Source organism: Adiantum capillus-veneris, chromosome 21 (genome assembly GCF_014529385.1).
Source record: "Adiantum capillus-veneris isolate H3 chromosome 21, ASM1452938v2, whole genome shotgun sequence".
Lineage (NCBI taxonomy): Eukaryota > Viridiplantae > Streptophyta > Polypodiopsida > Polypodiales > Pteridaceae > Adiantum > Adiantum capillus-veneris.
In genome coordinates this window covers 53,566,269-53,638,357 of record NC_140951.1, presented here as the reverse complement: position 1 = coordinate 53,638,357, position 72,089 = coordinate 53,566,269, and the positions used below count along the sequence as shown (strand labels likewise).

General features: G+C 41.5%; 2 protein-coding genes across 4 annotated transcripts; both read left to right on the top strand.

Moving 5' to 3' along the window:
- Nucleotides 1-32,923: 32,923 nt before the first annotated feature.
- On the top strand, nt 32,924-33,504 carry LOC147430964 (uncharacterized). The gene is made up of 2 exons (XM_086493490.1): nt 32,924-33,272; nt 33,361-33,504. Exons 1-2 carry the CDS (start codon nt 33,210-33,212, stop codon nt 33,502-33,504), a joined length of 207 nt encoding a protein of 68 aa, XP_086349616.1. The 5' UTR covers nt 32,924-33,209.
- Nucleotides 33,364-37,313, top strand: LOC147430963 (uncharacterized). Of its 3 annotated transcripts, none has more exons than XR_015185662.1 (3): nt 33,364-33,500; nt 34,102-35,592; nt 35,926-37,313. XR_015185662.1 is itself a non-coding variant. In XM_086493489.1 (2 exons), the coding sequence occupies exon 2, from the start codon at nt 34,673-34,675 to the stop codon at nt 35,324-35,326; it is 654 nt and encodes a 217-aa protein (XP_086349615.1). In that variant the 5' UTR covers nt 33,364-33,500; nt 34,102-34,672; the 3' UTR covers nt 35,327-37,313. The 3 variants fall into 3 exon arrangements, 1 of the variants encoding a protein (XP_086349615.1); XR_015185663.1 differs by having other exon boundaries at nt 34,102-36,089; nt 36,313-37,313; XM_086493489.1 differs by having other exon boundaries at nt 34,102-37,313.
- Nucleotides 37,314-72,089: the final 34,776 nt, after the last annotated feature.

Below are 72,089 nucleotides of genomic sequence, written 5' to 3'. Positions count from 1 at the left end.
CTGGGTTCCTCGCAACTGCCAATGCGCTCTGACTGTCAGTATAGATAGTGTTGGCAGTGTCCTGTCGAACACCCAAATCAGCCATAAGGCGTCTGAGCCATACACACTCAACCGTAGCTATGAAGACTGCCCTGTACTCAGCCTCACAAGTTGAAGTGGCCATAGTAGGTTGCTTCTTGCTCAACCATGATATACATGAACTGCCAAGTATGAAACAAAAACCACTTGTGGACACTCACATATCAAAACAACCAGCCCAATCTGAGTCCGAAAAAGCATGTAAGTCTGGCGGCAATGATCCCCCCTTGGGATAAAACAAGCCAAGATGTAAAGTGCCACTAAGGTAGCGAAAAATCCTCTTGACAGCCTGCCAATGTTTAGACCCTGGGCTATGCATAAATCTGCTGACCTGTGAGACTGCAAACTGAATATCCGGCCTCATGTTGCATACATAAATGAGGCAGCCAACAACAGTTTGGTAAAGAGTGACATCAGCAGGATCACCAGCATCATGTAAACTCAACTTCAAACCTGTTTCCATGGGAGTGGCAATAGGTTTGCAATCCTCAAGTCCAAACTTAATACATAGCAATGTCTGTATGTAACTTTTCTGACACAAGGCAATACCACCATCACACTGCTTAAACTGTATACCCAAGTAATGGTGCAATAGCCCCAAATCTTTCATCTTGAAAGTAGCATTCAAATCAGCCTTAAATTCAGCAATGTGTCTCTCATTTGGTCCGGTGATCAACAAATCATGAACATAAAGAACCACAATGAGAAGTACATCACCCTCACGCTTTACATACAATGTGCTTTCTGTTGGACTGTTACGAAAGCCTTGTTTGACCAAATGAGTGTTAGCTTTCTCATACCAAGCACGAGGAGATTGCTTCAACCCATACAAAGCCTTGTTACATTTGCACACTTTGTCCTCTTGTCCTTTTATGACAAAGCCACAAGGCTGCGTTACATAAACTTCCTCAAATATGTCACCATTCAAGAAAGCAGTAACAATGTCTGATTGATGTACATCCCAACCAAAATGAGCTGCCAATGCACATAGAAAACGCACAGTAGTCATACGACAAGTGGGAGCAAAAGTCTCTTCATAATCTATTCCTTTTTGGTGTGCATAACCCTTTGCAACAAGTCGAGTCTTATGGCGATCGATCTCACATCCGTCTTGCGTTTCAACTTGTAAACCCACTTCGTACCAATGGCCTTTTTGCCAGAAGGCAAATCACATAAAGTCCATGTGTCATTTTCTATAAGTGCATCATATTCTTATTGCATGGCAGCCATCCAATTTTTTGAATTTTGTGCTTCATCAAAAGTCAGAGGCTCCTCAACATCATGTAAGCTAGACACAGCCAAAGCATAAAAATCTAATGCATAAGATGCATGGCGAGAGCCTGAACGAGTACGACTAGACAAAGGTGCATCCAATTTACTGTCACACAAAGTGTGCACCAGCCATTTTGGCATACCTCTAGCCTGCTCATTTTCAGCCCTTTCCTCATCAAGTACATCGTGTACATCTGCATCAGTAATAAGCTGATCTAAAACATTTTCAGAAACCCCCATAGGCTATACATTTGCCTCATTGGAACTTACATTCTTATTCCACCACTGAGAAGAGGCAAAAAAGTGTTATAAATGTCCTATGAGCTGACATTACTGTCTCTAGTACATGATAGCAAGGGCTGAACAAAATCTTCCACAAACACTACATCGCGAGAAACCAGAATACGTTTTGTTTGCGGATGATACAACCTGTAACCTTTGCTTTCAACACTATAACCAACAAAAATACATTTGACAGCCTTATCATCCAATTTTCTGCGCTGCACTTCTGGCACCAAAGCATATGCCAAACAACCAAAAACACGCATGTGCTCAATAGAAGGTTTTCTATCATGCCATGCTTCATATGGAGTAATAGACTGCAAAGCTTTTGTAGGACACCTGTTAAGTACATAAGTGGCACACATAATGGCCTCAAGCCAAAAAGAATGAGGCAAAGCTTGACTTTTGACCATACATCGTGCCATTTCCGTCAGTGACCTATTTTTCCTCTTAGCAACACCATTTTGTTGAGGTGTATAAGGCACAGTACATTGGTGTTTTATCCCACGACTAGCCAGAAATGCATTAAATTCATGAGACATATACTCCCCCCCTCGATCGGAACGGAGGGTGCCCATAGTACATTTCGAGACATTTTCAGCCATAGCCAGAAATTGTTTGAAGCACATAAAAACTTCGGACTTCACTTTAAGCGAAAATACCCATGCATGCCTAATGTAATCATCAATGAAAGTCACGAAGTACAGGTAATTGCCCAAGGATGGAGTTTGCATGGGCCCACAAACATCACTATGCACAAGCTGCAACCTGCATGTGGCCCGAACTGAACCATCCTTTGGAAATTTAGAACGCTGCATCTTACCCAAAATACAGCCTTCACAAACATGTTTGACAGGTGCTTCAAGAGGGGGCAAAGAAGCAACCATATCAGATTTCTGCAAACGCAGCAAACTGGCAAAATTCAGATGACCAAAACGTGCATGCCAAAGTTTTGCATCTGAAATAGCCCTTGAATCTGCAACAGCATTTGCAAAATTTTGTCCACACTTGTCATACAAAGTGAGCTTATATAGCCCACGGCAAAAAAGCCCAGATGCAACAATTTCATCACCAAAACTGAGATCATGAACTGTACATCTGTCATCCACAAATTTGACTACAAGTCCAAGTCTAGCAAGTGCGGATACAGACAAGAGATTCTTCTTGATCCCAGGTACATAAAGTGCATCAACAAGTGTGAAGGAACTTCCATTAGCAGCAGTGAGCACAATCTTTCCAACTCCCTGAACTGGATAAGAGGCATTGTTGGCACAAGTGACTGAATTCCCATGAGGGACAGACTCGAGAGAGGTAAACAATTCACAATGTGAGGTAATGTGCTTTGTAGCACCACTGTCGAAATACCACACATGTGAATCTGTAGCAACTGACAAGCATGCATCATGAACAGCAGGATTGTAAGTGCACTCTGCGCTAAAAGCCCATTCTACATCAACATCAGCAACATAGTCTCCTTTCACAGAAGACTCAATAATGGCTGCATTTGTAGTGGAACCAGCATTTGCAGTGGAACCACCCTCTTTCTTCTTAGCCTCTTTGGCCTTCAACTTAGGACACGACTTGATCAAGTGATCATTGGCTTTACAATAATGGCAACGCATCTTCTTTTTGCCCTTATCACCAGAATTGCCAGACGAAGTACTGCCAGCAGAATCATTAGGAACAGAATTTTTTCCACTCGCAGCAGAACCATAAGAAGTGGCTGCATTACTGTTACCACCCTTTCTTTGAGAAGCAATAAAAGCATGTTCAGCTGCACGCTGCCTAGTCCTGTTTTTTCTAGAAAGTGACTCTTGCAACAGCAATGTTCATAATGCATCAAACTTGAAAACTTCTGGATTTCCTTGGGTCATCAGTCTCCAAGTACTAGCAAAAGTCTGGTAGGAATCTGGTAAGGCATCAAGAACAGTCTGCACAAGGGAACTGTTTGAAATGACTTCACCTGCAGAAATAAGTTGCTCATTGATATCCTTGACACTAGCAAGGAAAGTGTCCATATCATCTTCCTCATGCATAATATTCGACTCCAACTCTTTACGCAGCAAAGCAATTTTAGCCTCATTGCGGCTTGCTAGAATATCCCAAGCCTGTTTTGCAGATTTTGCTGAACGGATGTGAGGAACAATGGTGCGCTTCACAGACAACGCAATCAATGCATGAGCCTGCGCATCCTTAACATCCCAACGAGCTTGTTCTGCCATAGGAAAAACAACTCTAATAGTTGCAATCCTTGCAGCAAGACCTGCAACATCCTCAACATCGCCTACATCTTTAGAACCAGGACGTACATCAACGCCCTGCACAATGTTCCAGACACCCTTTGACACAAGAACATGTTACATCATATAATCCCACATAGGGTAGTTGTCCCCATCCAACCTGTCCTCAGCAGCAAACATCTTGAACACATCTGTGTTGTTGTTGTCAGCCATGGTAAATGCTGCACCTAATGTGAAAACTGCCCGAAAATAGGAGAAATGGAGCGGGAACAACCTGTTCTATATAGCACAAAACGTAGAAGACTATAAGGCACCTGTTATGCAGAAAACGGCACTGACAGAAATTCTACACAAAATGACGAAATAGCCTGTACAGTACTGCCTGTAGTGGAAACGGAGGCCAAAATGAGCCCAAATCAAAATTCTGAGCAGATCGAGCTCTTTGAGCTCGTCCAAAATTTTTGTCGACCTACGACGCTCGCTAAAGCTCACTGAAATCGGAGAAAGTGAGCAGGCGTGTGCTGGAGAAGCTGGCGACTAAGCCCGAGAGGACGTGACCTGCTCTGATACCAATTGTTGGAATTAGGGTTGCAGAGAAACACACACAGCTTGGAGAAGACGAAGGAAGCTCAAGGCACACAATAGAGAGTGTGTTACTTAGTGTGCAATGCAAAGATAGATAGCCCTAGAGTGATGGGCGTATATACAATGCACGGGGGGAAAAACCTCCTAAAGAGGGAAAAAATGCCCCGGCGGTCCTAGTGTGTTCACACACATCACTACCACATGTATATGGTAACAAGATGGAGTTGCATCGTGTGCCAGAAGATGAGATGCTCCAAAGCTTTGATCTTGTTTTGACTCCTGAGATTAGAGAGCATGTGAGAGGAATCAGGAATGAGCATGGAAGAAATTGGGAGGAGTTCAAGCTAGCGATGAAGGAGGAGTATTTCATGGAGGACTCTGAGAGAGTAACAAAGAGAACTTTCCTGGAGTGGGTAGCCAAGACGAAGGAGGGTCTGTCTTCAACAGAGCTACTCAGGGAGTTTGAGCGACGATATGCTCAACTCACAAGGATAGAGAAGGCCACACTTGACTCAGAAAAGATAGAGCTCTTCTTACAAGCAACAGGAAAGGAGCTCAAGGAGCAATTGGAGCTACTTATTGAGGACAAAGATGCTGAGCAGGGACTGAAGACAGATTGGAACGAAGTTGAAGCTGATGTTTCATTACTTGCCAAGCACCAAAGGAGACGGGATAAGATGGTTGTTGTCAGTGCACCATCTACCTCCACAGCTTCTGAAAAGATGGTCAAGCCTTCTTCCTTTATACTTCCAAAAGTTGATGACGCTTTATTAGATGAGCTTATGAAAGGTATGAGGGATTTAAAAGTAAAACTCACAAAGCTTGAAGAGAAGGGGCAACCATTGGCACCATCCTCAAGGCAAAAACAACAACCTAAAGAAGGTTTTGTTCATAAATGCATATGGTGTGACAGCACAAAGCATGCTAGGAGAGAATGTGACAGCTTCAGTGAAGCTTTGAGAAAAGATCTTTTCTTCTTCAAGGATGGGAAGATTCACTTAAGGGAGACAGGTTTACCCTTAAGGACTAACTTTGGGAAAGGAGGAATGCAGAGTCTGGTAGAGGATATGGCCACTAACCATGCCATCTCTGCATCTAAGGAATCTATTTATACAGTCAAGATTGAACCATTGAGGATTTTTGAAGAAAATGGTAAGCTGTGGCCAAGTGCTATGGAGCTAGAAAGGAAAGGAAAGCTTACAAGAGAAGTCCTACATGAAAGCTGACTGTATTTTTCTAGAAACAGGATGGAATGACCCTGTGGACTCCTTGTCAGTGCATGCCTATATTGCAAAATGTCAAAACAACGAAGTTTTTGTGGAAGAAAAGCACAGGCGAGAGAGTGGCGACGAAGGACCATCCAAAAGAATTACTAGAAGGAGCGATACAATACCTCCTCGAGCGCCTACAACACAGGAAGCACCCCCACCTTAAGTGACTATGGATGAAAGACAACTAGGAGGAAAAAGGAGTCATCAAAAGGTAAGCCTAAAACTCCAACATATAAGTTACAGTCTGATATTGAGGCTGCTACAGACTTAAAGAAAGTTCTAGAAGAAAGAATTTTGAATAGCAAAACAGAGTTTACCTTGGGGGAGGTCCTTGGCATAGCCAAGCGCGAGTTTCACGAGGAGATCATTGATATCATAAAAAGGAAGAGGCAAACTCTTGTTGACACCATTCGCCCGCAATTTGAAGGAGAAAGCTTAAAGACACAGGTAATATAGGTAGAAGACAGAGAGCATGATGAGGATGTTGTAGGGTGCTACCATTCTTCTGGAAGAGCAAAGCAAGTACAGTTTTCAAATGGAGATGAGGAGTACGAATCCATTCCAAGAAGTCACTTTTCCACGAACCATTGGGCAAGAGCTACGACAGAGACAATGGTCAAGGTGGGTGATCTTGAAGAGCCATTTGTTGCCTTAATTGACCATGGTTCAGAAATAAACATAATTTCAAAGAGCTTATTCAACAAGTGCAAATTACCAATGGACACAGATCATGGATGGATGGTTAAGGTAGCAAATAATTCATCGGGTGAGTTATATGCAGCTTGTCCAAGTGTGAAAGTAACTATTGGAGATGTAAAGGAAGAGCAGAATTTTTTTGTACAGGACACATCTTCTTATGATCTCATCCTTGGACAACCCTACATTGTAGGGGTTAGAATGGAAATAAAGGTAATGGATGATGGTTCTTCTTATGCTAGGATAAGAAGTAAAGATGGAAAATGTGATGTTCAATTTCTCACTGTCTGTGTGAATCATGAAAGAAATAGTGACAGTCTCCGAGAGCGCCCATTGCCCAGATTGATTAAAGAGTTTTATGATCAAGGAGAGAGAATGGGTTTTGGCCAGGTACCATTGTAGAGCGGGATTATGATGGTACAAAAAGGGAAAGGTTCTCACATAAGGAGGATTTCTGTACAGGTTTTGCAGGTCTAACAGAATATGGATATGTCTCTTTTCTAAAATGTGAGAACTTGAGTCGAGGTTCCCGCAAACATGTACATAGTCTACTAAAGGAGTGGAAAGAGCATGGTCTGCTAGGTAACAATGAAAACATAACAGGTGTGTTTGAGGAGTTTTCTTTTGTGAACACATTACAGCATTTGCAGTCTAGAGTAGATTATCCTTCGCATGACCAAAATGAGATAGTGAAAGTGTGCTCACTGGAAATGTACAATGTGATTGAGGCATTTCAAAAGGAACACGAGGATAGGAAGCAAAAACATGAAGTAAAGGTGGAAACCAAGTACAAGACTGTGGCAAAGAAGGTAAAACCAGTGGCACTTCCTTTGCCAAATAAGTGCAAGGAAAAGCTAGAACAGGCTTCTTTGCAACCTAGTCTCAGAAATCCAAAAGGGATTGGACACGGGTTTACAAACGAGTCTCTAAAGCAATTGAAGATTGGGAATGAGGACTCCTTGACACATGTTGAAAGGGAATGTTTTGAAGTGATGCTCTCTAAACATGGAAAGGCATTTGCATTTGAACCACATGAGATAGGATGTGTAGATCCTACCATTGTTGCTCCTATGGTAATCTTTACCATCCGTCATGTACCTTGGAACTTACGGCCAATACCAGTTCCAAAGGCTCACTTACCAAAGCTAATTGAGCTGCTAAATGAGAAGATCAAGATGGGTATTTTGGAGCCTTCATGTGCTCCATACTCAAACAGGTGGTTCACAGTACCAAAGAAGAATGGAGATTTGCGCTTCATCCAATATATGCAGCCGGTCAACAAAGTCACAATCAGGAATATGGGTACAGGGCCAATTGTGGATGAGTTTGCAGAAGCATTTTCAGGAAGGGCAATATATTCTATGGGAAATTTGTACTCAGGGTATGATCAGTTCCAATTAGCAACGGAAAGCAGGGATATGACTACCATGAGGACACCTTTGGGTTTGGTGAGGATGTGTACCTTACCATAGGGAGCAACCAATTCGGTTGCACATATGATGAATGATATGAATAAGGTCTTACATGACTTTATTCCCCAGGTAACTATGCCCTTTCTTGATGATGTTCCTATCAAAGGATGTGAAGAAAGTAATAAATATGAAGCTTTAGATTCCAAGGGGTGCCGCAAATTTGTGGCACAACACATAGATGATTGTGACAAGATCCTCTCCAGACTGGAAGAGGTGAACCTTACCCTCTCAGGACAAAAGTATGTGTTTGGAGTGAAGGAGGTGTTGATTGTTGGGCACATGTGTGGCCCCAATGGGAGACGACCTTGTCCAGCAAAATTGATGCAATTCAAAAGATGAAGGAGGTATGCATATCTGTGAGTGAAGTTCGCAGATTTCTTGGTGCATGTGTGTTTTATGTTATATGGATCCCACATTATGCACATGTAGCAGATCCTTTGTATCAGTTGTTAAGGAAAAACCAAAAGTTTCATTGGGGAGACGCACAAGCAAGGGCTATGAGAAAGCTAAAGGATTTACTACAACAAGCACCAACTTTAAGAAAGGTAAACTATGAGTGTGGAAAGCCAGTAATAGTGACAGTGGATACGAGTCCGACAGGAATTGGATGGGCAATAGGGCAGGATGATGAAGAGGGACATAGGTATGTGGTAAGGTTTGGAGCCAAGGTTCTAAGTACTCGACAAAGGAACTACCCGCAGGTAAAACGGGAATTGTGGGGCATGGTTACAGCACTAAAGAGTGAAAAGGAGTACTTGATTGGAGCATATGTAGTTGTGGAAATAGATTGTCTACCACTCCTTGGAATGATTACAAGCTGCTCAACACCAGACATTGCCATGCTAAGATGGATTGCCTACATTAAGTCGTTGAATCCTGAGTTCAAACATATTGAAGGAAAAGACAATCCGGTAGCGAATATGCTGTCAAGGGCAAGGTGTGAGGATGAGCAAGACATGGTAGATGATAGTGAAGATGTAGGCACAAGGTTCTACTCCATTAATCATGTTGAGCATAATGATGTTGGCACACCTAGTGCACTTGAGCTGTTTTTAGAAGATGGGTATGAAGGAGATTGGTTGCTTATTGGTCGTTATTTGAGTACTTTAACAAAACAGGGTGATTGGTCTGAGCATGAGTTTAAGAGGATACATAGAAAAGCATATGGGTACTTTTTGCAGGATGGTTACTTATGGAAACATCCAAAATAGAAGGATGCTATACCACAAAGGGTAGTATGTAACAAGTAGAGTCAAGTAAAGCTCATGCAGGAGTTTCATGAGAACCTATGGGCTGGACACCGTGGTGTGTGGGCAACCTTTTCAAAGCTAAAGGAAAGGTACTGGTGGAAAGGTATGTACAAGGATGTACCCACTTTGTGGAATCATGTGTAGCATGTCAAATGTATTCAAGTGTGCGACATCGTAATGGGTTACATCCTACTTATCCACTAGCCATGCATTACAAATGGGTTGTGGATCTAGTCACCATGCCTTTAGGACTCTGGCAGATGAGGTACTTGGTTCTTGCAAGAGAAGACTTGACTAATCAGGTTGAAGGGCGAGCTTTAAGGACAAAGACTACAGAGGCAGTATGTAAATTTCTTCTTGAGGATGTAATCTGCTGCTATGGTTGTGTGGAAAAGATAACTACAGACAGAGGAGAGATGGATGCCAAGGAAGCAAGGGAATTCTTTTCCAGGATAGGAATCAAGCTTTCCCTTACCACTGCTTACAATCCGAAAGGCAACGGAAAAAGTGAAAGAGGGCATCCGCCAATCATCAAAGCCTTGGCTAAAGCTTGCGAAGGGAGAATTAGTGAGTCGCCAAAACTATTGCCATATGCTCTATGGGCTGATCGCACGACACACAGCTCAGTAACTGGCTACATGCCTGCAGAATTGATGTATGGTCAAAAGCCTGTAATGCCCATTGAAGAGACCATTCCCACATGGAATGTGCTACCTTGGCAAGATGGGCTTAGAAGAGAAGAGCTCCTTGCCTTGCGTATAAGACAACTAGAAAGAAGGCCTGAAGATATTGAGGTTGCAAAAGAAAGATTGAAGAATGCTAGGTTGAAAAGCAAGGACTACTTTGATAGATGGCACAGGCTAAGAAGGAAGGTAATTAAGCAAGGAGATTGCGTTTTAGTGTATGACAGTAGTCTTGATAACCAGCATACTGTTAGGACAAAGGTTTCAAAAAGATGGTTTGGGCCGTATATAGTCAAGTATGTACATGGCAATGCCACTTACACCCTGGCTGAATTGGATGGAACAGAGATAAAGATACCCATTGCAGGAAAGAGAATCAAGGTATTCAAAATAAGAGAGGATAGTCATCCAGCTGATCAAGTAAGAGATAATGATGGATTGGAATCACCCAGTGAAGATGAGGAAGAAGAAACTCCAAGAGAGTCAAACCTGCAAACATTGGTTGTGGCACATACCGGAGGATGTGCAGGTTTAGAGGGGGTGGATGTCGTGTCGTGGCACGTGCATAGTGGGAACGCAAGCTAATCCCTATAATATTATGGATTTTATGTGTATACCTTAAGTGTATAAGTATACGCATTTTCTATTTAGCATGCAAAAAGCTAGTCGAAGTCTGATGTGTCACTCTTGTTGGAACGGGCTTCGATCCCGAGCTTCTTTGTGAACCTCTTCTTGGAGTCATGATGAAATGAATCTATAAATCATACCTCCTATCTACTACGCATCCTATGTGGCATATGACATGTATAGCATGGCCAAAAGTGGCCTTAGTCATAGTATACCCCATGAGGTGACATTCTACACATAGTAGGTGCACTTTGGAGTGATTATGGACCTAGAAAAATCCCTTGGAAAAGTGGTTACGAGTTTGTTTGATGTCATCCATGATGTATGCCAAGCTCTCTCTCAATTTTTTATAAAGCTACTCTTGGAGGCTTATGGCGGCAAGGAGAAGATATTTGGAGAAAATCTAAAAGAACCTCTAGATTTTTTTTGAAGAGAAAGATCTAGAAGAACCTCTAGATATTTCTTAAAGAGAAAGATCTAGAAACTTTGAAGATAATTTCAAGATATTTTTGAAAAGGGAGACACTTGTCACAAAAATCCCTTGGATATTTCTAAGAAAATATCTTCTTCAAGAGGCAACCTCACCTATAAATGGAGCCTCTTGCTCCTCACTCGGGCATCAAGCAAACCATCAAGCAACCAAGCGCTCAAGCAATCCCCATAATCAAGCCACTCTATCAAGCCATCACCCAACCTCCTAGCCATCTCCGTGAGGAAAACTCTCTCTCAATGTCAGCCCAACACATCTTGAGCTTGCTACTTCATGCCTCAAGCCTTATATCTCCTCACTTGTAATACTCATACACTCTATGTAACCTTCTTTCATCAATAAAGACGCATTGTTGGTTGCTTGCAAATGGTGTTGGGGACTACTACGCATCATCTACTTCATCAAGCTGGCTACAATACCACAAGTCTTGAGGTGTGCTTCACTTCTTTGGATTAAGCTTGTGTGGGTCTTTGTGTGTTGGTTGTCTCTCTTATCTCTTTCCTCCATTGTTTTGACTATCTTCTGAGATTTCTTAGATGAATAACCCCAATGGTGTAACTTATCAACCCTTTCACTTTGTGCAACATATTAGAATTAACATTTGTATTAGCCATAAAATCCACTTCAAACAGAGAATTGTGTTTCTCTTTGGGCCGGAAAGACTGCAAGAAATTCTTCTTTCTCCACATCCTCTTATTTTGCCACTACTAGACTACTCAAATTCTTTTGATGTGCACATATTTATTCTCCTCTAGGGGTTGAGTCTTGCTTTTTTGATATTACTATGAACCAAGAAGACTTGTACACACGGCTCACTCCTATTGCTAGGCAAAATATCTACATCTTTGTAAGCACTAAGTTACAGTTTCAAAGAACCATTCGTAGTCTATTTGGAGCACAACGACTTGCTGTTATAAATACATCAGTGAGCCCTTTAATCTTACCTTTGATTAGATACAATCAAAGCCTTGATGTTTTCATCTTTGTTTTATTTTGAAGGTTTCTTGTGTGCGTATGTGTGTGTCTGTGTGTAAGATTCCAATGGCTATACACAAGTATTTGCTACAAACCCTAAGCTTGCTTAAGTGAAAAGCTTCCCAGTCTCCCCACAAACCCTCACATGTAGAGGCCCGGCGCCTTCCTGGCAAGACCGCCAACTATTTGACAACGTGAGTGTCCACAAGTGGTTTTTGTTTCATCCTTAGAAGTTCATGTATATCATGGTTGAGAAAGAATAAACCTATTGTGTCCACTTCTAGTTGTGAGGCTAAGTACAGGGCAGTATTCACAGCTACGGTTGAGTGTGTGTGGCTCAGACTTCTTCTGGCTGATTTGGGTGTTGGACATGACACTACCAAAACTATCTACACTGACAATCAGAGCACATTGTCAGTTGCGAGGAACCCAATTTTTCATGCTCGCACAAACCACATTGAGGTGCATTACCACTATGTCAGGGAGAGGCTCTCAGGAGGAGAGATGAGCTTGGCTTATGTGCCAACACAGGACAACCTTGCAGATCTTTTCACAAAGGCATTGTCTCATTAGAAGTTCAAAGCTTTACGCAAAGCTTTGGGCTTACTCTCCTTTGTGGATTGATGATGTCCTCAGGGCATGGCACTTCCCTTTACTCATGTGCCAGCTCTCATTCACCACATCACTCCAAGGGTGATTTGTTACCATATGCATATGGTAGTGATGTGTGTAAACACAGTAGGACCAACGGGGCATTTTTTTCCTCTTTAGGAGGTTTTTCCCCCCGTGCATTGTATATATGCCCATCGTTCAAGGGCTATCTATCTTTCCATTGCACTAGGTGATTTGAAGGTGTTATTTGAGAGGTTAGTACTTCTATGGATACCTGAGCTGTAGGGAGGCTTTGTGTTGTGTGTCGGGTGTGGACTTCATTCCCTCTCTCCATCTTCTAGTGCCCCCACTGAGGAGCAACTGATTTCTTGTCGGTTTTGATCAAGGAAAGTTAGTTCCATCAAGGACAGATGGCAGCGCACAGTTTTGGACCAGTTTTCACCGGAGAAGAAGATCCAAAAGAGTGGATGGCTGATTTTGATTTGTATATGCTATCTCTGCATATGCCAAATGAAGATAGAAAACTAAAATGATTCCACTATTGATGCGGGCAAGAGCAAAGACATGGTTCTATGCCTTGGAAGGAGAGCCACGACTTATGTGGCCGATGTTGCAGGCCCATTTTCTACATCATTTTCGTAAAGAGGTATCTCCCGCCGATTTGGATGCAAGGTTGAAGAATTTGAAGCAAGATGTGAAGAGTGCTAGAGGGACTTTGAAGTAGCCATGCAGTTGGCTAATGATGGTTAGTACTTTAAGTTGGAAAATTTTATGGCTTGTTTGCACCCCAAAGTTCGTGAAAAGGTGTATTTCGAGGGGCCAGAGAATTACAACAGGGTTGTTGCTATTGCACGGTCAAAGAGCCAAAAAATTAAAAAGAAGATAGAGCAAGGTGCATTGCAATACGAAGTAATGGTTCCCAATCCGACCTCAAGTCCGAGGGCAGAAGTTCAAATGGAGAATCAGCATAATCGAGGGGTAGCAACTGTTCCTCAACAATGGGTATGTACAGTTCAAGATTTGTCTGAGCAAATGCAAGAGTTGCGTTTAAGTGTTATGGACAGAGGTCAAGCAAGGACAGGAAGAGGCAGGGCTAGGCGATTGCCTAGCAAATGTTACAATTGCGGAGAGGAGGGCCACTATGCTCCAGATAGCCCTCACCCATCGAGGGAAAGAGGCAGCATGTATCCTCTATTTGGTCGAGGCAGGGGTCATGCGCAATTTAATGGTCAAAGGGAGCAACAAGCAGTCAAAAACCAAGAACAGGTGGCTCCGTCACGTAATGATGAAGTACAAAGGGTTAATATTATTGGTGTTGACAGGTAGGAGGTTGATATAATGTCTAATAAAAGAGAAAGAGAAAAACGAGAGACCGAGATGGAACGTGAAACTAGAGCAAAGAAGGGTAAAGAGAAGGTGAATGAAGGTAGAGAGCAGCCACAACCAAGCAAGAGAAGGTGAAGATGAAGAACTACACAGAAGAATTTTCAGTTGGGTTGCGGTAATCCTGAATATGATTTGGTAAGAGATGTCCAAAATCAAAAAGCTAACGTCACTTTTGGGCAACTGCTTGCATTAAACCCGAAACTAAGGAGGCACCGATCAACCAGTGCCAGTGCGAGGCTTCCTCGAGTAGGAGGGGATGTGCATGCGGTACAAAATCTAGACCTGAGGGTGGGGAGTCCGATCGATGTGCTTGCAGTGGTGAACATTTTTCTTCAAAAGAAGAACCATGTTCAAGCCTATATTGATGGTGGTGCCAAGGTCTATGTGATCACAGAGTCTACTATGAGGGATATTGGTATCCAAGCTGTCGTCAGGTCCAATGTGCAAATGAGGATGGCCAACCATGCCAAAGCTCGTTGTTTAGGAATGGCACAGGATGTGAAGGTAAAGGTCATGGAAATTAATTTTTTTGTCATGAAAGCAGGAGAAAATGCTTATCTAATTATATTGGGAAGGCCATGGTTGTTGGTAATTGGGGCCGAGCAAGATTGGGAGAGGGGGGTATTTACCTTACCGGATCGAGAAAATGGAGGGAAAATCATGTTGGATCTGAAGACAAGGAGAGCCGCTTTCATCCATCAGACGGGGTGATAACAGGGATTCTAGCACCAGTTACGAATATGAAACCGCGTCAACTTATGATGAAGGATCCACCAGTGGAGAAGAGGAAGAGAGCGATGAAAATTTATTGAAGCTGAATACAACTTTTTTCGGAGTCACCATAGATTCTAATAGTGAAAGTAAAGGTATGCAAGCCCTTGTCTGTAGTCTGAAGGCTAAAGAGGTGGAAGAAGTGCTAGGTAAAGATTTAACCAAGCAGGAGAAGGAAGGCTATATGGACCTATGTGCATCCTATCCCAACTTATTGGTGATGCAGTATAAAGATTTGAGAGGAGCTAAAGGAGTGGAGCATTGGATCCTACTTAAAGACGGATACACGCCAAAAGCACAGAAGCTAAGGAGGCTGGGAGATATCCAAAAGGAGACTCTATGGCAGGAGATCAACAAGTTTCTTGAGGCAGGTATTATCTATCCAGTAAAAGAGTCTGACTGGGTTTCTCCTGTTGTCATTACTCCAAAGAAAAATGGGAAATGGTGGCTATGTGTAGACTATAAGCCTTTGAATGCTGTGACCAAGCGGAATCACTACCCTCTACCATTTTAGGATGAGATTCTAGACCACGTTGCTGGGCACAAACACTATTCTATCATGGATGGTTTTTCAGGGTATTTTCAGATTGGTATTGCTTTGGAGGATCAGCGGAAGACTACCTTCATCTCTCCATGGGGGTGCTTTGCCTAACGTAGGATGCCTTTTGGACTGGTGAATGCGTATGCAACATTTCAAGACTATATGAACAAGGTGTTCAGGTCATACTTGGGTAAGTTCATCAGAGTTTTTATGGATGATATTGGCTGTTATAGTTCTAGGTCATAATATTTGTCCAAGGTGAGGCTGTGCTTTCAAAGGCTAGATGAAGAAGAAGGGCAATTGAACCCAAAGAAGTGCAAGTTGGCACAACCAAGGGATCAGTTGTTGGGTCATGTGGTATCACAAAATGGAATAGAAGCAGATCAAGAGAAGGTGAAGGTATTGGCTCTCATGGATCTTCCTACCAGTGCGACAGGGTTGGCATCGTTCGTGCATAAGTTAAAGTATTTGTCCTGTTGATAGATATTTTTCTAGGCCTGGGCCATGGAGCAGACCAAGACCAAGAAAAACCTAGCAAATAAAAGAGCTCAAGCTACTGCTACGCTCACTCCCAAACCAAGGAGCCTAGACAATGTAAGTGCGGCTAAATCAATTTCCAAAATATGTATCAAATTCTCTCTCTCTCTCTCTCTCTCTCTCTCTCTCTCTCTCTCTCTCTCTCTCTCTCTCTCTCTCTCTCTCTCTCTCTCTCTCTCTCTCTCTCTCTCTCTCTCTCTCTCTCTAATCCACGCAATGATCGGGCTGCATATACTCGCTCAGACTTGAGAACAAAATCATGAAGACACATTTGTTTCTTATGAAAATGGAGAGAGAGATAGAGAGAGAGAGCGAGACACAACAAATGTTCAGGTAAAAAAATTTTCTTTTATCATGCCAAGTTTACAACAAAATTTATGAGAAATAGGAGGAAAAGAAATCTTATCCGTGTATGAAACTTTGACTTTGTATCTCTTCGATGGCCGTTCCTTCATACACGTGCTCTACGACCTCTTTCCATCCTTATGTCTCGAGCTACCTCTCTCTCTTCCTCACTTTTTGTCAACACAACAAGAGAGGTACCCTCCCTCTCCTCCGCTATATCTACAAGGGAAACACCCTCTCTCTATCTCTATTTGCTACACAAGGAGAAGCTCTCTCTCTCTCTCTCTCTCTCTCTCTCTCTCTCTCTCTCTCTCTCTCTCTCTCTCTCTCTCTCTCTCTCCCCCCCCCCAATGCTCTCGGCAATGACTTGCAAGGGTAGCGCCCTCCAAGTCTCTTTCTCTCTCGCACTCGGTAGCTTACACAGAACTCACACATAACATCTCTCCCTCCAACTCTCAGCTCACAGGGAAAGGGAAGTCGCCCTCTCCCTCCTTTCGCTCGCAAGGCTTCCTCCCTCCTTCTAACCATGTCACGTTCTCTCAAACAACACTACAGAAAGAAAACCTCGCTTGCTCTCTAATTCTTCACATAGCCTACGTCATTCTCTTCTTGCAAGATGTGCAGGATCCTCTCATGCTCAGTTCCCTTCCTCGCTCTCGGCAGCTTGCAGAGATCTTGCTAGCAGCAAGCTAACACAGACATCATTTTTTGGAGTTCTCTTTGTAAAGCATTTATTATTTTGATAAATCGAGAATATTGTAGCTCCTATTGTCTCGGATAAACTCTGTAATTAATGATCCAGGGCTACAAGCTTCTAGATTGTATCAGCCAGTCATTTCCCAGCTTTGGTAGAACTCTAGATTATTAGTTTTGACCACCCAAAAACCTTGGCTAAGGTATAAAATCCAATTTTTGTAAGTTTTTTATAAGTTTTAGACAATAAAAACACAGCGTGAGCTAACGACGCTCACTTCTCTCCTTCTCGTGCTTCCTACTCCCTCTCCGTTTGTCACATTGTGATTGCGTTTGTTGCATTGCAACCACAGGTAAGATCTCTACGCATTGACGTCAGCCATTCACATTATTTCGTAGCTTTTGGCGTCGCCGACCCGCGGCCTAATTTCATCATAACTAGGAATTTACACTTTTAAATTGAAAACTAAGCATAGGCGGGGTATTGGGGCATCATTGCTAAGCATTTAGATGGATTCTGGGTCGAAAACAACTAGGTAAAAAATCCATTGCTGTTAATAATCAGGATTTTGGAACTTGACCTAAAGTAGGGGTTGAGACCATAAGCATGTGTGCTTAGGTCTTATAAACTTCTCCTAGAAGTTTCATTAGGTTTGGATGTCATTTGATGTTGTAACGGATGTGATTTGCTTGCCGATGAGCGATTGGCTTTTGGTGATTTCAATCACTTGAGTGTAGCTTGAGTTTGATGCAAGTTGCTAGTTGTTTTCTGAGAGATTGACAACCTCTTGTAGCCTCTATGCACTAGTCGAGTCAGCTTCGTCCCATGGTTTGACAAATTAATCGTGGTTCTCGCTAATACTACAATAAGATAGGAAGGTGAGGTTAGACATGCGTCCCATATTTGGTACCGTTGTCGGGATCGAAGAGACCTAAACTAGGGAAAAATACGAGCGTCTGTGTATTTGCCCATTAACTTCCTCTAGGTTCGCCTAGAGTCCAAAACTTTCTTTTACAAACCGCATAGCTTAAGATTGTCGTCTTTTGCTGTGTAGAGGTAGCTTGGAAGTAATCTTACTTGCTGAGTGCCTTTAGGATTGTAGGATTGTAGGACTGTAGATTTAGATTAGGATTTGGAGAATGATTGGTAGACGAGACAAGTCTTAAGATCAAGGATCTCAAAAACATAAAAAACACAAGAAAACGAGTGTTTGTGGACACTTTCCACAACCCCATTGCATGAGAATCTAGGAGTAGGGTAAGTAGGATCCAATGTGGATTTCAGAACATTGCTCTCTCTGAAAGAATCAAGTGTGAGTTGTTATTGGAAGTTGCAAAATTTTAGGTCTACAGCTAGAAATAGCTCGAGAAGACTCGAATCCACTCAATTCAACTAGAGAGTAAGCCTAAGAGTTGTCTGAACCAATTGGTAAGCTCAAAGTCACTTCGAGGTAAAAAAATTCAAGAGTTGACCAAAACTCAGATTATTTACTTTTTCTTGACATTTTAGACCAAATTAAGTTGTGACTTGATTCATAGGCTTAAAATAGCTCATATAAAGACTGTCTTTGCAAAAATTGCAAAAAAGTGTTTATTTCAAGCCTAAAGTTAATAATCACGATTATTAACTTTCTACTCTAAATTGGCCAAGGTTCATACCATTGACTTCTTGCATGTGTACAAACAACTTTTGTAAAGATCCAAGAGATTTGGATCACTGAACTGGCAAAAAACTGGGTAAAAAGTAAAGTTTTTATTGACTTTTGAATCTTGAGTATAAATTGGGGAAAAATTTATCCAAACTTGTTGAAATTGGATTCATAGGCTTATGTTGATGTGATAAACATGTGTAATGCTCAATTGACCAAAAATTTATAAAAATTTGTCCGAAGTAAATAATTGCGATTATTTACATCTGTCCTATTTTTCAACCTTTTTGACCAAGTCTCCATACAACTAGTCTCACCATGTTGTAATAAGCCCACAAACCAAATTTGGTAAGATTTGGATCATTGGATTAAAAATTGTCACTAAAATTGCAAAGTTAGTTTGCGGACAGAGAATTGATGACCAGTTGACCAAAAATTGTCCAAACTTGATTAAAATTGGCTAGTAACCTTCACTAAGGGTGCTTAGCAGATCAATATCAAAGTTGGGGCAAAAACTTGCAAAAATATAGCTGGAGTAAATAATCACGATTATTTACATCTGCTTCAAAACTTGATGATTTTGCAAATTTGAGTACACACAAGGTTAAGCATATCAAGTAGACCTCACAAATCCATTTTGGTGAAATTGGGATCCCAAAAGTGAGACTTAAGCGAGATTCTTGAAATCAGAGTCAGTGGACACCAAACAGTTGATAAACTTGATCAAATTTTGTCCAAACTTGTTGAAACATGTCCAGAGACTTTTACAAGTTGTATACTTGCCAAACCAATCAAAAAAGTGCAAAAAACTAACAAAAGTAAATAATCGCGATTATTTACTTCGGCTATCCAGAGACATCATTTTTGGCTTTTGAACTTATACAATGATAGACCAACATAATATAAGGCCACAGGGTAATTTTGGGTTCAATCGAATCAAAATTGATACATGTACACTTAGTTTTCAGGTTGCAGATCAAACCTTTGATTTTTGCTAAAGTCGAATTTGAAAGTCAAATTTTGACTGTCATAGCTTGATTTGAAGTGATACACAGAGACCAACCATGATTAGCAAAAACTCTATTGTCTCTATAGAAGAATAGCTAACTTGATCGAGTTTGTACAAGAATCAGGTTGCAAACAAGGAATCAGTCGCTTGACAGAAAGTTGCGATTGAATCAAGTGGAAATTGACGACAAGTCAATCCAAAGGTGAGTACTCTATCCAGGGCTTCAAAAGTCTATATGAACCTTAGAGCTGGTCGTGTACTAGGAAATCAAGGCATATAAACCTCCAAAAGAGTACCTACCAAAGAAAGTGCGAATCAATGCAATTCCTTCCACACAATCCCTCAAGAAGTCTCAGACACTTTTTCAGATTCAACATCCGAAATGTCTTCTTACTCGACTGACTCAGAAACCGGAATGACAGTACGCTATAAGCATATACTATCTTTTTACAAGACTACCCATCATGGAGCCCAGGTTTACTTGGACCCTAACGAGGAGTATGCTATTCGCATTGATGACCATGGTATTGAGTTCGAAGAAGAGGTTGGGGAAAACAAACAAGGAAAAATATACATGGATCAAAATGGAACTCAGTATTTACAAGTCGAAAACCGTGACGTGATAGACAAATGGGGGTTAGAAGTAAACACCATAATCCCAGATATGTTAGCAAAAGAAGGACCACCAACCTTAGAATTTGAGAGATATGATCAAGTGGACTTGAAGCCCTTGAAATGGCTTAGTACGGATAATCCTAGGATCAAAGTCTACTGTTAGAAAGATAGAAACATAAAAGGTCTCTTGTGGACTTCTCATGACAACCCAGGACAATTAACGGCCATAAAGATCATCTATATCTTCAAGATCAAAAATAAAGGATCAACAGAACTACCAACCTATCTGTTTAGGGATTGTTATAACAACAACTTTGTTATGATGACTCCTGAGGAGGTAGAACAAACCAAATATCAAGGGTATTCCATACGGGATTGGATATTGGGGCAAGGACCAGAAACAATTCCAAGAGATGAACACCGTGAGAGATCATCTGAGAGTAATGTGAAGAAACCAAAAACCACCTCATCACGTAGAAAGCCGGGTGACGCTAAGGCCAATCTAGGGCTACATGAGTCACTATTTCTAGCAGACTGGTTTGAAGGACTCAGAATAGGACCAACTCCTAGAAGACCTGGAGTTGAACCAAACAAACGCGTCAGATCAGGTGATTTTCAGAAATGGGTCAAAAAATACAGCTGATCAGGGATCCATATGACCACTTAGCAAGCTTTAAGCAATTGCTAAGAGTAGAGCGTATATTCGATTTCCATACTCAATTCAAGGGGTTTGGAATGACATTAGAAGGAAAAGCATTGACATGGTTCCAAAACATTCCACCAAGGTCAATCATGGACTTGAACACATTAGCTCAAGGATTTGTAGCTGCTTGTTCCAAAGCGGGGATCAAACATAATACGGTAGCTCAAATCTACAAATTTAAACAGAAACATGGTGAGTCTGTTAGGGATTGTGCAACTCGAATGAAACAATACATTGTCGGATGCCCAAAGATGGAGATACCTCCAAAAGAACAACTTGTATCTTTATTTCTGGAGGGATTGCTAAACAAAGAACCTCATGCTATCCTCTATAGTAAAAATCATACAACCCTAGGAGCGTGTGTGTCTGATGCTATTGACCTAGGAGACAATTGCGAGATTTTCAACGAGAAAGATGTCCGTAAGGATAACCAAAGTGAGAAGACAACATCCAGTAAACTAGCACAAGTGGGAATGGCTGCTGCAGCACCACTCTCATCCATAGAAGATATGCTAAAAAGGATGAACAACATGATGAAAAACATGCAAATAACACATATGACGGGACCAGTACAAGGGATACCTCCATAGGGACAACCAATTAGGCCACAAAAATGGTGTGCAATCGAGGGTAAATGGACCAACCATGAGACCCATGAGTGCTACTTTAGACCATGATGGGAATGTTCAGTAGGTGCCCATGAGGCCACAAGGACAACCCATGTACAGATATCAGCCTAATATGGCCCAAGCTCAAAGACCACCAATGGGTATGGAAAGACCTCAACCTCTGTTGGGTCAACAACCTCCATATCTAGGACATAATGCAGTGCCTGTAAAGTACATGCACTCTGAAGGAGTAATAGATGAACAAGCATTAGTGCCTATTACACCCTATGTAGAGCCTAGTCCATCTACAGTAATGGTAGAAGGAGATTGGTATAATACACATCCACCACCAATGGAAGAAACCATGACTTATGCTCCACCAGATCTAGCACCAATGTATTATGTATCTAGTCAAGGTGTCAAACCTCCCATGGGAAGACCCATGATGAAGCAAAGAACATGAAACTGTCATAACTGTGGTGCGGTTGACCATTGGAAAAACAAATGTCCAGAGCCTGACAAAAACCTCAAACCAATTGAAGCCTATTGTATACAGTGTTGCAAAAAAGGAGGACACTTTTTGGAAGATTGTCCTAAAAATCCTTTGAACAAGAGTAAAACCGTAATAAACGTAGTCCAAGTGATGCTAGTAGCTCATTAGAGAGTGAACCGATTGTTCCAATCAAGGTAATCAGTAGAGCCCAGGCAAAGAAAAAGAAACACAACTCCTCTGATGATTCGGAGAACACGAAATTTCCTTCTCAAAGAATCAAAAGGAGCAGAAGCAAAAGATATGAGATGAGAAAACAAAAACAACGGGTTGAAACCGAGGAGAAAGCAAAGAAGCTAGTCTAGGACAAGTTGAAAGAAACTGGCAGAGAATTCAAGGAAACAACCGTGAAATCTGGAGGATCCATTCTGGTTGGAAAAAATTTTGAGCCTATTAATGCAGCCTTGAAAGCCTACCAAGCAGGACTTAAAGCAAGCCAAAACATGAAAAACAAATGGAAAAACTGTCCATCTCCAGACATGGAAGCAGATAAGCTAGAAGCTTATCAAAATCTGGTAAGAATCACGTAAGAAATGTTGGAAAAACAAAAGCCCAAACTTGAATTTATTGCAAACCCTGAAGAGCTTGTGGTAAAAGAAATGAAAGAAAAATATGATGTGGTGGCAGAACCCCACCTTGAAACAAACGAATCAGAGCTCATAGTGCCTGACAGCGAAGATGCCTTAAACGGAATTCCATTCGTAGAGGAAGACTGGCCAGGACACTAATGGGAAAAAGTAAGACAGATCAATGATGGGAGCCTAACTCTGAAGTCAGCTCCTATAGAGGAAGTCTGGTTGGATAACCTACCTTCTGATATGCACATGGATCTACAATCCTTGTACAGGGACTGCGGATCAGAAGCTTCAGGAATGTCAAAATCATTGACATTAAAAACATTACCTTCTTACTTGGGAGATAATGAAGATGAATCCATCGTGTGCAAGACCACTCAAGTAAAAAGAGCTGAACAGACCCTAGAAGTAGACAACATTCATTCAATCATGTCTACACCCATCCAATGCACTCTTACCTTGGGAGAACTGTTAAAACTCAGACCATACTTATGGAATGATTTATAGAAAACCCTAGAGAAGGTGGCGATAATGAGGTTAATCTCAAAGAATTTGGAAAATTTGAAAAATGAAATGGAAAACAATGAGATTCGATCAGTTCCTATGAGCAAAGTTGGAGAATATTATGAAGGGAAAGAAGGAAACACCACCCTCCAAGTGAAATATAATGACATTGAAACCTTGGCAATACTGGATAGTGGATTTGGCATAGCCATATCCACTAAAGCAGTATGGGAATCCTGGGGACAACTAGCCATTAGACAAACTCAAATGAAATTGTAGTTGACTGACAAACACATTGAGAGACCCTTAGGGCTACTTGAAAAAGTGATAGTTAATTCTTGTGGAATTCAATATCAATACACTTTTGCCATAGTAGACTTTGGGAGAAAACTCAACTATGAAATCATATTGGGAAGACCTTTCATGCAAAAGGTACAACTTATCCAAGATTAGGGAAACAACTATCTATACTTGAAGCAAGTGGAATCTATAACAAGAGTAAATCTAAAAGATCCCACTTATAGAGATGTCTTGAAAACACCCATCCAAGAGTTTGATTCAGTCTCTTTGACTGAAACTAAACTCCCATCCTGGTTAAACAAAGACACTCCTATTTGGATGTGTGGAGCCTCAAAAAACGGAAGCTTAAGACGAGAAGAATGTATCCTAGAAAGGGACTGCACAGACAAAGCCTACGTACCTGGACCCTTTCGAGAGCATTTGTTTGAGCCATTCGAGTGGACTCAAATTTTAGCAACAATGGATGTATGTGTGAATACATCTATGCCTACTCAACTTTGTAATGAGGATGGCTATGCCATAATTCCCATCTAAATGATTTCAATCCTCAACATTGAAAATGAAGATGAGGAACCTAAGGACTTAATGAAAGCTCAACAGGTCTTTTCAGACCTCTATTACGATGCAACTAATGAGTTAGATGAACACTCATCTACCTCAGAAGATTCAGGGTCAGAGAAAGAGCATACGAGAGCTAAGTTACTCTTAAAAGGAGGGGAGGAAACGTTTATGGACTTTCCAAACCAAAAATCAAGAAGACAAAAGTGGTATAGATGAAAGAGAGACACTGGAATTGTGAAAACACGACCTATGCCATCAGTCTCCAGTAAAACACAATTCCTAATGCAGATAGATGCTAATGATTGTGTCAAGGACAAAATAACTGGTAGATATTCTTCAAACAAAAACTCAAAAATATCTCAAACATTGAGAAAAATAAGGAAGGATACTCAAGAAAAAGCACAAGATAAGAAACCACTCATGACCAGAGTCGAGTGGAAAAAGAAATATCAAGAGTTGAAAAAAGCTCTAAAAGAGATATACACAACCGAAATGGAAACCACGGAAGAGGATGGTAAGGATGTAATGCATGTTCCATCCCATTACAAAAAGTATACTCTCCAAGATCGGAAAATTTTAGTTGAACAACCTGCTAGGGAACTACGAAAACATGGCGAGTCTTATAAAGGACCTGAAAACACTAAAAAGATAGACTTGGTTGAACAAGGAGAAGAGCCTAAACCTGCTTACATTGTGAATGACCTAACATAAGAAGAAGAAAAGCTCTTGCTTAGCTTATTAAAGGAATACCGGGATATCTTCACTTGGTCTTAAAAGGATCTCAAGGGTATTGATCCAGAAATCTATAAACGTACCATACCCATGAGAGATGATGCGAAACCAAGTAGACAAAGATCATACATGTATAACGGAACATTTGCCAGGAAGATAAAATAAGAGATTGAAAAACTAAAGGACGCCGAATTTATTTACGAAATTGAACACACAAATTGGGTGTCTCCAATTGTGGTAGTACTCAAGAAGAATGGAAAACTACGAGTGTGTGTTAATCTCAAAAGGGTGAATGCAGCTATTATTAGAGACAACTTTCCTCTTCCAATAACTGAGCATGTTTTAGAACGAGTTGCAGGAAAAGAAGCTTACAGCTTCTTAGACGGATTTTTGGGATACAATCAACTTTTGGTTGACCCAAAAGATCAGCACAAAACTGCTTTTGCAACAAAATGGGGTATATTTGCCTACCGGATTATGCGGTTTGGGTTAACTAATTCTCCAGCCACGTTTCAAAGGTTGATGAGCCATGCATTTAAAGAATATCTTAGGAAATTCTTAGAAGTATATATGGACGATCTATGTGTGCATTCATCAATCGAGGCTGAACCTTTTGGACACCTCAAAAAGGTATTCGAAAAATGTAGACTTTATAGGATTTTCTTAAATCTTGAAAATTGCACATTAATGGGTAGACATGAAAAATTCTTGGACATATAGTGTCTAAAAATGACATAGCTACTGACATTGAGAAGATCCATGTCATTGCTGATTTGCCTATACCAACAACGGTCAAGGGGGTACAAGCCTTCATGGGGAATTGTGGATATTAGTGACGGTTCATCTACATGTATGCTATCATTGCAAAACCCATGTATAGCTTGATTACGCACTTTGAATGGATGGATGCGTGTGAAGAATCCTTCATGAAGCTTAAGAAATTTCTCACCTCAGCTCCAATATTGAAACCACCAAATTGGGATAAGATATTCCACGTACATGTAGATGCTTCGAATTTTGTTGTCGGTTGTATACTAGCTCAACCAGGAGATGGGAAAATTGACTTTCCTATTTCATATGCTAGCCGACAAGTGAACATGGCAGAAAAGAATTACATCACCATCAAAAGATAAAGACTAGGAATGATCTATGCCGTTAAAAAGTATGAACATTACCTATTAGCCAACAAGTTTGTGTTCTTTGTGGACCACCAAGACTTGTTGTATTTGGTCAAGAAGCCATGCAGCACAGGGAGAATAGTGAGATGGTTCATCATTCTCCTTGAATTTGATCTCACTATGGTTGTAAAAAAAGTCACTACACATCAACGAGCAGATCATTTGTCAAGGATTGTTTCAAGGGAATCACCTAAAGGGGTAGACAATGATCTACCAGATGCCTATTTGTTCTCCGTAGAAATGATACCTAGATGGTCTGAAAACATTGTGTCATTAATGACAATAGCTCAAGTGGACTCACAAATATTACTCCCTTTCACAATCGGATTAATTGAGCAATCGTCTATGTATCAATTACTAGCTGGGAGGCTATACAAAAGAAATTGGGACGGGATATTTCTCTTATGCATTAATCCTGGAGAAAAAGAATAGTACCTAAGTCAAGCGCATATTACCATAGTAGGACTTCACTTTGCGGAAGACCAAACTATCAAACAAATCTTGAGACTTGGAGTATTTTGGCCGACTATGAGGAGAGATGTTCGATCTTTTGTAAAGGATTGCCCTCAATGTCAAAAACAAACACCCATACCTCATGTAACATTGTTTCAAATGTCACCTATTCCTAAGTGGAGTAATTATCTGGTTACGTACTTATCAAGCCAAACATTTCCTGAGGATATGAGTAAACGCCATCAAAGAGCAATTGAAACGAAAGCAAGAGACTATGCTCTTATTGGGAAACAATTGTATCGGAGAGGTAAAGATCAACATTTGCGTCTTTGTGCAAATGAAAATGAGTATATTCCAATTATAAAACAAACACATGCTGGATTAGCTGGAGGTCACTTTTCTAGTGAGACCACTGCAAGAGAAATATTGATGGTAGGCATATGGTGGCCAACACTTTTTGCAGATTGTAAAGAATATGTTCTAAGGTGTGATGCTTGTCAACGAGAAAAAATGCCAACACGAGTAGATAGCATGCCCTTAAGACCAATGATGGGGGACTAGAGCTTTCGCAAAATGGGGTATAGATTTTGTTGGACCAATACAACCACCTGCTTATAGAACCCAAGCTCAATATGTCATTGTAGCTACGAACTATTTGACCAAGTGGGCCGAGGCTAAAGCAACTCAAAAGAATGATGCTAGAACCACTGTTGCATTCTTATATGAGTATGTATTCACGAGATATGGAATACCAATAGAGATTGTCAGTGATAAGGAAACTCATTTCCTTAATGAGGTAATAGAGTATTTGCTTAATGAGTTTATGGTCATCCATAACAAATCAGCTCCCTATCACCCACAAGCAAACGGACAAGCTGAGCATACGAATAAAATTCTTAGCTAGGTGCTAAATAAAGTAGTTAGTTCAGGATGGACAGACTGGGAAATGAATCTCCATGCTTCTCTATGGGCTTATCGAGTTTCATTCAAAACGACTCTAAATGCTACATCCTTTAACCTTGTTTATAGTCTTGATGCCATACTTCCAATAGAATTTCTATTGCCGACACTAAGGGTAGCACATCATCTTGAGTGGACTGAACATGAATTGTGAGAAAGACTCGAAGATTTGGAAAATTTAGACGAGCAAAGGCTAAGTGTTGTGGCTCATATCTATGCACAAAAGCGAAAACAAAAATAATTTTTTGATTCCCACTTAATCACAAGGGGACTTAGTTCTAGTCTATATCCTTAAGCAGCACATTCCCAAGTTTAATAAAAAGGGAAACAGGCCATTTATCATTGAAGATGTATCTCCAAGTGAAGCAATAAAGTTATCCACCCAATATGGTGAACCAATGGCTAATTGGATTAGTGGATGTCGTTTAAAGAAATACAATTTTTCACTAACCAATGAATTGCTAGAAAGAATGCATGCAGCCAAACAAAGGAAGATCAAACGACAACAGGTTATTGATGAAGCCCAAGAGGAATCTAGGCTTTGGGTACTCAAGCGGAAATCTGCTCTCAAGAATCAACAAATACCGATTCCAATTAATACTTTGGAAATAGACGATCGACAATGGGAATCACCTAAAGACGCAGTTTCAACAAATGATGACTAGTTAGAAGGGATTAACATGCGCATCAAAGTACAGCTCAACAAACATAGCACTAATGGTTTGGTCTACACATGAGCTAGAGTAAATACAGTCAGTTATTCCACATACAAGAAGGCCACAAGTCAAGCATTGACGACAGGAATAGCGACAATCAAAGGATGCAACAAGAACCCAACTCCAACATTGGGAGTAGTCAGCTTCAGCATGATAGTACATGGATATTCATGTCCCCATCAGTTTGTATGCTTGCTAGATGTACACATGAATGAAACGATGATTCTTGGAATTCCCTGGATGCGAACATACAAAGCAGTCCCAGATTGGGATACAAATCAACTAAAGCAATCATCTAGAGGAGGGAAACTCATTATTACAATTGCACCAAGCAAGGAAGAATGGAAAAGAAGCAATCAACAGACCAAACCACGAAGTAGTCAATCTTCTCCATCCCCTCGACAATCAAATGCCACATGTAGCATGCAAGGAGTCAGGCAAATTTGGGAACCAAAAGTACAGCTTAAGGATAGACCGATTCAAATCTGGGTGCCTAAAACTTCACCGACAAAACAAAAGAAGGCTCCAAGGGTTAACACAGAGAAACGGGCATCTCCAAGCAAGGAACTTAACATGGAAATGGGTTGGAAGAAAAAGGAGAACTTATCTTCTCCGCAAACCGCCAAACCAATCAAGCAATGGCGAGTTAAGTCTCAAAAGACTCCAACAAACCATGCAGCACCAAGCTGACCAAGCTACCAATGGCAAGAAAAACCTCAACAACAGTCAAAAGTGCTACCAACAGCTCAAGCAATCAGTGTGCTAAAGCATCCTGATGGTACAATTAAACAGAGAGAATACAAGCTACAAGATTTTCTCTTTGGAAGACATCAGCAACAAACCTCGACATCGAAAACCCTTGAGTTAATTACTCAAGATCCAGCTCTTTCACAACATATTGGTTTGAATTGCATTAATCTTCATATCATGGTAGAGTCAATCACTACTATGCATAGACACGATTGTTCAACCCATGCACGCAGTCGTCTCGGAGTATGCCATCTAGGAGGGGTGGAAGGACACTAAGCACTAAGAACTAAGAACTAAGAACTAAGAACTAAGCAGTAAGAACTAAGCAGTAAGAACTAAGCACTAAGTACTAAGTACTAAGAACCAAGTAATTAAGGGCAATGTTTGAAGAGGGAGGAAAAAGTTTGATGTTAACATGTGATTTTTTGTAAAATTACCTAATAATGCCCTTATAATTCATCATCAAGGAAAACTTCACTGATAATATCTTCCCGATGAGTATAAATAGTGTATATACTATCAAAAAATCATCAAAAATAGTCCTTTTTTTGGATATTTTTACTCATTTTTGTTGATAGTGAGGCCTAAAAATAGAAAAATCCAAAAAAAACAATAAAGCTGTGTTTTTCAAGGGATTTTCTTTGAATTTTTCAAATAAACAGGTCGAAAATTAATAATAAATAGCAGGGAAGCTCAAATAGAAAAATGGAAGACACGATGGTGATCAAAAAGACAAGGTGGACAAGAACAAAAAATTTCAATGAAATCAGAAGAGGGGAGCGGGAAGCCTAAATTAGGCGGCTACGCCTACTTTTGCAAAAAAAAATTAGTCTAACATAGATTTCACGGCCTAGTAGGACTAACGAGGGAATCTGGGGAAATTTGGTTCGGGAGGTCCGGGTATAGATATCCACGGTAGGCTAAAACCACCTCATTTCCACTTGGAGCCTTTGCAGAGAGAGATTTCGGCCTCCTTCGTGCGACTTTTTCGGAGCCCACAGTTGACCATTTTTAGCGCCGTCTCACACGAGACATGAGGGGTAAGTTCTTTACTTGACAATGATCCATTTTGTAGGGCCGATAGCTAGTCTAAATCCCTAGAAATTGAGCAGTGCACGAAGATCTACGACCTAAAACTGACCATAGCGGCCTACCAGCTTGACTAAATCAGATGGGATTTTAACCATAGCATGCCCTAACATAATAGAACCTTTCTATACCGTCAGATGATCATTAGGCTGGGGTTGAGGGGGTCCCCAGTAGAAAAGTTGGGTTTTTGACAAATGCCAAAATTCCGACCTGACTCCACAGATGGCTTGCGCCTAATGAGGTCCATATACAATGTATATGATCGGTTTGGTGAAATCCATCAAGCAAAGCCCTCGAAAAATAGAAAATGGCTCAAAGGTTACAAAGCATAAAATTCGACATACGAGGTCAAACTGACTCCAAATGAGCCAGAATTGGACAGGTTGCTTCACGACTATGTTGTGGACAAGTCCAAAGCCTCAAAGTTGACCGACCAACCCAACAGACAGAGTAGTCACAAAAAACAGTGATTTCTAAGTTGATAGAGCACAAATTGATGCCGGCATGACCAAACTTGACCAAATTCAATTTAGGACTTGTATTAGGTGCATGTATGAAACATCTATAGGTCAGAATTTCTAGGTTTTGCAAAGTTTTTGTCACTGTTGTAAATAATCGCGATTATTTACTTTTGCATCATTTTTGCTTGGAAATTGTCACCTTACCTCACCTATCATGTGTACACACCTATTACATGCCAAAAATCAAGTATGAGCCAGAATGACCACCCATTACTTGTAAAATTGTCAAAAAAATGCAAAGAAGTCTTTGCAAGCCAAATTTTGGGTTATGGACAACATTTCTTGATCCAAATCACTTCATATCTCATACCCAAGGTCTATACAATGCTTAGAACCAATTTGTACCAAACATGTCAATTTTGGAAGAAAAGTTAATAATCACGATTATTTACTTTCTTGTCAAAATTGGGGAATTTTGATATTTTTCCATTATACCAAGGTACATGATGTGTTAAGCCCACTAGCCAATATTGAATCAATTTGTAGTTTAAAATCTCAACTTTCCTTTATATCTACTGTTTTAGAGACCTACAACCAAAATCTGATACCATTTTCACCTTACGCATCCAAATGAGCCCATATTTCACTCAGAGCATGTATTTGGTATATACTTCAAGCCTATAAAGCCAATTTTGCAAAAAGTTGAAAATTTTCCTCAACTATAAATAGTCACGATTATTTACTTTGGTTGCAAATTTTTGTTTTGACTACACAGTTTTGTTCTTTGCATGTTTTTATGCATCTTTGCTTGTTCACAAAAATGGTTTGAAGGAAATGGGACCAAATTGTCAGCATTTCAGCCTAAAGGACATTTCAGAGATAATTCAAATAAATCTCCTAACTTTGCACTCTATTCACTGAACAAGGAGCCATGCAAGCAGCAGAGAGGGCTAAAAAGAAGCTCAACCAAAATGAGAAGCTACACGAACTGCCCGCTTATCAACTAGACCCCGAATCAGTCAAAGTAGCAAAGGTATCCTACCTCTCCAAAGAACAGTTGGAAGAGCACCACACTATAGTATTCATTGGCAGATTCAAGAGTGAAGAAGGGCATCAGGTGGAGTTGCAACTCCTGCCCAAAGAAGTCTATGATGTAGCTGCCAAGCCAAAAACCAAAGAAGCTAACCGTAGGCTGGGCCCAGTTCAGGGATTTCTATGAACAAGAGCCTTGCAGAGTGGATTTTCATAAGGCTTATGAGCTTCTATCCACAATCAAAGAAGATGGAACCGCACAAATATCCGACACCCAAGGGAACAAGGTCGAAGTAGTGATCACAAAAGAGATAGTGGCAGAGCACTCAGACTGCCCACAGAAGGAATGACCATGCGAGCAAGAGACAGAAAAACCACAGGAACATTTACCAAAGAGACAGCCACGGCTACATTCGCCGACCTTATCCACAAACAAGTGGAAGAGCCAGGCCGTTTGTACCACCAGCACTTTCATTTTTTGGCAAAAAGGCCACCAAGGTACACTACACTAAATCACGTCGTGGCCACCACATTCACTCAGGTTCTCAAGTCGACAACAAGACAACCAGTGGACCACGCACAATATGTCGACAACCTTGAAGGGCACCAAGAAGGAGGAAAAAATCATGTACTTGGGTGAGCCATAGGTCTTGACTATAATAGCATATCATGCCATTGGCATTGCTGACAACCTACCACCTACTCCAGATCAGAATACATGGATATTGGCAGCACAACTCTCTCCAAGATCTACAAGGTCAGGTAAAAGATCATATAAATCTGATGATGATTCTGCTGATAGCTCGCCAGAACGGCACAACAGCAAGAGCTCTCACAATGAAGAAAAGAGAGCTCGGAGAGAAGAGATGAAAAGAAAAGTTGTGGCCGCACACCAAGAAGAGTCAGCTCAAAAACAAGTGCACTTTGAAAGAGAGAAATAGGTGTACCAATGTAGTAGGCAAGCACAAGGGAAGGACCCAGAAAAATGGGTACCTGCTGGACTTAAAGGCCCTTGCACAAAGCATCATACAAGAAAATAATCTGAAGATCCAATAGAGCTTTGGTGCGAGAAAGTTATGTCGGTCTAGTAGAATGGTTCTTGCATTGGTATGGAGTCATGCACATATAGGTCGAGGCGGTGAAGTCAATACCAGATGCCAGTAGCGGCAAGCTTGCTCATGGTGTGTATGCTAGATGTGACACTTTACAGGTGAAGCGGTGATTTTGGGCCTCTAATGATCGGGATGTTTGCAGGTACATGAAGTATAGTCTCCATTTACTCTATGGATCAGTTTTTTTTGGCCTATCATTTGGAGTTCTTTTGGAGATCCATTCCATACCAGAGCTCGAATGTAGCTATCTATAATGGTTGCATTGGGGTTCGGAGTGGCCAATGTTTGTTGCGATCGCCATTATCGACAAGTATCAAAGCATCCGAGATTTTATTCTTGCACATCAGTTATGTTTACTTAAAGTCATGAAGGCTTTGGTTTGAAAGCAAAGGTCTCAAATTATGGTAAGAGATGCAAAGCTATTGGCTGCGGGTTGCGTTCGGTGGGAACACTGGCTAAGTCGCATGTTGAAATAAAAGTTTGAAGTTTGCTATGCCATAAAAAACACGCTACAGTCGGCATCTGCAGGTCGATAGGATGTGAAGAAAGTGGCACCGCGTGTTAGGTGGAGATAAGCATGTGAAGTGATGGCCAAATGGAGCAAGGCAAAGCAAGAGCCACCAGGTGCAGGGCATGCAAGGGAGAGCCATTGTGGCAACGGATGGATAGTGGGAAAGATGAGCCATGTGGCTGCCATGGAGGAGGAGACTATGCTCATGGAAAACAGGGGGCACCAAGCTTGGAAGATGGCTTAAAAACGGGTGCATGAAGAGAGCGCGGACAGAGGGGCTGCTATCAAAGCCCTGGTTTATTGCAGAAGGAAGGACCTGAGCCCTTGTGCAGTTGATGAGGGAAGCCAGGGATCAAGTTGGCGGGCTGCAAAAGCCGCAAAGGGCTGCCTTAGAGGAGGTGGGCCGCCAGAGGGGCGCCACCAATAGTGGTGTCAAACTCAGACCGAGAGTGTTCAATTGCTTGCATATGGTTGTATGATCTTGAGGACCATCAGCTCTGCAAGAAGAAAAACGCTCCTTATCATAAAGCCTTCAGGTTCATGATATCACTGCAAAAGGACAAGCCATGGCTATTAACAACATCCCATGATGATAGACGATCACTTCTTATTCTCGAAATTGCTTTGTAAGTTTGAAGAAAACCGGCATCGACTGAGTTTGTATATGTTTCTTTGAAAGCTATCATAGCCCTATCTAAAGCTCATTGCTCTGCTTGCCTCATCTATTTTGTATTAGTGTCTTCTCTTGTGCTCAGATCCTGATTCCGTGTGTGTTTTCCCAGGAGTGGGTAAAGCAAAGAGAGAGACAGAGAAAGATGGATTGTGTGTGTGCAAGAGGGAGCAAGAGAAGAGTTTAATGATTGACGCTATGTCATCTTTCTTGGAAAGTGTGCTATGTGTTGAGCTATTGACGAGTTTGTGTTGTTAAGGTGCATATGGTTGGGCGGGTGTAGTCGTGAATTGTACAAATTACGAGCTTACTAGTAAAGCATATAGAAAATACAGGGTGTGTGAGTCTATCCGAGTGGCTTGGGGTGTTGTATATCTATTGGGCTATAGAGAGGCATCTAGTTTGTGTACTGTGTGTGTTCTCGTTTCCCCCATTCCATCAGTGGTGTCCCCACTGAGGACATACTAATTGCTCCTTTGTGAAGTCGAAGATGGTGTCGCATTTTGAAGAGCAGGATCTAACAAGAATGGCATGGTCGGGTTTTTTAACTTTTACAGGTGCTAAAGATGCCGAGGTTTGGCCTTTTTCCGCTGGAGAGTGGCTTCTCAAGAGAAGAGGGAGTGGCCCAAGCTTTCCCGCTTCTGGTTCGTGGAAAAGCAAAGGTATGGTACGAGGGCTTGCAGGCTGAAGAAAAGCTGGATTGGGGCACATTGGAAGCAACATTTCGAAGCCGATATGTGGCCAATGCGCAATGGAGAGAAGTGAAGCAGATGATGGACAACCTAAAGCAAAGCCTTGACAGTGATTTCCGAGCATTCGTGTGGGAGTTCAAGGCTATATGGAGCAAGTTGGTTAAGGTAACTGCTGTAGAGAATGCATCTTTTTTTAAGATGACCAAGTTTGTGGACTGCTTGCATGTAAAAGTGCGAGATAAAGTCAAGATAGATGGACCGTGCACGTACAAGGAGGCAGTATCCTATGTGTAGAGCAAGACAAAGAAGCTTTTAAAGAAGCAACAGGCAAAGCAGGTTCTGGCGAGTCCATTGGTGCCAAGTCCAATTGCTAGGGAAGAGCTTCAGGTAATCCGACCCTTTGTTGATGCACATGTGGTAGCAGTGGATAGGCGTGATGATAGAGCAGAGAGGAGTCTACCGAGTACCGTCTAATGTGCTTGACCAAGTGACTTTCGGAAAGCAAGTAGTGGAGAAGATAGTTGAAGTGCCAAAGCCGGTGAATTTTGTGGAGAAAATCGAGGTGTATTCAAGCTATAGCAGTGCCTTGGATACGGATAGCACATGGGAAACGGAGTTTGTTTTCTCAAGGTATGAGACATATGATATTATGCATGTCAATAGGGTGGTCAAAGAGCAACAGATTGCAGGTGAAGAGACATTTTGTGCGGACCAGGGGGTTGGGGAACCCTCTCTCTTGCCTTGTGATGGTAAGGCCATGTTGACTAAACAAGAATGTCTCGATGAAGATGACTGGGGGTTCGATGGTCCCGTGGTCGATGTAGATGACGAGTCGCAGGTTTTGGTTGCTAAAGCTATGGCAACAATACAAGGTATGCAAGGCTTTCCACCTTTTCCAGTGCTGTTTGAAGAGTCTACAAGTGAAGATATGCCAGTGTCTGCTTTGGACGATCAGTTGCCACAGGTTGGTGCCATGTTGTTGATGGATGTGATGTTGAAGGTTGCTATGCAAGTGCCGTTATGCCGGTTGCTACAGGTTGCCTTGCTGAAAGACAATGATGTTGTGGAGAGCTCTCTAGACAACAACTAGGAAACAGATGATGCAAAGGCTTTGCAAGGTGTACAGTCTTGTTTTATGTGTAAAGAAGGCTCCTGCATGCAGTTTTTTGAAGGGTTATGATGTCAAGAGCTACATACATGGATGGCTTATAGTTTTACAAATACAAAGCAGGGATACGTATCTGCATTACAGAAGAATGGTGGTGATCAATGCCATGTATTTGATCCCGACGGAGTTTGCATCACACTTGGGGAAGACTGGAGATTTCCATTTGACCCAGACGGGTGCTACAGCTAGTAAATCTCTCTCTCTCTATCTACTGCTATTTATCTAGCTTTTGTACATAGTATCTACCAGTTTCTTCTTATGCAATGATATATTCTCTAAATAATGCTATGGTTGAACATAAATGTTCAACCAGTGGGCTGGGCAATGATGGTGCGACACAGTTATGTCGGTCTAGTAGAATGGTTCTTGCATTGGTATGGAGTCATGCAGATACAGGTCGAGGCGGTGAAGACAATACCAGATGCCGATAGCGGCAAGCTTGATCGTGATGTGTATGCTAGATGTGGCACTTTACAAGTCAAGCGGTGATTTTGGGCCTCTAATGATCGGGATGTTTGCAGGTACATGAAGTATAGTCTCCATTTACTCTATGGATCAGTTTTTTTTGGCCTATCATTTGGAGTTCTTTTGGAGATCCATTCCATATCAGAGCTCAAATAAAGCTATCTATCGTGGCTGCATTGGGGTTCGGAGTGGCCAATGTTTGTTGCGGTCACCATTATCGGCAAGTATCAAAGCATCCAAGATTTTATTCTTGCACATCAATTATGTTTACTTAAAGTCATGAAGGCCTTGGTTTGAAAGCAAAGGTCTCAAGTTATGGTCAGAGAGCTATTGGCCGCGGGTTGCGTTTTGTGGGAACACCGGCTAAGTTGCATGTTGAAATAAAAGTTTGAAGTTTTCCATGCTATAAAAAACACGCTACAGTTGGCAGTTGGCATCTGCAGGTCGATACGATGTGAAGAAAGTGGCACCATGTGTTGATGTGTAGGTGGAGATAAGCATGGGAAGTGCTGGCCAGATGGAGCAAGGCAAAGCGAGAGCCATCAGATGCAGGGCATGCGAGGGAGAGCCATACAAGTGGCGATGGCATGGAGCAAGGGGAGCTAGTTGGTGAGATGCCGAATAGGAATCTGAGGCAAGTCAGGGCTCCATACAAGCTGGGACGGCACTATGATAACGGATGGATAGTGGGAAAGATGAGCCATGTGGTTTCCATGGAGGAGGAGACTATGCTCATGGCAAACAGGTGGCGCCAAGCTTGGAAGATGGCTTAAAAACGGGTGCATGAAGAGAGCGCTGACGGAGGGGCTGCTATCAAAGGCCTGGTTTCTTGCAGAAGGAGGGACTTGAGGCCTTGTGGAGATGACGAGGTAAGCTAGGGATCAAGTTGGCGGGCTGCAAAAGCCGCAAAGGGCTGCCATAGAGGAGGTGGGCCGCCAGAGGGGCGCCACCAATAGTGGTGTCGAACTCAGCCCGAGAGTGTTCGATTGCTTGCAGATGGTCGTATGATCTTGAGGACCATCAGCTCTGCAAGAAGGAAAACGATCCTTATCATAAAGCCTTTAGGTTCATGATATCACTTCAGAGGGGCGCCACCAATAGAGGTGTCGAACTCAGCCCGAGAGTGTTCAATTGCTTACAGATGGTCATATGATCTTGAGGACCATCAGCTCTGCAAAAAGGAAAATGAAAATGATCCTTATCATAAAGCCTTCAGGTTCATGATATCACTGCAAAAGGACAAGCCAAGGCTATTGAGAGCATCCCATGATGATAGACGATCACCTCTTATTCTCGAAATTTCTTTGTAAGTTTGAAGAAAACCGGCATCGACTAAGTTTGTATATGTTGCTTTGAAAGCTATCATAGCCCTATCTAAAGCTCATTGCTCTGATTGCCTCATCTATTTTGTATTAGTGTCTTCTCTTGTGCTAAAATCCTGATTCCGTGTGTGTTTTCCGAGGAGTGGGTAAAGCAAAGAGAGAGAGAGAGAGAGAGAGAGGTGGATTGTGTGTGTGCAAGAGGGAGCAATAGAAGAGTTTAATGATTGTGGCTATGTCATCTTTCTTGGAAAGTGTGCTATGTGTTGAGCTATTGGCGAGTTTGTGTTGTTAAGGTGCATATGGCTAGGCGGGTGTAGTCGTGAATTGTGCAAATTATGAGCTTACTAGTAAAGCCATACAGAAAAATAAAGTGTGTGTGAGTCTATCCAAGTGGATTGGGGTGCTGGATATCTGTTGGGCTATAGAGAGGCATCTAGTTTGTGTACTATGTGTGTTCCCATTTCCCTCATTCCAACGTTTAGAGAGAATGTACCAAGAGGCTGAAGCTTTAAAGCTGAAGGAGGCAGAAGAAGCTGCTAAGAAAGCTAAGGAGACGGAAGACCAAAGGAAAGATGAGGAAACGGCTAGAAAAGAACAAAGTTATGGATCTCCCCGACCCACCTCACTGCATACAGAACAACAGGACCATCTCATGCCTAACCCACCACCATCACCTGCATGCAAAGACACCAATAAAGAAGCAGAGCTTGAGAAAGAGAGATTTTGAGTCCACCAAACAAAAAGAATCTGCACAAGAGGCTGATCACCCCGATAGACAAAAAAAAAAGAAGCCGAGCCGGAACAGGAGAAGGCCGCCAAAGATACTCAATAGATTGAAGAGAAAAAAACAAGTGAATCTGTACAAGAGTCTGATAAATAAGCAGATCCCGAGAAAGAGCCTACCACTGCACAAGAGAAAGAACACGAGCCCGAGAACGAAGAAAGGTCGGCACCTGAAGAGACAGCAAGGTTTAAGACAACACCCTCTACTTCTACTCAGCCAGAAACTGCCGAGGCATCAAAGACTCAGGATGGCCAAGAAGAAGACCGACAATCTACCTCCACACAAGAACTACCGGTAGTTATGACGTAGCAAGAAGCAACACATGAGGCTGGAGGCACATCTTAGCTGGCACGACAGGAGGAGTGACAATCAAATGACAAGGTAATCGTCCAAGTCAATGAATATGCATGGCAGATGCAGGAAATGACAGAGAGACTCCGCTCAATAGCACTAAACCGTAGCACAAAGGTCAAGGAGCTTGAAATGGTGATCGACGCTCTCCAGGAGAGTTAGAAGATAGGATGACTGTCATCACTGATCTTCAAAGGCAGGTGCAAGAGCTAAACTCAGAAGCTGAACAACATCAGTTAGTTAGAGATAGGCAACCAAAAGAAATAGAGGAGTTAGGTGATCTACTCACCAAACTATCCGATGTCTACAAAGCAAAAGATGAGCAGTTGACAGAAGTTACGAATGAACTTCTTACGACCTCTATGTCAGCTCAAAAAATTCAGGTGCAATTAGATGTTGCCAATGCTTCTCTGCAGTATTCTGAACAGCGGATCAATGATCAGGCAATTTTCTTACAGTGAATCAGAGAAAATCTAGTCGTGGCCTCGATCAAAGGAACTGACCAAGTGTACAAGGCACTTGAGAAGAAAAACAAAGACCTTGAATTGGAATTAAATCTAGAAAAATCACAGTGGAGGGACCTGGCACTGATGCGGGTTCAGAGAGAGGAGGAGCTTCTGAAAGAGATAGCATAACTTAAGCGAATTAATCAACTCCTCTGAGATGGAAAACCAGACACGCAGGAAGAGGCAAGCACTTCAGAGCAACCACAGATAGACATACCCTCGGTCTCGTTTGCTGAGTTTGAGACACAGTCCACAACCGAGCCGAGTGGTGATGAAGATTTTTAGATTAACATCACGGATGAAAACACAATGACAATGGACCAGATTTCGAAAGTTGAAGAAGACGCACTGAAGGAGAAGATCACTATAGAGGAGGATGAGCAGTGGAAAGCCGCAGTGGATTGGGAGTTGAGAGTTTTACACTCTGTCAACGTCACTCAACTCACTCCCAATCAGATCAATGCGCAATGGCATCAACAATCCCTGCCATACCCTCTCATCAGGGTGCATGGAACTATTACAGGTGAAAGAAAGACTGTACAAGGATACGCAAGAAGATGGCGCAGATAAAGACCACCCAAAGTGGAGGTTAAGTTGGTTGAACAAGAATCCGAGATACATGATTCTGTTCACAAGAGCACCTGCAGCCCTTCAAAGGGATCCAACCTTATGTTCTGTACCCAGAGTAAGGACATGGCAAGTGCATGAAGCACTGCAAAAGAAGAGGCCAACTTGGCCTAACTTCCCCAAGCTGCTAGCTCCAGAGAGAGGACAAGCAATAGAGGAATACATGGTGAAAACCCTAATGGGCACCATGTCTTTCTTCAAGAGTCTACCAGATCTCTCCTACGCTATGTTATATAGAATTTGCAGAATGTTGCTAACATGTATACAAGTTTTTAATGAGCCTGAGCAAACAGGAGCCCCATGGCTATCATTCTAGGAAGGAAATAAAGGCTTATGCTATGATCTGAGTGGGCAGCCTTCAGAAGAAGTCCTTTACGGATTCTATGCCAAATGTATGTTCTTGCCATTGAATAATATGCTGGCCTTTGAAGAATCTTTCTACACTTTATACTTCACCTGGCGAATGAAGATATTTGTGCCGGTGATCAGCAACCTAACATCCAGGTTTTTAGGCTACTCAGTGGTGGAGTTGAAGAATAAAGTAACAATGCAACTTCTGCAAGTGCCCGATAACGAAAGAAGAATCAGTTGCGAGAAGGCACTGGATGCGCTAAAAGATCGCCTTGCTAGCCGTCAACCCGAAGACTATTTCAACCCATAAAGCTGTGTCAAGGGATGACACAGGCGAGGAGGGGGGGAATGTTAGCAGCAAGCTAACACGGACATCATTTTTCGGAGTTCTCTTTGTAAAACATTTATTATTTTGATAAATCAGTAATATTGTAACTGCTTTTTTCTCGGATAAACTCTGTAATTAATGAGCCGGGACTACAAGCTTCCAGATTGTATCAGCCAGTCATTTTCCAGCTTTGGTAGAACTCCAGATTATTAGTTTTCACCACCCAAAAACCTTGGCTAAGGTATAAAAGCCAATTTTTGTAAGTTCTTTTATAGGTTTTGGATAATAGAAACGCAGTGTGAGCTAATGATGCTCACTTCTCTCCTTCTTGTGCTTCCTACTCCCTCTCCGGTTGTCACACTGCGATTGTGTTTGTTGCATTGCAACCACAGGTAAGAGCTCTACGCATTGACATAAGCCATTCACAATATTTTGTAGCTTTTGGTGTCGCCGACCCGTGGCTTGATTTCATCATAGCTAGGAATTTACTATTTTAAATTGAAAACTAAGCATAGGTGGGGTATTGGGGCATCATTGCTAAGCATTTAGATGCATTCTGGGATAAAAACGACTAGGTCAAAAATCCAATGTTGTTAATAATCGCGATTTTGGAACTTGACTTAAAGTAGGGTTTGAGACCATAAGCATGTGTGCTTAGGTCTTATAAACTTATCCTAGAAGTTTCATTACGTTTGGATGTCATTTCATGCTGTAATGGATGTGATTTGCTTGTCGATGAGAGATTGGCTTTTGGTGATTTCAGTCACTTGAGTGTACCTTGAGTTAGATGCGAGTTGTTAGTCATTTTGCGAGATATTAACAACCTCTTGTAGCCTCTATGCACTAGTCAAGTCAACTTTGTCCCATGGTTTGACAAATTAATCATGGTTCTCTCTAATATTGCAATAAGATAGGATGGTGAGGTTAGACATGCGTCCCACAGAAGTGGCACCCCTTCTTATGCATGCGACTCCTCTTCATGGCCTACATACTGCAGCCCTCTTTCTCTCTAGCATGGACTATCTCCACGTCCTCTCTCATGGCATGCTTAAAATCCTCTTCATCGTGGCCTCCTCTGCCTCAACACGGCCTCTCCTCCGATCGACAATGGTCTGATCGGCCTCATTCTCTTGCTTCCCTCACGGCTATGGCCTACATGGCCTCATGATCTCCTTTCTCTCCCTTGCTCGCATGCTCCTCCAGAACTATCATCACCCTCTTGGCTTGCATCCTCACGGTCGACCTGACGATCTTTCATGCCACCCACCACCTATGACTTCAAATAACTTGCTCACAACCTCCCTTCCTTGCAGGATTGGCCGGCGTCTTGCACTTATTCTTTTTCTATAGCTGAGAGCCATTGCTCTCTCTTGCTCGATGAACAGAGACAGTCTTGGTGTTTTTTCTTGCTCGCATCCACCTACTCTCATTCAGAGCAGGGCTGGCCATTGCTACATCACCCTAGGCCCCTTTCTGCTCTCGCATGCGTCACTTGTGTTGGTTCAGGTTGGCCCGTTGCGATCCATTTAGAAGAATATTATAATTCCATTTTTGCAAGGCTCTATGCCTTATGAAATCAAATAAGCCAAAAGCTTGTTCCCACATGGCTTGCCATCTAGTCGGACATGGTGCTCATGGCTCCTACCTTCCACCAAGAAACATTCTCAACCATCTTGCCACGCTCCTCACATCAAAACATACAGACTCTCAAGCGAGGTGCCTCGTACATCAAGGCCGTGCACATCCTCCTCATTACCTCAACACGAACTTTTGTGCAAGCATCTTTATCGTCTTTATTATCTTTGCTCCCGAGCATGGTCAAGTTTAACACGTCTTAACAGAGACTCCAATCTCTTCATTTCCTCTTTGCAAGCTTGATAGACATAAAACATATCTGATAGTGCAAGCATCATCAAGCTGCCCATCTTTAAATTATCTTATCTTTAAAATGTAATTATGATAGCTTCGAATTCTTCATTACTTGGAAAAAATAGTTCCTCAAGGTAGATCAAGTGAGATCATCGTCATTGCATATGAAAACAAAACAACTTATCTTAATGCAGAATGCTCGTGCAGATGCTCTCATCTCTTGGTCAAAACCCTCATGCTCTCGGAAAAAAAAACTCCAACACCCATTTCTTTTGGATGTTGTCTCAGTATGTTTACCCTCTTCAGAAAAGGGGTCAACAGGTGCACGGATCTCAATGGGATGATGAAGCTCAAGAGGAATTTGACAAAGTGAAACGTATTCTATGACAGCTACCTACAGTGTGACCTCCCAACCAAGAGAATTACTTCTATATTGCTATGACGGTGGGTACGGTGGCCATTGGAGCAGTGTTGCTACAAAAGGTGGGGAGAATCTATAAGCCTATTTACTTCAAAAGTAGGGTAATTATTCCAGGGGAGACTACTTATACGGAGGCGAAAAAATAAGTGATTGCTTTAGTCTTTGTCTACAGAAAGTTCAAAGTGTATTTCATTAGGAAGAGAATGGGGTCTAGGAGAGCCTCTTTATTTGGCAGTTTAAGGAAGTCAAACATTTAGTATTAAGTAAGTAATCAAAGGACATCTTTTGAATTCAAATAGGCAAAACGACTAGTTTATTTTAATTCAAAGTTTCCCCCAAAATGGAATTTAAAATCTAACGGGTAAAACCATATCATGTAGCATATCAATGGAAAGAGCTCAATGTGTAGATTGCAGATCTATGATCTCCACTCAAATCGGTGATCATATGTAGGAGTCATGGAAGGGAAAAAATCATAAAATTATCCACCTCCATTTTTGGGGGGAAAAGTGCATCCTTTGACCACTCTTACACATCTCTTACATACCCACCATTCTTGCACACATGGCGTATATCTATTTGTCAAAATGTTAATCACCTCCATAAGCTCATGAAAAATAAAGAGGCTCTCCTACACCCTATCCTCTTCCTAATGTGATTGTTCATAAATTTTATGTGTTGACGGCTAACAATCTTTTGCCTAAAGTGGTGCTACACTTGGAGCCAGGGAAGCAAATCACGAAATGGGTGATAGAGCTTCAGGAGTTTGAGTTCGAGTTCAAAATAGATCACACGAGTTGGTCTCATTTGGCGGATATCGTAGTCAACAAAGAGGTAAAATTCTTGATTTATCCAAGAGTAGTGCGAGAGGAGGACAAAGAGCACCCAAACTTGGAAGGGGCCTTCACTATGTGGTTTGATGGTGCTTACAGACAGGTAACACAAAAAGCAGGTGGAGGTGTGGTCATTCAAGAACCACAGTGCACAATCATTTTTTCCAAATCTTACAACTTGGAAGAGGTGCATACCAACAATGAGGCGGAGTATCTTACTTTACATCTGGGACTAAAGCATTGTATTTAATTTGTCATACCAAGGTTAGTAGTGAAAGGTGATGCTATATTGGTTATCAAACAACTTTTGGGCCAATGGCACTAAAGAGGGAATCTCTCAAGAATTGTTTTTTCTCTATTAAGAAGCTATTGAAGTTTTCTGAAGAGGTGTAGTTCACACATGTTAGAAGGGAATAGAACCAAGAAGTAGATCGGTTGGCTAGCAGTTGTGTTCAAACTCATGTGTCGAGTTTGTATGTGGCACTGGCTACTTATGCAAGCAGAGAGACATTAAAAGACATTGATTATTTCTTGAGTACATGTCAATGTTCTGAAGGGCTATCCAAGCTACAAAAGACGAGAATTGTTCAAAAAGATCTAAAGTTCACTCTAGTAGGAGAAGATTGTATGATTCTTGGGTGAGATGGGGTGCTACGTCGAATCCTTTACAAGGAAGAGATTGATACTGTATTGGAGCAGTGCCACGAGGAAATCGGACATCAGGGTAAGGATCAAGTCTTGTTTCGTATCTTAAGAAGTGGGTTTTGGTGGCCTTCTGTTGTGCGAGATGTGCACTATTGGTGCAAGACGTGCCATCCGTGCCAAGTAATGGGTGAAAGACGAATGGTAGCCGTGCAGCAAGGGGATATCATATCATATGACACTTTTGGATTCTATTGTTCCATTGCTCAAGTTAGCCAATGGTAAAAAATATGTGTTGTGGTGGCCATAGACTACCTCACCAGGTGGGTTGAGGCTAAAGCGGTCAAAGCAAGGTTTGGATGCTATTGGTCCATAGGCTAAAGTGACGTTTGGATGATATTGGTCCATTTCCCAAGTTAGCCAGTAGTAAAAAATATGTGTTGTGGTGGCCATAGACTACCTCACCAGGTGGGTTGAGGCTAAAGCAGTCAAAGAAGTTTTGTTTTGATTGCATACGCTGTCATTTGGAGTACCTTGGGTGCTTATATCTGATTCAGGACAAGGGTTGAGAAGTAAGTTTGTGTGTGCCCTAGTAGAAAAGTTGGGGATTCAACATCGATTTTCATCTCCATACCATCCTAAGTGTAATGTCTTGGTGGAAAGTGCCAATGGGTAGATAGTCAAGATGCTTACTAAGTACATCTACTAGAAGGTTGAAGGGTGGGAATATAACCTTGACAAATATTTATGGGCTTAGAGGACTTCGTACAAGGTGGCTACCAACTTTACTCCTTGTGAGTTGGTCTATGGCAAGGAAGCAGTATTACACGTACATGTGCAGTTAGGAGCACTCAAAGGTTTGTGGCGGACTGATAAAGCTCATCAAGATGTTTTAAAGGGTAATATTACAAGCCTTGAAACTTTGAAGATGGATCCTGAGGCAGCAACAGAATTTTATGTGAAGCAGTGAGAGAAAAGAGTAGCAAAGTTCAACCAACATTGAGAAAGGAGATCTAGTGATGAAGTACGAGAGATATCTTAACTTCATCTTTCAGAAGAAATTCAAAAAAAAAGTGGACAGGGCCTTACAAGGTCCATCAAGATTTTCCCAATGTTACCTACACATTGATGAGGATGGATGGTTGTTTTCTCAAAAGCAGGGTCAATGGTGTGCGTCTAAAGCTATATTTTGAGAGGGAGTTGGTGCCAGCAGTGCATCACATTCTCATGGAGGGGGTTGGGCAACCAACCTAAGCAGTCTTCTTATATGCTAAGAATAAAACTATGTACATATAGTCAAGTATTTTGGGTTTTCTCATAATGTGCTCAGTGTTTGCAGTTTGTAGTGGGATAAAGCTCTTATGTGGCTGAGCATAAATGCTATGACGAAAATTGAACGGAAAACGAGATACAATGAGTGGAAACAAAAGATTAAAAATGTATGGACAACTGAAATAGATAGTAGCGATGGAACGAACGCTAGTGATGGGAGTACAAAGATAGATGTACCTTCTCACTATTGTAAGTACACCATTCAGGAAAGAAGATTGGTAGTTCAGCAACCAATGAGGGAGCCTAAATCAAACGAGTCCTACGATGGGCCAGAGAACGCCAAGAAAATAGACTTAGTAGAGCTAGGAGAAAATCCTCGACCTGCTTACATTGCCACAGATCTAGGTCGAGAAGAAGAGGACTTACTGATCAAAACACTTAAGGAATTTCGAGATGTATTTGCATGGTCGTACAAAGATTTGAAGGGAGTGGATCCTAACATTTGTGACATTCAATCCCTCTGAAGTCTGATGCAAAGCCAAGCAAACAACGTCCATACACGTATAATGAGACATTCGCCAAAAGGATAAAAGAGGAGATAGACAAACTTATGGAGGCTGAATTTATTTATGAGATAGAACACACGGACTGGGTGTCCCCGATAGTGGTGGTACCCAAGAAAAATGGGAAATTACGAGTGTGTGTGAATCTCAAAAAGGTAAACGCAGCAACAATAAGGGACAACTACCCTCTTCCTATCAGTGAACACGTCCTGGAACGAGTGGCGGGCAAGCAAGCCTATAGCTTTATGGACGGATTCTCTTGTTATAACTAATTGGGGGTCAAACTATAAGATCAATACAGAATAGCATTTGCAACAAAATGGGGTATATATGCGTTCAGGGTAATGCCATTTGGCTTGACCAATGCTCCAGCCACATTTCAAAGATTAATGACACACTTTTTTAAAGAATACTTGCGAAAATTCTTGGATATTTACATGGACGACTTGTGTGTCTATTCTCTATTGAGAGAAGACCATATAGATCATCTGAGAAAGGTATTCGAAAAATGCAGAACGTATAGGATTTGCCTCAACCCAGAAAAATGTGTATTCATGGTACGACAAGGTAAAATCTTAGGCCACATAGTGTCGGCTAATGGAATTACCACTGATGAAGACAAGGTAAAGGTGATCATAGAATTGCCAAGACCAAACACTGTACGAGAGGTACAATCATTTATGGAAAATTGTTGATACTACCGACGTTTTATCTACATGTACGTTGTAATAGCAAAACCCTTGTATAGTCTAATCACGCTCTTCATTTGGACAAATGAATGTGAGGAGTCATTCCAGAAACTAAGAGATGCACTGGTATCTGCACCAATTCTAAAAGCACCAGATTGGTCAAAGATCTTCCATGTACATGTAGATGCTTCAGCATTTGCAATAGGTTGTATATTAGCACAACCAGATGAGGGAAGAGACGGATTTTCCAATCAGTTATGCTAGTAGACAACTCAACAGTGCAGAGAAGAATTATACTACCACTGAAAGAGAAGGATTGGGTATGATATATGCCGTAATGAAATTTCGGCACTACTTACTCGCGAACAAATTCACATTCTTTGTGGACCATCAGGCACTCTTGTACTTAGTAAAAACCTTGCAACACGGGACGAATTGTAAGATGGTTCATTGTGTTGCTGGAGTTTGATTTTACGGTAGTAGCTAAGAAAGGAAAAACTCATCAAAGAGCAGACCACCTTTCTCGATTACTACATGGCGAAAAAGCTACCGGAGTAGATGATGATCTCCCAGACGCATACCTGTTTAATATAGAGATGGTACCGAAATGGTCAGAGCAAATTATTCCGTTGCTGACATATGGTATGAATCTTGAAGACAAACACACGGTGGAAGACGTTAGACAAGCACAAAATTACACAATGATTGCGGGAAGAATGTACCATCATGGAAACGATGGGATTCTAAGGTTGTGTATAGGCCCAGAGGAGTACGAAGCGTATGTAGAGGAGGCCCACACACAAACAGGGGGATTTCATAGAGGAAATCAAATTATGTATGAACAATTAAGAAGACTTGGAGTGTATTGGCCAGAAATGGCAGGCGATGTAGCAAACTACATCAAGAAATGAGACTTTTGCACATCCAATACCACTGTGGATTATGCCACATTATACCAAGTGACAGTAGCACCCGCATGGAGTCATGCTATTGTGGATTATTTGACTAATAAGGAGCTTCCAGGAGATTGGTCTAAAGCCAGACAAAAGGCTTTACAAATCGAAGCGAATAGGTATACCCTCATTAGTGACCAATTGTATAAAAGAAGAACTGATGACCAGCTAGGGTTAGTTACTCATGAAAATGACTACTTTCCATTGTTGGAACAAGCTCATGCAGGCATAGTAGGAGGTCATTTTTCAGTAGAGAGAACCGTGAAAATCATTATGGTTGCAGGTATATGGTGGCCAACCATGATTCAAGATGCAGCAGAATTCGTGAAAAGGTGTGATGAATGTCAACGCACTAAGGTACCAGTTAAAAGAGACAAAATGCCTTTAAGACCAATGATGAGTGCTCGAGCATTCGCTAAATGGGGATTGGACTTTGTTGGTCCTATCACTCCACCAGCGTATCGTTCACAAGCACAATATATCATAGTGGCCACGGACTACATGACCAAATGGGTGGAAGCAAAATCCACAACAAAAGCAGACGCTAGAACCACGGCACAATTCTTATATGAATATGTGTTTACACGTTATGGCCTTCCAATCGAGTTGATGAGTGATAGAGGGACACACTTTCTATTCGACATTGTGGGCTTATCGAGTTGCATATAAAACAACACTCAATGCTACACCATTTAATATGGTATATGGGTTAAATGAAATATTGCCTATTGACTTTTTAATCCCCACACTAAGGGTAGCAAAACAATTGGACTGGACGGGGCATGAACTTTCAGAACGGTTGGAGGACCTTGAAAAATTAGATGAGTTATGACTCAATGCTGTAGCGCCCATATATGCAAGAAAAAGACAACAGAAAGAGTTTTTTGACAAACATGTCAAGAACAAGGACTTTAAAACGGGCGATTATGTCTTAGTATACACCCTTAAACAGCATGCCAAAAAGCTAAAGAAAAGGGGAATGGGGCCTTATTTGATCCAAGAAATATCGTCCAGCAGAGTAGTAAAACTGTCGACACTAGATGGAAAAGAAATGCCGAACTGGATTAGTGGGTGTCGTTTAAAAAAATCTCATCTACCTTTAACACCAGAAATGTTGTTTCAACTGCATTATGGAAAAACCTATAGACAGGAGCAACAAAGAATTTAGGACCAGGCACAACAAGAAGCAAAGGAACGGATTGCTAAAGGAAAGCAGTTTCTCAGGACAATAAACATGGTCACCCCAATGATGACTGACGAATACCCTCTTTCAACATCCCAAACAATCGAAGCGGATATACAAAGGGACGAATTAGAAAAGACCAGGACAGACCTTAGGACTCAGGACGATAGCATCATCGACGACTTGAAAGATATGTGGTGTAGTCCTTACATAAAAGCTTATGCAGGCACAAAACAAGTTGAAATCTATGCATTGCTTGACACTGGAGCAAAAATGAGTGTCATCAGCTTGGAGCTCTTTCAGAAACTTGGACCAATGAAGACAATCCCAGAGACACACCGGTTGAAAGTAGCATCGGGTGATGAGGTGACCACGTTGTGGTCTATTATAATACCAATCACAGTGCAGGCACACCCGTACACTACAAAATTCCATGTACTGCCACCAAGTCGGTCAGCAACGCCGTGTATCTTAGCAGTGTCATGGATGAAAGCTAATAGGGTATTCATTAATTTGGATACTAATGAGGCACTGTTCAGAAATGAAAACTTTTTAGAACCCTTCTTATCATATAACCAATTCATGTCAAGGAGGAAACAAAAGTCAATACAACCTCAAAGATCTGCCCAACATCAAACAAAGTTTACAAGTCCAACAATGTCTTATAAAAAATCAACAACCATGCAGGGAACCAGGCAAGTATGGGTACGGCGTACAGAGCTGACCGAGGCACAATTACATCAAAAGCGGAAATGCAAAGTTTGGATAAGGCACGACAGCTTAATTCCTATAAAAAAGGAGTCAGAAGAACAGACAAAACACCGAAAGCCAGCAAAACTTCAAAGAAACATAGTCAATCTGTCAAATACACAACGGACTATATTGGTATGGCGGTCAAAATTGCCAATTCAAAACGAGCCAACAACACAAGAAGGGCGGCCAAAGATTACAATCGAGCAGTTATCTACAACTGTCAAGGTCAAGCAACATCATACAAACAGCACGAGGAAACAAACAGAATCAACGACAAAAACTACAAGGATATCTAAGACCCAAGTAATCAAGGCAGAAAGAAAGAATGTTCCATCAGATACGACAATATCGACTTCAAAGGAACCACATACGCCAATTCAAAACCAGTGGAAAACAATCAAACAACGAGCGACAGATTTACAACTACTACTTGCAAAGAAAATCTGCCAGCCAACTCAAGCTACCACAGGAAGCCTCAATGACAAATGCCAATAAGAGAATCGCTTATACCTTCCTTTTGCACTGCATAAATTCTTTCTACATGCATTGACCGTACATGCATATAGGGCTACATTACAAGGCCTGCATTAGCACGAGTTCAAACCCATGCACAACACATACCCTTGACGATACCCTGTCGTCCAGGAGGACTCCAACTAGGAGGGGGGGAGGCATTCCAAATGTGGACTCAACTCATGTCATATATTAGAGGGCAATGTTTGTGAGCAATTTTTCAACCATTTTTGCGTTTTATTGTGTGATTTTGGAAAAAAGAATATGCCCTCAAAATTAATAAGAATTGGGGACCAAATCATCATTCATGAGCCCCTAGGGATGTGTATACACTATAAAGAAAGTCAAATCTGGCCAAAAACTGTCTAAAAACATCAAAAAATAGGCCAAGGTTGACGATAATGAGCGAGATTGTACATAGACGAGAGAAAAGTGAGCTACAAAGTGTTTTTCTTTTCATTGGTATTTTTCTAGGTTAAAATTGCAATTTTTGGGTTATTTTGGGATTTATTTACTTTATTTTAGCCATTTTCTAGCAAAAATTATAGAAAAAAATCCGTAATCCAGATGGAAACACAAAAGAAGAGATGCCAGATCAGAGCAAGGTAAAGAAGACACAAAAAAAATAAGGACTGCAAAGGTGACAGAGCAAAATGACCACCGTCATGAAGGGACCTCCAACAGGAGAAATCTACAAAATTGGTAAAACTGGAGCAACCGAAGTCCAAATCAAGAAATTTGCGAGCCTAAACCGCATCTTGCAAAAAGTTATGGCCACAGGTAAAAGATGGGAAAATTTGGTGTCGGAGTCTCGATTACATATAGAGAGGCTAGGCTAGAAATCCCTCATTTGAGTCATTTTCCATAGTGAGAGAGAGAGAGCTCCCTACAGCAGTTGAGACTTCCAGGAGCTCATCCATCGTGCATGGTCACCAGATGGACATCAGATATGAGAGGTATGCTCGTCAACACTGACTCTAAGTGTTGTTTACTTCAGTTAGTCGCAAAACCTGGCCACCATCACAATCACAACCTGTGCACACATACGGTAGAATGGTTGTTAGGGAGACCTAGAGGCCACCGAATGGAATCAAAATTGAAAGGCACAATGCCTATAGCTTAGGGATCAAGCCTATGACCTCGGAAAGCGTGAAGGAAGCCACTCAGAAAACCCTAATTTAGTAGGACCTGCAAAAGGGCGACTAAACCAAGGTGATCGGAAATGAGCCAAAATTCATAGATAGCAAGCCAATAACCTCGACAAACCGACTGAAGGGTTAGACTATAAAAAAGTTCGTCAAAACGGAGCCTAAAGTCCCTATCTGACGAAAACCACACAAAGCGTCACGATACTCTAAAGGGACGGCCAAGTGACAAAATGACATCAAATTCAACAAGGAACATCCAAAAGAGGTCAACTACGAGATGGAAGGTGTCCACTCAGTAAAAAAGCTCTTCCACTAGGGCAAATGCCGGCAACAGGCCAGAAAGACGTCCAAATGGTCGTTCTTGGTTTTTCAAACACCAAAACAACAACTGACTGCTTGGATGGAAGGTCAAAAGGAAGTAAAAGACAGCCGGAATCATACAAAGACCAAAAGGAACCGCGACCATCACCTAAGTGGTCTACTTCGACTTCAGGACCAGCTAAGTGCTGGAAACAGGGAGTACACTCTACTAAATTGAATAAAACTTGATGTGTGTGTCTAGGAGGGCTTATTAAAACCATGATTGCCAACTAACATCAAAAAAACTGGTAAAAATGACCAAGTGCTAGTCTATCACGATAGACTTGAATTTACACTTAGACAAGGGAAATTTTGACTTTGGCTTCATGAGGGGTGCTAACAAGGAATGTTAACCACCAATACCAAGTCAAAGAGCAAGAAAAATCTTTTTTGGCCAAAAACTCGGTCTATCGCAATAGACTGGCTACACCAATTATAGGGTGAAAGACTTTTCAAAATTTTTACAAGCTAGACTTGGGGAAGCACATGAAGGCAGTACACCAAATTTGGTGACAGGATGGACTCCTATGGCAAGCTGAGAAATACATGCAGACAACTCAGAGTCAGAACAGGACATCTCAAGGGCAGAAAGGTAAAATTCACATGTGAATGGTCAATAAACCTTGCATCAACTGGGAGAAGGCAGACAGATGGTCACAGAGCCAAAAAATGACAAATTGACACTAAGTACAAGTCTATCGCGATAGACCAAGCAGAGGGATACTGGACCACATTATCAAAAAATTGAATTATTAGTTGTCTTCAACATGATCCAAGAGGACCACCCACTAAGTTTGAGCCCAAAACAACACAAAATGAAGGAGATAGACCAACATCTCTTTGAAGGGAATCTGGAAAATTGGGAGTTGATCCAAAAAGGGGTCACTTGAAATTCATTTGAGGTGGAAAGGAGATCAGATCATGTGCAAGGTATGGGAAACCAATTGGTGGAGTCACAACTGCAAAAAAGGACACAGGTCAAAAAACTGCTAGTCTATCGCGATAGACAGAGGAAAAGTAGCAAATGGATAGATTTGGAGCTTCAGCTTATACAGTGACCTTACATGCCTTGTAAGCATACACCACAAAAAATTTCAAGGCATTTGGACTTGTTCTCCTTCACCAACAACAACAATTTAAAGCCGCCAAAGTCGCACAATGGAAGAGCTTGTCTATTTGCTAACATTTTACCTTAACTAATCTTGGGATTAAGAAGGCTCATCTAGATGCATGATTAAGTGGTAATCAATTTAGGAGAATAGTACTATGTTTGTGCATTAACTGATAATTGTGATGACAGGATCTATGGAGGCTTCTCCGGGAAAAAGAAAAGGCAAGAACCTAGCAACGGAAGGTGCAGTACCCTATGCACTTCTACCCAATTCCTTAAAGCCAGCGGCCACATGGATACCTGCAGATGTGCAACAGGCAGCGGCCTTTCAGATATATCAAGTTTCATATGTGGATGACAAAAGAAACTTAGTGGATACAGTGATGATTCCCAAGGAGGCAAATAATTACTTGAAAAGATCACCGCAAAGGTCATGGCTCAAAAAAGTCGGCTTGTGGAACTTTGTATCACTACCACCAGTAGGGATAGATTTCAAGAGGGTACAGCATCTAATAGAGACTATCCAAGAAGATGAAACTTGCGGAGTGGAAGGCATGGATAATGAAGTGATGGAGATCCAGATCACCAAAGAGATCATCAAAGAGGCATTGAAATTGTCAGATCAAGGAGCAAACATGAGAGAAAGAAGGAAAAAACTCACAGTTTACTTGCAAAAGTCCAAACTACCTTCTTTCGAGCTCATAGCAAACCCGGAAGTAAGAGAACTGACACAGATCTACAGTCAGTGTTTGTTGAGCTACAACAAAAGACCGCCAAGATACACTACACCACACAGGAGCATCTCAACCACACTGACATGGGCTATGGGGATGACCCATGAGTTCTCTATTGATCACGCGTCATATATGTTTGAATAAATGACAAAGTTAAAGCAGGACATACCAAATTACATTGCAGGAGGAGAAGTACTAACCAGAATAATATAACACGCCATAGGCACGGCAGATCAGTTGCCAGCTGCCCCTCATCAGAACGACTGGCTGGTATTAAGGGAGAATATTGAAGACAGATCACAAAGGAAAGTACCGGCATCTATTAACACCATTGAAGGACGCAGGCTCGAAAGAGTAACAAGAAGTACACAAGAGAAGATGGAAGAAGAAAGAAGAACTGAAGAGGAAGATGCCCGACTAAGGAAGCGAAAAGCGGAAATGGAAAACAACACTAGGTTGCAGAAAATAGCGAAAATGGAAAGGATGCTAGAAGGGTTTGCTCTAGAAATATCTCTACGAGGCGATGTAGGCGTCACTTGGAAACCTTCTAGTAGCACTTTCACACTGAGAACGAAGAATAGAAACAACCCAGCTTTTGAGTTGGACTGGTTCGAGAGGTACATCCAAGAAAGAAATGCTAGGGATGAACCGGAATTGCTACTAGAAGAGGAGGATCTCCAAAATTTGAGAGATCAGCTGAGGCCAACTTCACGTGATCAGGAAACACCGCCGCCATCGCCAAGGCCAGATACAAGTGAAAGGCAATCTAGCCCATATGCTGAATCTACTTCGCATTCAGAAAGCTCACATCGTGATGACAGAGTTCACACACGGCCCAGTGAACAAGAAGAAGAGGAAGAAGAAGAAGAAGGAACAGATAGACACCCAAACACTAGAGCCATATCACAAAGTGATAAAGGCAAGCAAAAGGAGGTGGATCAGACTAAAGATAAAGCTTCTTCCTCTCAAGAAATTGAGCTGGAAGCTACTATAGATGAAGATTTGCAGTCAATGGCGACAATACTAAACCGAACAAGACTGCACAGTCAATGGTTAGCTGATCAGAACCGGTCCAACAAAATGAAGCTACAAAAAATTGATGAGGAAGTTCTGAGACTGCAAGAGCAAAGGGAGAACACTCTAAAGCTGATCAGCATCAAAGATGCTGAAATCTTGGGGCTCAAAGGCACAGTAAATCTTCTCAAAGACAATTTACAGGAGTCGAAAGACTTCAATGCCATATGTGAAGATACAATAAACGTATTCCTTGAAGATGTCAGTGACAGAGATGAACACATCCAAAAGTTGGAAAAAGAAAATCAAGATGCGCTGGAGGCAATCAAAAGTTTGCAAGTTGTCATCGATGACTTACAAATTGAAGTCAAGGATTTAAGAGTTGTAACAGATATACAAGCAAGAGAAATCGAACGAGCTAAGAAGCAAAAAACGTCGCTACCAACAACACCAGTAGTCCACCCAGAAGAAGAAGTGGACGCACTGAAGAGGGAGCTGGAGTTGGAAAGAAAACAACGTTTAATGATTGCTGAAAGTGCGCTTAGAGCAGAAGATCAACTACAAAGACAAATTTCAGACTTGCAAAGTGAACAACAACAAGGACCAGCTCCTGACAGTGAAATGAAAGCATTGTTTCCAAATAACTCAGGGAAGAAAATGAAAACTTGCACATCAGGATAAAACAGTTAGAGGAGTCGTCCGCTCAAAAAGAAATGTAATTTCATGCTCTAAAAATCAATAGTAGAACAATGGCCGCACAAATTGCAAGTCTACAAACTGCAGGGCAACACCAAGGACAGGTACGAGTGCACCTGGAGCAAGAAACAACGAATTTGGTTGGAATTGCTATGGGAGTCAATATGAGTACGACAAAGATTCAGATGAACAGGAGGCACATACACAGACTGATCAAGCCGGCTCCAAAGACCAAGAGACAGAAGAAGATTCAGTCACGAAATTGGAAGAGCAGAGGCTGGCCGAGCAGATGGAAAAACAAACAGAAATGATATGGTAAAAGGCAATGCAACTCGAAAAGGAGTTGCTACAAGGGATTTCCAGATCAGGTAAAATAGCAGCAGAGCTACGGAAGGAATGGAATGCACCTATGTTACCCTATGCTCTGCTGAAGTACGAAACTCTAACACATCAACGGCAGCTCGAAAAAGAAGAATAACTGCTAGTGTTTGAAGGAGAAGTACAGGATAGGGAACATCAAAACAGAATAGTGGACAACCAGCCAAAGTGGAGGCGTCAATGGCTCTTGGATCATCCTAATAACCTGATCCACTTAGTCAACGCACCGCCTGAGCTGAGGAATGACAGAACGTTTTGCCCAACTCCCCGAACATACACCTACAGCCAACATAAAGCACTACAGAGCAGAAATCCGACATGGCTGATTTATCCAGTAATGCCAGGGCCAGCAGAGGGAGAGAGAATATCCGGTTCTTACATGGTGAAAACCTTGCAGGGCACCATCGCAGAATTCGGAGGCTCTCCTGACCTATCCTGCAAGATGCTATGTAAAATAGCTCGAACATTTTTGGCCTGTCTCACAGTCTTCTCGGAAAGCTCAACATCAAAGTATATGAATACTGAAAGAAGCATCTCAGAGTTGTCATACGATCTAAGTGGGACACCGACAGAGCCAGTATTGTATGCCTATTTCAAACGGCAAATGTTTCTGCCAAGCTACCATCTCCAAACCTTTGAAGAAGCATTTTACACGGGCTTCTTCATGTACAAGTCAAAAATTTTGGCCCTTTAATGGCAAGCGAGTCTATGCGCTATGATGAGTTTCTACATCAAATCAACCAAGAAAGACGACAACGACAATGAAGACAAAGACGATCATGTCGTGGTAGACATGAATTAGGAGGGGGGGAGTGTTGGAGCCCCATTGGTCCAACTGTTGTAATGAGCCCATCTTGTAAACCATATCAAATTCCCATTTTATGTCAAAGAAGTCTTATCATTTTGATCCATTCGTCTGGGTTATGTAAAGATTAATCAGTTAGTCAGGACTCAGATTTGTTCCCACCTTGTAATCATGAGTAAGAGAACCCCATGTACATTTTTGAGCTAAGATGACTAAAGTATAAAAGTCACCTTAGAACCATTTTCAAATAACATTTGAATATTAATCCTGTGTAGTACGAGTCTGAGAGAGAGAGAGAGAGAGAGAGAGAGAGAGAGAGAGAGAGAGAGAGTGAGTGTGTCTTATCCTCTTCGCCATGCGCTTCTCCCTCACCGGATTCACGACGTGACCACACCATCGCGGTAGTCTCTCCGAGAGCTACGCGCCCACGCCACGCATTTACCGTTTTGAGTTTATCGCAATCGATTCTTCCTCGAGCTTGTTTTGCTTGTAAGTAGCACAAACGGTGTCTGTTTTCAATAATCAAGTGCTTCATGGAATGAGAAAGAGATTAGCTACACATAGATACTGATAAACTTAAGTTTCGCCCACTTTTGGATTATGACCTGTTAGTCTATCACGACTGTATTCGAGATAACTAGGGTTCAAATGTGGTGAGATTAGAATTATAGGTAAGTATGTCCTAGTGAGAGGATGGTGCCTAGTAAGTTTGATGCGATTCCGAGTTCATTGGACGTGTAAACTGTGTTATGAGCGTTAAGAGATAGAGTGGGTTGCATTCTACCAGGGTTAGTGATTAATGCATCATAAAAGTGCGTATGTGTAGATTGGTCTCAGCCTGACAAGCTAACGATATTGCCTACGTGCACCTACGGGTTAGTCGTGTCATCGGATGATAAGTATGTTGTCTGTGTCGTGCTCATGAGTATGAACAGGGGAGTAGTTTTGCCCTAAAACAATTACAGAGACCAAATGGCATGAGTAAATACATGAATGCACCCCATTCATTAATAAAAGTGGTTTTTCTCCTATCTTCAGGAGCAATCTTTAACTGGTTGTAGCCACTGTAGCCATCCTTAAAAATTTACATATCATGGCCTGCAATCTCATCCAGAAGCATATCGGTGAAGGGTAATGAAAGGGATCTTTGATAGTTTGAGCATTCATTTTTTGGTACTCCACACAAAATCTCAGTTTCCCATTCTTCTTTGGTACAACCACTATAGGGAATAGCCAATCACTACTAGAAACTTCTATGATGAATCCGGCTTTCAGAAGGTTGTCAATTTCCTCTTTTACCTTCTTAGCATATTTTGGATTCGATTTGAGCTAATCAAAAAATGTTCATGGCTACAAGCATCCATTCAATTATCTTAACTCCAGATTCTAGGCAAAGTTTCTTAAGTCAAAGTGCTTCCTTCCAGCTTCTGTTATTATTTTTCCTGGAGAATCCCTAAATGGTTATGGTCTAATTTGCATAATCATGAACAATTTGCACCGTCCAAAGCCATGGTTGTCCCAGTAGCATACCATATGCTCTTTGGACATCCAGTGCCAAAAAGCTAGTTCTAAATTTCTAGTTACACACCCTAATCTACATATTCTTGATCATACCAGTTGCCTGAACAACTCTATGATCAACCATCCTAACCTTAAAGGCTGATGGCTTCAAATGAGTGATACCAAGCCTTTGCTGAAGATGTGCCCCCATAATATTGACACCTGCCTCTCCATCCAGTATAGCACCGGATAGCGGCTCCCATTGTTTCATGACCTCATCATCTCTGACAGCCAACAAATCAACTGCTCTAGCATCAGCTTTATCTTTTCTCTGCTATCTAGTAAACTTTGCTGCTTCAGGAAAAGTCTTCCTGATATCATCAAATTCAACCGTCAATTTTTGAATTAATTCACAGATTTTGACATAGATCTCTTCTCTCTCCAGGTCAGAATTATCATTAGAATTCAAGGAATCAGGACTATCTTCACATTGCTTATCCTCTGTTCCAGTGTTTGTATTGAGCCTTGAATCACACTAAGAAAAAAACTGTGATTTTCCCAGTTCAGTGTTTGCTATTGCATTCAATCCTGATTTGACCTGCCCTAGATCATCGACCAGTCCTTGCACTGCAGCAAGCATCGTCTCAGAGATTCTATATCTTGACTAATCTCGTTGCTTTTTTTGAGAAGACGAGGCTGGTATCTTTTGAATAACACGAGCATCAGACGTTCATCAACTACCTTCTCCTTGCCCTTAGCCTTCCAGACTTCTCTCTACTGAATTCATTTACTATTTTCAAGAATGAATAGTTTCACAGGCTCATCTGGGAGTTCTTCAATAATCACCCCTTTACTGCAAGTGACTACTCATATTGGAACTGGTTCTGGTGCTTTTGGCTCAGTAGCCTCAGTACCGGGTGTAGATGGACACTAAGCTGCAAAGTACCCATATTTCCCACAACTATAGTAGTTAAGACTTTGCTTCTAGAAATTTCCACAACCTCGGCCTCAACCAGTATTCCCTTGGTATCTGTCGTGCCCAACAACACTAGTCCCACTAGTACATAAATTTTCCTCTTTAGGTCCACTAGTCGTCTCTACCTTAGCTGATTCAGCATTTGTAAATGCAATTAGAGATAGATCCTTACCTTTCTTGAAATGATGGATTTGAATGCCAGAGTCATTCCACAGATGTCCATATGCTTTGCAGTACGTGCACTGTGGGAATTTGTTGAAAACATGACCTCTGGATTTGCATTTGGAGCACCAGGTTTCCATCTTCTTGACTAGTCGTCTGGTCTAGCTGATTTCAGTAATCTGCTTGGCCATTTTGTCAATTTTTTGGGACCAAGACCTTTTCTTAGCCTTGTCCTTGCTCTTTTTGTCTGAACTACTATCAAAACTGCTAGAAGTCTCATTGGAGGTGGAATTCTCCGTAGAAGAGCTGCTACTGCTAGACATCTGCTTCTTATGGCTTCGCTCCTTCTTGGCTTGCTACTCAAGCTTCAGAGCTCTCTGCACCAATTCATTAAACTTCTTTGTGGATGAAGGTACCTCTTTCTCTCTCAGCTTCTTGTTGCAAAATCCATTCAAAAACCATGCACGCAGTCTTTTTTCTGAAGGTGGTTCTTGCAGTTGCTTGCTCAACTCTTTGATTATTTCCACATAGCTTCTTACAGACAATTTTCCTTGCCTGATGTTGTCTAGCTCACGTAGAATGTTTTCATCGCCTTTGTTGTCTGAGTACTCAAGCCTAAAAGACTTGATCTATTTATTGTAAGACCTAAGTTGGCAAGCTCGATAGTGGTAATACCATTTTCTTGCTGCATCCTTTAGTGTGAGGAAAATACTCTCCCCAGTCATCTTCATGAATATGATTGAATTCAACATATTTCTCAAAGGCTTGAATGTGGACATCAAGATTGTCTTTTTTCATCCTTTGAAACTGCAAAAGAAATCTTTAAAGAAGCAGTGTAATCATGCCTATCTATATCATCTCTGGTTTGTCTGGTCTTGGTAGCACGACTGTGTCTGGATGACTTCCTGTAATGATCAATGTTGGCATCCCAGTGACCTTCCTTTTCAGTTTCAATCTCAGTCTCTACCTTGGCCTTCCTGCCGCTTGTACTATGATGATTGCCTTTGTTACCCTTGGCCTCAGCTGTCTTGTGTGTGGACCTAGAACCTTGAGTCCTGGTTCTGCTTTCCTCACACTCATCCCTCCTTCTCCTCGAGTGACTAGAATGCTGAGAGTCACTGGCATCTTCAACATTAATCTACTCCTCTTGAGCCTCACTCTCACTCTCGGGGTCCCTCTCAGTATCAGACTCTCTTGCTGACACTTCTGGAATAGGGGTCCCCACTCGTGTGGAATCAGTGAAAAATCGGATTGATGATTTTCGACCACGACTGACTCTGGGTGGCATGTTTGTAGCTAAGAATTCTAACTAGGAGACAGATCTTGTTGGTCTAAGAGCAATCATCTCTAGCCATCATGATTGCCAAAATGGAATGAGAGGTGGTCTCTTCAGACAGTTGTTCCAATGTTAGAGTACAGAGCTACTAATTATCTAGGAAATTCAATTAGTGAGGACTGGAATTAAGTACTAGATAGAAATAGAGAACCAAACTAGAATAATGTACTGATATGGAAGACACAAACTAGAAGATTGGGAATGGTATTATAGATTCAGATTAGTAGTACAGAGATAATCAGTACAGTGTACAGCAGGCTTAAGCTCAGATGAAGTCTGAGGATTGATTACAGGAGCAAGTGATTACAGAGTTGAAAGCCAAAAGCTTATGAAGTTAAAAGTCTAGAAGCAAAAGCCCATAAGCCAAAAGTCCAAAAAGCCACGGATACAGTGTAGCAGCTCCTATTTATAGTCTTACAAAGTTACTGCAATAATTGTTTTAATCACTGTCACTGTAGCAGTTCCCCCTGGTCGGCCTTCTAAGGAGCAGTTCTTGCCTGTTGGGACTGCCCTCGCCTTCTACAAGACCACATAAATCTGTGTTTCAAGTTTTAAAAAAATTCTTTTCAGCTTTTGGCTAAGTCGATATTTCTTGAAAAGCTAAGTCAAGAACTTGATTAGAAATTTCTAGTAAATGTATTTATATAATGTTTATTACTTCATGAGTTTAAGTTACTAATTACTTTTGGTACAAAATCTATATAGGATTACCAAAGAGTGTAGGGTGTTGCCAAGGAGAGGTACCATATGGAGTCATAGGTTACTATATTATGGAAATTTGCATAAAACAACTTTGTTTTTGCATCACGACTGCTAGCATGAGTCTCCTATGGGGAAAGTGGTATGGTAAGGTGATAGTTGATGTTATAGGGCTAATCTTGATGCATTGGTACAAGGTTAAACACTCTCTCTTATATGTCATGTAAACATCCAAAGATAGGGAGAGGTTGTTTTGCACCTAGATGTGGACTAATGGTATATGATTGGTCAAAGTTGATACCATACATATGAGATGGTGATGTATGTGAACACACTTAATACCACCGAGCCATTTTTTTCCGCTCACGAGGAGGTTTTTTCCCCATGTGCATTGTATATACTCCCGTCACTCTAGGGCTAGCTTATCTTTCATTATGCACTAAGCAATACATACACTATGTTGTGGGCCTTGAGCTTCTTTGTCTTTTCCAAGCTGTGTGTGTTTCCCTGCAACCCTATATCCAACAATTGGTATCAGAGCAGGTTGCATCCTCTTGGGCTTAGTCGCTAGCATTGCCATCACACAGCGGCTCGCTTTTTGAGATTTTGGTGAGCATTACTATGTCGACAAACACCTCCGCGGGGGGGGGTTACTATGTGTAAATTGTGTATATCATGTGCGGTCAAGGACTATTTCTAGAAATCCTTAATTTTTGACAAATAAAATACACCCTTTTCTATTTAATTTGTAACTTATTTAAAAACTCCATTTTATGGTACTCTTTTGTATGTGAAAATGTGAAAAAAAATGAAATTTATTCACCCCTTCTGCTGCACTCTCATGATAGTCAAATATTTATTAATTGACTCCCTTGAGATAAATACTTCGTGAAAGCCCATAGAGCATAGACTACTTAGATTTTTTATTTGAGCTCATTTTGGCCTCTGTTATCACTACAGAGACTATTGTGCATGCAATTTTTCCTTTGTGCATAATTTTTGTCAGTGCAATTTCTTGCATAATAGGTCCCTTATAGTCTTCTTTGGGTTGGTTTGACTCTGTTATTATTATTTTGGTCGTGGTTGTGCTATGGAAATTTTTGCAGCCATACCATGTGCTAAAATGGTTTGCAGGATAGTTGCATATCACCTAGAGAATAGGGTGGAGTGCTCATCCATGAGATTAGGATCTGGTTTATGGATTATGTTTTGAAATTGAATCATTAAGTGGTTTTGATGGATCATGTCGACATGTCTTCCAGCCTTTCCAATTTCAACTTCCTCTCTCACATGCCCTTTACCAATTCATGTAGTGTGATTCTTCTATTTTTTGGAGTTACGTAATTGGCTTGGATGGATTTTCTCTATGTGTGTGTGTGTGTGTGTGTGTGTGTGTGTGTCTGTGTGTGTGTGTGTGTGTGTGTGTGTGTGTGTGTGTGTGTGTGTGTGTGTGTGACAAAGAGAAAAGTACCATTACACACCACCATTTTGTCTCATCAATATTGTCACTTGGCAAGTAGTGCGACTGCATCCTTAGCTTCTTTCTACAATCCTTGTTATATAGTATTATGCTCTCAAGGAGACTCACCATTCCTTTCCCTCCTATATAACGTGCATTCATGGGGTATTAGAAACCCCTTTTTTAACATGTTTGAATGAATAAAATGACCCCTTATTTTAGGATATTTTTTCAAAATTGAATATAAAAAACCCTTATTTTAATGTATCTTTGTTAAATTGCCTAACATTTTTGAATTTTAAAGTCCCTTCTATCGAGCTCACATTATACATTAACATGATTTCATAGTGCAACCCCCGAGATTATGCTCTAACAATAGCTAAAGAGCTTCCCAATCTTTGCCATGATCAACCCTTATAGTCTTCACATGATCTTGAATCTTTGGCACCACAACAATCTCAAAACTTTTCATCATCTCGATTCCTAGCACCGTGCTTAACTCCAACTCCTTCTCATAGTGTCGGAGATACTTCATGAAAAAATTTGATTAATCTTATCGACAATCACATGAAGCACCTATTTGGTTGAGACTTCCCTCCTTTTTGGGGCTTGTTGTTGTTGCATGAACATAGCAAAAAATTGAAACATCTTCACTATCGTAGCTTCAAATTGCATACCTTGATAGCCTTGTTGCTCCACCATAGTTTGAAGCCTTGAACGTTTTTGCAAACCCTCAACCTGGCTTATTCGTGTCGGGTTCACCAAAAGAATTTTGAAAAGTGGACGCTCTTGCCAAGAAAGCATGGTGCCTTTGGTTATGAGAGTTTGCAAGAAATTACATGATATTTGACATGTTGAGTCTCAATAGTTAAAAGTAAAACTTTGAGTGCAACCACAGGAGCTTGCCCACACATATATACAAAACCCCTCACTCAAAACAAGACAAACATACTATACGGCTCTCACACAAACTTGAGCATGAAATAAGGAGTGTGGCACACCTTTTACTACTCAGTTTTCACAAGCTTGATCCTGATTCAATGAAGGAGTATGAAGAGATTCACTTTTACACACATCATTAACCACCAACAAGAATGATTTATTAACAAGAGATAATTACATAGAGCATATGAGAGTTTATAATGCTAGGTGTGAGGGTAAGAGTAGTATATGAAAATAATAGTATGAGCTTGTATTAATAGAGTGGAAGAGCTTAGCTTGACGATACGGGGGAGCTTGGATCGTAAGCGCTTGGCAGATAGATTTTTGCTTGATGGTGTGTAGGTGCTTGGCTCAAGAGAGCTTGGCATGATAGAGTTTGGCTTGATAGCGTGGAGGGGCTTGGTGATATAGAGTTTTGGCTTGATGGTGTGGAGGTTCATGGCTCAAGAGATCTTGGCGTGATAGAGTGAAGATGCTTGGATGAAGGGAGCTTGGCTTGATTTTACTAGAAGTGTGGTTGGGAGGTTCGGGCTTAGCTTGATACGATGTGATACAATGCAATGCAATAGAATGCCATGCCCAAGTGAGTGAAGCATTAGTAGAAATATGAACATTGCATGGGCCTTGTAAGGATCCCTAATTTTAAGGTACTAAGGCTAATTTTATGTAGAATTTGGTGAACAAATGTATTTAATAGGCTACTTTTGAGTATCATTCTCTAACCCCTTTTTGGACCATCTAAGTTGTGGTCCTCCTAGAGGTCCCTTTCTCTCTATCTCTTGAAAAGTGAAGGGAAAACGATGTTGTGGCATTAACTACCTCCTTCCATCCCTTTCCCATGCCACATCATCAAAAACGTGCATTTGTTTCTCTTAAAATGTTCAATTTAAACTTTGAACCATTTTTCACCAAAATCTCCTATGTGTATGTATGTGTTTATCCAGAATACACACATGCACTCACTCATCTCCTTATCTTTCATTGTAGAGTCTACATAACCTTATAATCTTTGACATAATAGATCTTGAACACCACTTTTTCTCTAAAACAACCATGTTCGTTACATCTTGTAGGTAGGTGCTTTAATCCATGCTTAATAGAGGTGGGTAATCTCATCATAATAGATAATTTTAGGATTGTTTATACTTAGCATGTGTCTTTATTATACAGCTTGCAAATGTTGAATTCATACATGGTTTTGTTTGAAGAACAAGTCTCTAACACATCATGATATAAGGTGACCTCCTACTATGCTAGTTGTGTGGTTTGCAACAATGGATCGAGGAACTAGCATAGCACAAATATTTTACGGTGGCAATGTGGCTCCCACTACACCAAGGACCATTCTCTCTCTCTCTCTCTCTCTCTCTCTCTCTCTCTCTCTCTCTCTCTCTCTCTCTCTCTCTCTCTCTCTCTCTCTCTCTCTCTCACACACACACACACACACACACACACACACACACACACACACACACATAATTATTTTTCCTTGGAAAACACCCTTTGATCAAGCATCATCATCACCATCGCTTTTTGCTCTTTTTCTCTAATCCTAATCCTTCGTCAGCCTTCGCATCTCTCATCTCTCTCATAGATTTTTTTCAAGAAGATCTAATTTAATATTCATTACTTTCTTACTAATGTGACACCTCATCAACTGCATACCCTACCGCATAATCTCTCTCTCTCTCTCTCTCTCTCTCTCTCTCTCTCTCTCTCTCTCTCTCTCTCTCTCAAAGCTACAGATAAGAAGAAGTATACTCCTAAATCAATTTACATTAGCATTAATGCCAACAAACACTACAAGAGGCTATTCATATTAGCGACGCTCAAAAAAAAAAATCCCGGCGTCGCTATGAGCGTCGCAAATTTACAAGTAAATTTGCGACGCTCATAGCGACGCCGGCTGGGCTAAAAAAAATAACAGAGAGCGCCCAAAAACTCAGATCTCAAATCTGAGTTTTTCGGCGCCCTCAAGCAAGGAGCAGGTAACGCTCTCCCTCTCTCTCTCTCTCTCTCTCTCTCTCTCTCTCTCTCTCTCTCTCTCTCTTTCTTCTCCACACACACACACAGACACACACACGAGGAGAGGAAGGAGAGCTAGGTATGCTCCTTCCCTCTCCTCACTCTCATGTTCCCTTCCCCTCTTTCTCTCTCCCTCTCTCTCTCTCTCTCACACACACACACACACACACACACATAGTGTTTTTGAGAGAGAGAGAGAGAGAGAGAGAGAGAGAGAGAGAGAGAAAGAGTACAAACATAAACAAAAATGCACACACACATACATAAACAAAGAATGCACACACACATTGAGAGAGGAAAAGAGAGAGAGAGCATGCATAAACAAAAAACGCACACATTGAGAGAGGAAAAGAGAGAGAGAACATGCATAAACAAAAAACGCACACATTGAGAGAGGAAAAGAGAGAGAAAACATGCATAAACAAAAAAACGCACACACATTGAGAGAGAAAGAGAGAGAAAATAATTTAACGTCGTAGGAAACTAATTAAAATTAAAAGACCTAAAGATCTAGCCGACGAGGAGTTGAACTCAAGACCTATTATTCAAGAGGGAAATGGCATAACCAATCTATCATACTTGGCATGGGTGATAGAAAGGTTATACCATTTATCTCTTTTTATTGGCACACACGCGCACACACACAAGAAGAAGAGAGTTATAACGTCGTAGGAAACTATCCTAAAAGACGTTAAAGATTAGGTTAGATGTAGACTTACGTTAAATTAGATTTAGGTTTATTTTTAGTTAGATTTACGTTTATTTACGCTAGATTTAGATTTTTGTTATATTAGATTAGATTTAGGTCTCCATAGACTGCGATGCCTACATGAAGCGGGTGAAGAAAGCCCTCAATGGAATATAGGGTATTGCTGCCTTCACTCATGGTGGGTCCGTCGATCCAAAAGTACTGGTGAAATGTCTTCAGAAGATAGGGAAGAATGTGGATCTTCAGGGCGGCAAGAGTCACCACATCCCCAACAATGACCATCTAGACAACCTCTAGTCATTCAACAGCAACTTCAAAGTTAGTAACAAGAGCAAGAACGGTCCAAAGGGCCAATTGCTGTCGTCAGATGTGGATGGAGATGAGGCAGCGTCACCGCCGGAAGTTAACTCTCACATCTTTAGTGATGAGAATGCCAACTCTTGCTGAGTTATGTGAAAAATTATGTGTTAAATCAGTTTTAAGGTTCTTATAATCCCTGTTAGTTTAGTTCTTTGTTTTTAATATAACATAATTTACGTTAGATTTAGATTTATGTTATATTAGATTAGACTTAGGTTTATTTAGGTTTACCCACACACACACACACACACACACACACACACACACACAAGAAGAAGAGAGTTTTAACATCGTAGGAAACTATCCCAAAAGACGTTAAAGATTAGGTTAGATGTAGACTTACGTTAAATTAGATTTAGGTTTATTTTTAGTTAGATTTACGTTTATTTAGATTTACGCTTATTTACGTTAGATTGAGTCCACGCAAGAATTACTTACGGTTTAGGGTTTAGAGTTATACGAACAGTGAAAAGATCTACTGTGAAAAGATGTTAAGATGCTGTGAAGTGCTACAGCTAGAGAAGAGGCAAAGGGGTTTTGTCCACTACATGCAGTATCATGTAGACGTGGGTCTGTAGATTTCTTGTACCCACAAATATAGGTATTGACCAATAAAGACGAGATTATAACCTGGTGGTTCTGATCTCCGTGCACCTCTAGACCGAGGTGTGCGGGGATTGGACATGACTAGAGAATGTGAGGTAGAGAGAGAGAGAGAGAGAGAGAGAGAGAGAGAGAGAGAGAGAGAGAGAGAGAGAGAGAGAGAGAGAGAGAGAGAGAGAGAGAGAGAGAGAGAGAGAGAGAGATAAGACGAAGAATGCCAATAGAATATTAAATTTGTTGTCCAGGTTATAAGATTTTTATCCTCATTATGAGTAGTGACGAGGATGTGGGACCGTCCAACCGAAACACCTATCTCTCAACGAGGGTCTTATGTCCTTGTAATCAATGCAAGCATGCTGTGCGACGGACAAGACGTGTTTCTTTGCAGCACGTTCGCGAATTTGGCGAGTTCGATCCATCTATTATAGATCGAGTTGTTGCTAATTATAACTCGTCGGACTCTGACGCTGGCCAACAAGCAGCAATCTTGCAACCCAATAGACGTGTTCGCAGGCGCTTTGGTCAAGCAGCATATGTGAGGCCACAAGATGTAGCCTCTGACAGCCCGGGGGATGATCATGCAGAGCACATTCCCAACGAGGCAATGTTTGAGCCCGAGATTGATGAAATGATCCAGACGATCATGCATTCAGAAAGGCTTATCTATGATGATATGAAAAGTGAAGCCGATACGCCATTGTATAATGGAGCACGTATGTCTAGATTGAAAGCACTCCTGGTTCTTCTCAACATGCAGGCAAAGTTTGGATGGAGTGACACTAGCATCACAACACTTTTCAGGTGATCTATTACAATTAGTTTACTTTAATAAAACTCTAAATGTATAATGATCTGATAGATTTTTACACGACTGTATCGTATTTTTATGTTGTGTAGATTGCTTAAAGAGCACATACTACCAGCTGACAATGTGATGCCGGATTCCCGAGATGAAGCAAGAAAGATTTTGCAAAATTTGGGGATGGATTACAATTCTATCCACGCTTGTCCTAATGACTGCATTCTTTTCAGAGGGGAATACATAGACATGGAGAAGTGTCCGAAATGTGATTCCGAAAGATATCGAGTAGATCTCCACGGGACAAAAATTCCACAAAAGGTTTTGCGACATTTTCCTCTGCTTCCTCGCATCAAGCATTTCTTAGAATGTAAGTCCATGGACACCCTAGCATCATGGCATGAGGAGAATAAATCTTCGGATGGTGTGCTACGAATTCCTGCAGATTGCGCAGCCTGGAAACATATAGATGGAACATGGTCGGATTTTGCCAGGGAAGCTCGAAATTTGCGCTTAGGCCTGGCTATGGATGGCGTAAATCCATTTGGTCAAAGATCAACATCTTACAGTGTATGGCCCGTTGTCATCATCAACTACAACATTCCCCCGTGGTTGACTACGAAGAAGGGGCACCTATGGCTAAGCTTGATTGTGCCAGGGAGATATAAAGTGGAGAATATGGATGTGTATCTTCGTCCACTATTGGAAGAGCTACAACAATTGTGGATTGGCATAGAGGTGGTGGATATGAGCCGACACACAAGACGACGGAATGCTTTGATCATGGAGGGTCGCAACGCTACTGTGCGTAGAGGAGAGTCTGGTTTTCTTGAGGTGGATTCTACTAAGAAATGGACTGACCTAAGAGACACTTTCGTACTACCCGAGCATTGTGAACAAGTAAGTATGTAAATAGCTAACATCCCCCTTTTACAAGTTATGTGCTTGAAAGCTCTCATGTAAGTTATGTGGCTCTAGCAGGTAATATTTCATCCTACAAAGTCTACATCAAACTGGTGGTACGTCATAGAGGTAGCCCCTCATAGTGCAAGGACGTATGAAGGCTACCATGTGCCAATCACAACGGCATCAATGGAGGAGATCAGAGAAGATGCTTAAACAGAAGCCGCTGCGGTGGTGCCAGACGAGCAACAAGATGCTACTACTCTATATGGGGTGCATGTAGAGGAGCTACAAAATAAAACAGAGGATATGTGTTTAAACGGAAATCTCTATATAGATATAGGAAGTTATGCTGAGTTATGCAAGGATGAGAGAGAGATCTCTTAAAGCCACAAATATTGTATTTGAACAATTTTTCTCCGTGTTGTAAAAGCTCTGGCTCTCTAAGTACCTTCCATGGTGTATAACGCTCTTTTCTACTCGCGCTCACATCTTTTGATTGAAAATTCTGAGTTTTCGACTTGCCTCTTCTATCACTCAATTCATTGCGTCATTGTATTTATATGCGTCATTACGTCATTGTATTTAATGGTCTTTGCGTCATTGTGTACTCTATTCATTCAATATTAAGTTTAAATATTCGTGTGTTTAATGCAGGTATGGATGATGAGGAGTTTCTTTCTTCTTTGTCACCGCAGCAAAGACAGTGGTACGTGGAGCGTCATCGCTCTGGCGCATCATCGCACGTTCCTACTCCATCCGCATCTCCCTCTCTTTTGGAGCATTCGGCGCGCTCCAAAGCTTCGACGCCGACGAGACGATCTTCACACTCGTCTAGACACCGGCGCTCTAGTGGTGGCGGTGGCGGTTGTTGTGGGGATTCCGCCGCCGATGCCTCCACACCGCCTCGTGTTCGACGAGGCTCTTTACCCTCCCCTTCTTTGCCCGCCCCCACACCAGCCACATCATCACCATCTACGCCAGGTTTTGCGCGGCTGACTGTTCCTAGCAGCTACACACCTCTACCTACTCCGCCAGGAGCCACCCCACTCAACACTCCTCGCTTCAGGGCCCAAACGCCGATGGAGACACGTGACGTCCGTACCCCCATCGACACGCCGCTAGAGACCCCTGCAGGGACACCCAGGTTCACGCGTCACCGGCCAGAGGGCTTGCCTTACTCCGTCGACTTCAGCGGCGACATCATCATGGATGATGACGGCAAGAAGGTGATCTCACGCATGCGTGGTCTTTGCTCTCAGCTGTTTAGACACTACATACTAAACAAATGGAGTGAAGTACCAAGTGATTTAAAAAACAGAGTCATCAGCATACTTCATGATGAGTTTCCCGTTCCAACACGGGATCAGCGCTTCAATGAAGACCTGATGAAGATTCGAATGCGCTAATACTGCAAACACAAGCGTTCGGAAGTGCAAAGAGCAATCAAGCATGGGTGGAACAGGCCAGATTGACTGGCCAAAGAAGATTGGAAGAATGCGAAGAAAGCAGCGCGCGAGAATCCCCACAAGTGGAAGCAACAAAAGGATGCAGCCAGAGCGTGAGTAGAGGCAGGGAGCTCGCACCACTTGGGGAGCGGTGGATGGGCATCATTTGAGGCCGATTTTGTAAGTGTTTTCGCATTGCTCTTTATGTTCGATAGTTTAGGGTTTATGAGTTTTTTAATTCTAACATAATGAAATCTTTGTATGTTTTGACAGTGGTCGATGACAGGACGTGATCCCACACCGTACGAGCGCGAGTACGTAGGCAGGAAGGGCTTAAACGCCCTGATGGACATTCTCAGTTCTCGTGGCGGCATTGTTAGTATTAGGGTTTACTCTTTTTTATTTTTTGTATTGTTTTATAAATGTCGTTATATGTTTATACTTACTGAAAGCTGTCTTATTGTCTTTTTTTGCAGAATCCGACAGATACGCCGCTTGGACGCGATGAGACGTCTGACTAGACGACATCAGTTTAGCCGTAGCTAGATAGCATTAGTTTAGGGTTTCTCATAGCTTATGTATCATGAGACGGATTTTATACGTCTTTTTGAACCATGTATATTATTACATTTGTCACCACAGTTCATTTTGCCAATCAATTCTTTATGCCTATGATGTTGTACAATTGTCATTATTACATTTGCCAATCAATTCATTTTGCCTATGACGTGTACAATTGTCAGTTTTACGCTTGTCAATTTTGCAAACAATGCATCTTGTGGGTGACTATTTTGGGTCTATTATCTATCCTTGCACTTTTTTTAAAAAGTGAATCAAGTACAATATGGTTGATGGGTGGCAGGGCATTCAATGCCCTATCACCAAAAAGAAATTCTCTCGGGCATCGCCATAACCGTCGCTATTTATGGCTCTGGAGCGTCGCTATAGACTTCTGTGTAAACGTCGCTATAACCGTAGCTATGACCGTCGCTATGAGCATCTCTATATAGCGACGCATATAGCGACGCCTATAGTGACGCATATAGCGACGCTCTCGTAGCGACGCTATTAGCGACGGTTTTAGCGACGCCGGGGGTTATAAAAACCCAGTGTATTTCCGTCGCTAACAGCGTCACAAGAGCACACAACCTCTTGTAGTGAAAATAAGAGACAAAATTATTTATAAACCAAGATAATCCAAAACATCTTCGAAAAAGGTCCAATACCTATGAGCCAGTAGATGCAGAGCTGTTTCAGGTAACAAATGAGGAGAATTGAAACCCTAAATGGTATGATGTATATTAGTTCCTTTCAAGAGGAGGATTCCCAGACAGTTGGACTGAGAATCAGAAGAAAGCTCTCATCATTAAGAGTCTGAAGCTCACCACAATAGGAGGATTGCTCTACAAATTGGGCATAGATGGTGTTCTTTGAAGGTGTGTGTCAATGGAAGGGAGAATGCAAGTCATCCCTAAAGCACACGTGATGGGGATTCTGGGGGACACTTCTCCATGGATATCACTTATAAGAAGATTTTGCAAGCCAGATTATGGTGGCAAACCCTGATAGCTGATGTCCGAAGTTTCTGCAAGACTTGTGATATATGTCAAAGAATGAGTAGACCAACAACAGCTCATATGACTCCACTCACTCCAGTACAACCACTAGGAGTATTCATGAAATGGGGCCTAGACTTCATGGGACCATTCAAGAAGGTCACTTGATAGCTACCTCTTATGTCACTAAATGGGTAGAGGTCAAGGCTCTTCTAGACAATACTGCCAAGTCCACTGTTGTTTTTTTGTTTGAAAACATTATCTGCTGCTATGGATGCCCCATTGAAATTGTGTCTGATTAAGGGACACATTTCATTAATGACACAATGGAAATTTTTATGGATATGCTCTCAATTAAGCACAGGAAATCGACTCTGTATTATCCCAGGTTGAATGGTCAAGTAGAGAGCAGTAATAAAACAATCAATAATATTTGACCAAGATTGTTTAGAAGGAGACACACTAGTGGGATATCAAGCTCGAGACTGCTCTATGGGCCTGCAGAGAGCATCTTATAAAGTCACCATTGGAATGACA

Excerpts from the sequence above, each read along its gene's own strand:
- LOC147430964 (XM_086493490.1), top strand. The coding sequence starts at position 33,210 with ATGAGGGAAGCCAGGGATCAAGTTGGCGGGCTGCAAAAGCCGCAAAGG. Across the intron at positions 33,273-33,360 it reads AAAGGGCTGCCTTAGAGGAG|GACCATCAGCTCTGCAAGAA; the intron begins GTGGGCCGCCAG and ends TATGATCTTGAG.
- LOC147430963 (XM_086493489.1), top strand. The coding sequence starts at position 34,673 with ATGATAGAGCAGAGAGGAGTCTACCGAGTACCGTCTAATGTGCTTGAC.